Source organism: Camellia sinensis, chromosome 3 (assembly GCF_055761805.1).
Source record: "Camellia sinensis isolate YWXY chromosome 3, ASM5576180v1, whole genome shotgun sequence".
Classification (NCBI taxonomy): domain Eukaryota; kingdom Viridiplantae; phylum Streptophyta; class Magnoliopsida; order Ericales; family Theaceae; genus Camellia; species Camellia sinensis.
The window spans coordinates 24654910-24726263 of record NC_138963.1 but is presented as its reverse complement, the minus strand read 5'-3'; the positions used below and the strand labels follow the sequence as shown (position 1 = coordinate 24726263).

The 71354-nt window shown below is 35.4% G+C and overlaps 5 protein-coding genes and 1 pseudogene across 56 annotated transcripts in view; 3 read left to right on the top strand and 3 right to left on the bottom strand.

The window, feature by feature from the left end:
• Positions 1-12992: 12992 nt before the first annotated feature.
• LOC145820845 (uncharacterized) lies at positions 12993-15005 on the top strand. Its single transcript, XM_082917411.1, has 4 exons — positions 12993-13508; positions 13586-14066; positions 14234-14439; positions 14640-15005. The coding sequence occupies exons 1-4, from the start codon at positions 13210-13212 to the stop codon at positions 14704-14706; spliced, it is 1053 nt and encodes a 350-aa protein (XP_082773537.1). The 5' UTR covers positions 12993-13209; the 3' UTR covers positions 14707-15005.
• On the top strand, positions 14719-28196 carry LOC114309793 (cullin-1-like). 39 transcript variants are annotated; one of them, XM_082917428.1, is made up of 20 exons: positions 14719-14857; positions 19244-19316; positions 20424-20594; positions 21111-21211; positions 21311-21497; positions 21821-21892; positions 22596-22802; positions 24094-24329; positions 24426-24506; positions 24967-25134; positions 25642-25704; positions 26010-26082; positions 26205-26305; positions 26525-26616; positions 26731-26821; positions 26925-27247; positions 27408-27484; positions 27637-27672; positions 27760-27846; positions 27926-28196. In XM_082917428.1, exons 17-20 carry the CDS (start codon positions 27464-27466, stop codon positions 28064-28066), a joined length of 285 nt encoding a protein of 94 aa, XP_082773554.1. In that variant the 5' UTR covers positions 14719-14857; positions 19244-19316; positions 20424-20594; positions 21111-21211; positions 21311-21497; positions 21821-21892; positions 22596-22802; positions 24094-24329; positions 24426-24506; positions 24967-25134; positions 25642-25704; positions 26010-26082; positions 26205-26305; positions 26525-26616; positions 26731-26821; positions 26925-27247; positions 27408-27463; the 3' UTR covers positions 28067-28196. The 39 variants fall into 33 exon arrangements, 24 of the variants coding, with proteins under 24 accessions (XP_082773554.1, XP_082773550.1, XP_082773548.1 ...); XM_082917424.1 differs by having other exon boundaries at positions 24967-25172; XM_082917422.1 differs by having other exon boundaries at positions 24967-25172; positions 25606-25704.
• A 12316-nt stretch (positions 28197-40512) lies between these two features.
• Positions 40513-44251, top strand: LOC114274834 (auxilin-related protein 2-like; annotated as a pseudogene). Its single transcript, XR_014362890.1, has 5 exons — positions 40513-40650; positions 41523-41588; positions 41672-41761; positions 42863-43040; positions 44073-44251. The product of XR_014362890.1 is annotated as an auxilin-related protein 2-like (transcript).
• Positions 44252-50818: 6567 nt separating this feature from the next.
• LOC114274835 (Ribosomal protein L4/L1 family) lies at positions 50819-54132 on the bottom strand. The gene is made up of 2 exons (XM_028216814.2): positions 52845-54132; positions 50819-51699 (listed from the first exon to the last, which is right to left on the bottom strand). Exons 1-2 carry the CDS (start codon positions 53946-53948, stop codon positions 51586-51588), a joined length of 1218 nt encoding a protein of 405 aa, XP_028072615.1. The 5' UTR covers positions 53949-54132; the 3' UTR covers positions 50819-51585.
• A 1708-nt stretch (positions 54133-55840) lies between these two features.
• On the bottom strand, positions 55841-62144 carry LOC114274836 (mediator of RNA polymerase II transcription subunit 4). 2 transcript variants are annotated; one of them, XM_028216815.2, is made up of 2 exons: positions 61872-62144; positions 55841-57524 (listed from the first exon to the last, which is right to left on the bottom strand). In XM_028216815.2, exon 2 carries the CDS (start codon positions 57493-57495, stop codon positions 56263-56265), a length of 1233 nt encoding a protein of 410 aa, XP_028072616.2. In that variant the 5' UTR covers positions 57496-57524; positions 61872-62144; the 3' UTR covers positions 55841-56262. The 2 variants fall into 2 exon arrangements, with proteins under 2 accessions (XP_028072616.2, XP_082773536.1); XM_082917410.1 differs by having other exon boundaries at positions 61915-62071.
• Positions 62145-67410: 5266 nt separating this feature from the next.
• Positions 67411-71354, bottom strand: part of LOC114274837 (protein REVEILLE 8) — a 13203-nt gene continuing 9259 nt past the window's right edge. Inside the window, exons 4-11 of one of the 12 annotated variants that reach the window (XM_082917406.1) lie at positions 70988-71058; positions 70736-70891; positions 70497-70622; positions 69587-69696; positions 68485-68544; positions 68108-68311; positions 67819-67981; positions 67411-67698 (exon numbers count right to left, since the gene is read on the bottom strand). In XM_082917406.1, the coding sequence (XP_082773532.1) occupies positions 68306-68311; positions 68485-68544; positions 69587-69696; positions 70497-70622; positions 70736-70891; positions 70988-71058 (529 nt within the window). In that variant the 3' untranslated portion in view covers positions 67411-67698; positions 67819-67981; positions 68108-68305. The remainder of the gene's footprint in view (positions 67699-67818; positions 67982-68107; positions 68312-68484; positions 68545-69586; positions 69697-70496; positions 70623-70735; positions 70892-70987; positions 71059-71354) is intronic. The other 11 variants (XM_082917407.1, XM_082917408.1, XM_082917409.1 and 8 more) reach the window with 11 other exon arrangements.

Genomic DNA, 71354 nt, shown 5'->3' with positions numbered 1-71354 from the left:
GCTTTGACACAACCTATGGGGAAAGATCGAAACGGACCCACCACGAGGCCGAAAGTAGTGTGCCGAAAAGATTAAAGTCCAGAGATAGCCGAGCTCCAGGTAGGAGTAAAGAAGACTTGAAGGATTACCTCAAAAGAAAGCAACAAAATGTTGAAGCCGAGGTAACTTCCCTAGTTAAACCGAGAACACCATTCTCGGTGGAACTGGACAAATTTGAAGCACCGAAGAGATTTAGTATGCCGAGGTTCCAAATTTATGATGGTAAGTCTGATCCTAACTTTCATGTTGGACTATACCTGAATTCAATGGCATTATATAATGGTAACGAGCCATTGCTCTACAAAGTATTCCCCTCATCCTTTGGGGAAATTGCATCCGATTGGTTCCATAAACTACCGAAGGGAAGCGTAAAGACATGGGAAGGCCTGGCCGAGATGTTTGTGGCCAGGTTTGTGACGAACAAACTACAGCCCTTGAGGGTCGACGCCCTGATGGCTTTAAGAATCACCAAGGAAGAAGGCCTTAGGGCCTACGCGAAGAGATACTATGAGGTGTTCAATCGAATACCCGAATGCAACCAAGAAGTGGCGGTCGTGTCTTTCAAGAACGGCCTGAAAGATGACTGCCCACTACGGAAGTTTTTGGCAAAAACATTGCCAAAAAGTATGGAAGAACTCCTGACGAGAATCGAGAAGTACACTAGAGCCGAGGAAGATACGTTGGGAAACAAAGAGATAAAGCAGGAGAAGGGAAACGGCTCACCGAAGCGCGGCAGAGGTAACAACGGGTCGACCAAACAAGAAACAGAATTGAAGGGACAACAGGCAGTAACGACGGTGTTCCGAATCCCTATCCATAAAATCTTGGATCAAATACGAAACCAACCCTATTTCAGGGCACCGGCAAGAGCACCAGGGGAATTTATGAGAAGAAACGTTGGTAGGCGCTGTGCTTACCACAATGAAGAAGGACATCCAACTCAGGGTTGTAGAGCCTTAAAAGCACACTTAGAGGACCTGGTAAGACAAGGCCACCTGAGGGACCTGGTCGATGAAGCCAGGACAAGGGAAGAACAGGCAAGATTGCCTCAAGCACCAGCAGCACCGCCACCCCCAGCATAACAACCACAGGCAGGAGGACCACGGGTGGTTAATGTAATCCACTCAAAAGTGAACAAAAGTGACATACGAGGAGAAACCCAAAAAGTAAAACACCTGCAGCACGTGAACCAGGTCGGACACAAAAGACCTCAGCTTGAAAAATGCCAAGGACCGATGATAGCCTTCACTGAAGCCGACCTAGAGATGGTCTAGCATCCGCATAATGATGCCTTGGTAGTATCCCTCCAGGTTAGGGAGTGCCAAGTGAAACGCATCCTGATCGATCAAGGCAGCTCTTGCCACATCATGTATGTCAGATGTTATAAAGAGCTGGGCCTTCATCCTGACGACCTAGAACAATCCAGCAACCCGATGGTTGGCTTCAATGGAACATCGACGTGGCCACTGGGCGCAGCAAGCGTGGAAGTACAAGCTGGTACTAAGAAGATCAAGACAGAATTTATGGTGATTGACACACCCTCGCCATATAACATTATCTTGGGAAGGCCATGGTTGCATGCAATGGGGGCAGTTCCCTCAACTTTGCATCAACTACTGTGGTTCCCAACAGAGCATGGGATTGAAGAAATCAGAGGAGATCAACTGCAAGCAAAAAATTGCTCCATGGCAGCAATGAAGTCTATTTGCAGCGTTCGAGAGCCAAAAGAGGCAGAAATTAAAAATGAGGACATGGAAGTACTAGAAGACGTCGGCAAAGAACCAGTCGAGAAGAGCGAAGAGACACTAAAGAAAATCCTCGTCCAGGAGGGCGATGAAGAGCGCTTCTTTCTTCTCGGCTCAGGCTTAGCCGAAGAAGAGGAAAGAGAACTGGAAGATTTTTTTAGAACAAACATAGAGGTGTTCGCCTGGACACCTTACGAAATGCCTGGCATTGACTCCGAGATCACTTGCCACAGACTGAATGTCGACAGGTCGGCAAAATCTGTGATTCAAAGAGCCAGAAGACCGACGTTGATGCACGTCGAAATAGTAGAAGAAAAAGTAGACAGACTTCTGGAGGCCAGGGCCATCCGAGAAGTTCACTACCCGACATGGCTGTCCAACACAATAGTGGTGAAGAAGAAGAACGGCAAATGGAGGGTCTGTGTAGACTTTACCAGCCTCAACAAAGCCTGCCCCAAAGACAGCTTTCCTCTGCCCAAGATTGACCAGCTAGTAGATGCTACTTCAGGGCATGAAAGGATGAGTTTTTTGGATGCATACAAGGGGTACCACCAGATTGCCATGTACCCTCCAGACGAGGAGAAGACTGCGTTCATCACCCCTAAAGGCCTGTACTGTTACAAGGTAATGCCTTTTAGGTTGAAAAACGCAGGAGCAACTTACCAAAGGTTAGTAACAAAGATGTTCAAACACCTGATTGGCAAAACGGTAGAAGTCTACATCGATGACATGGTCGTGAAGACCAAGGAATCTAAGGGTCATCTTGCCGACCTAAAAGAGGTCTTTGATATACTCAAAACATACCGGCTCCGACTCAACGCATCAAAGTGCGCGTTTGGAGTTGGATCTGGTAAGTTTTTAGGGTATCTGGTAACAAGAAAGGGCATTGAGGCCAGCCCAGACCAAATCAAGGCCATCCTAGAGCTAAAGAGCCCAACGTCGGCAAAACAGGTTCAGATGCTTAGTGGAAGGGCCGCAGCTCTAAACAGATTCATCAGCAGAAGCTCAGATAAGTGCAGACCCTTCTTCAACCTGGTGAAAAAAGCCACAGACTTTCTGTGGACAGAAGAATACGAAGCAGCTTTGACTGACCTGAAGAAGTACTTGACCACAACTCCGGTTCTTTCCAATCTAGAACCAGGGGAAGAACTGTTTTTGTACTTGGCAGTTTCAGAACACGCAGTCAGTGCAGTACTAATCCGAGAAGAAAAATAGGAGCAAAAGGCTGTTTACTATGTAAGCAAAACCTTGGCCAACGCGGAAACAAGGTATCTACCACTGGAGAAATTAATGCTAGCCTTAGTAATGGCTTCAAAGAAGTTGAACCATTGCTTTCAGGCACACAAGATTGTGGTCCTAACAGAGCATCCACTGAAGTTCTTGTTGCAACTAGGAGACTTAACAGGAAGGATAGCAAGATGGGCAGTAGCCCTGGGTCAGTATGACCTGAAGTTCAGGCCGATAACAGTAATTAAAGGCCAAGTTTTGGCCGACTTCGTGGCAGAATTCACGCCCGAAACCATCGAACATCGGGCTCCGTTGAGCCAGGATGAGCATTGTCCCAGCAAGCAAGGAGAATCCCAGCCAAAGGCAAAAGAGCAAAGGAAGGGAAAACTCAGACCCTGCAGCATCTACATCGGCGACTTATTCAGATTGTTTGTCGATGGAAGTTCAAACCGACAAGGAGCGGGGGCAGGAGTACTACTGATATCACCAGATGGCGAAATAATAGAACAGTCCATCTGTTTGGGGTTCAAGGCCTCAAACAATGAAGCGGAATACGAAGCATTAATAGCAGGGCTAAAACTGGCAGCAGCGGCAAAAGTAGATGAGGTAATAGTTTTTTGTGATTCACAACTTATTGTTAATCAGTCAACAGGAGAATTTGCAGCTAGAGACGAAAGGATGTCGGCATATGCAATAGAGGTCATCAGATTGGCAGCCCTATTTCAGAACTGCCGACTACTCCAAGTTAGCCGAGATGACAACACCCACGCCGACGCGTTGGCTAACCTGGCAAGTTCAATGCAAACTGTAAAAACAAGAACAATTATGATCGACTATATATCGGGCCCGAGCATAGAACCAGAGAGCACAGAGTAGGAAGCAATGTGTGTGGACATGGGGCCAAGCTGGATGGATGCAATTGTTGCATTCCTGAAAGAAGGAAAGCTGCCAGAAGATCATAAGGAGGCATACAAAGTCAGATTGAAATCAGCAAGATTCTGTCTGACAGCAGATGGACGCCTCTACAAAAGGTCCTTCACTGGACCCCTTTTAAGGTGCGTACACCCTTTGCAGGTTGAAGATTTCCTATATGAAATTCATGAAGGAATTTGTGGAAGCCATGCTGGGGGCAGATCATTAGCCTACAGGGCCATTACCCAGGGGTATTGGTGGCCCTACATGCAAAAGGATGCTGAAGCCTACGTCAAGAAGTGTGAACAATGCCAAAAGTTTGCACCTTTGATACATTAGCCAGCTGCTGACCTAAACCCAGTGTCCAGCCCTTGGCCGTTTGCCTAATGGGGCATGGATCTTGTTGGGCAACTTCCCCAGGCAACTGGACAGAGAAAATACTTGCTAGTGGCAACAGATTACTTTACAAAGTGGATAGAGGTAGAACCTCTTGCCAAAATCCGAGATGTGGACGTCAAGAACTTTATATGGAGAAATATCATCACCAGATTTGGCATTTCAAGAGCAATAGTTACCGACAACGGAACACAGTTTGACAGTAAACTCATCAAGAACTTTTGTGCGAAATTGAAGATCAAGAATTACTTTTCAACACCAAGTTTTCCCCAAAGTAATGGGCAAGCAGAAGCATCCAACAAAGTAATTTTGGATGGAATAAAGAAGAGGCTACAGGCAGCAAAAGGGAAGTGGGTAGACGAATTGCCCAACGTACTTTGGGCATATCGGACTACGCCGAGAAGATCAATAGGGGAAACCCCCTTTGCCATGGCTTATGGCACAGAAGCAGTCATCCCTCTGGAGATCGGCATCCCAGGGATCAGAACCAACGGAGTAGAGAATGGCACAAATAATATATTTCTAGCCCGAGATCTGGATCTCTTAGAAGAAAGAAGAGAAAGCTGCAATTCAGCTCGCACTATACCAGCAACAGCTTGCCAGATACACAGAGACGGGACTTGGAATTTCAAATAAAGGATCATGTGTTCCTTAAGATCTCACCAACAAGAGGAGTTATCCGATTTGGAAAGCGAGAAAAGTTAAACCTACGTTACATCGGGCCATTTGAGATATTGGAAATGATTGGTCTTGTAACATTTCGCCTTACGCTACCACCCGAACTGTCCTATGTCCACAATGCGTTTCACGTTTCAATGCTTCGACGGTATCTTTGAGATCCAGAACATATTGTTGATTATGAGAACCTGGAAGTTCAAGAGGATCTTTCTTATGAAGAGCAACCAATGTAGATTCTCGATCGTCGTAATCCAGTTCTCCGAAACAAGACCATACTATTGGTAAAAGTCTTATGGCGAAATCATCGTATCGAAAAAGCTACATGGGAAACGGAAAGCCAAATGTAAACCAAATACCCACACTTCTTTGAAAATTAAGGTACGTAAAATTTGGGGATAAACTTCTATTTAGGAGGGGAGAAATGTGACACCCTAAATATTTAATTAATACCACAACCAATCACAATAATAATAAGAAGAATAATAAAAATGAAAAGAATAAAATAAATAAACTATATGTGCTATGTAAATTAATTTGCCATTGTGGTTATTAATATATGAAATAATACATCTAATTATAAGGATGTAAATTAATTTAGCATTAGTTTTATCAAAAAAATCGAATGAATGGATTTACTTGAGCAAGATCACAGTAATTAATTAAAACGATTTGAGGGAAAGATAATTGGGCCACCTGTGCTATCTAGTAGCTTAGGAAGGCTGAGTCATCAAACTAAGGCATCATTATTAGATGAGTCATCATCAGAGCCTTGTGTATATAAAGGGGGCGACCTGTACGAATCAAGAAAGGAATGAAAAGAAGAAAATAAGAAAAGCGCAAAAGAATAGCCTAAAAAACAGGCAAAAATATGAGGGAAATAGTAAGAATTAATATAGAGGCGAGTTATATTATATCTTGAGTCACCATAATATATTTTACGCATATTTTGACTTTCCATAATTTATTTTATACAAGTTATATTTTATGAGTTATATTAATACAAGTTATATTTTATAAATTATATTAATATTTCAGTTATGTGGATTAGTTTTTGAACTCCATTTGTTTAAAATGAAACCCATGGATATGTTTGTTTAAATTTTAAAGAATATTTGACTATAACCTTATAAACAATTATGTTTTGTAAGTACCACCGCGGGAGTCCTTGGGGGACTTAAATAACCATTGGCCTCTGTTTGGCCACTTTGTGGTCTTCTGTTTGTCATGGATCCATTGACCTCTATTTGACTGTCACTTCTGTGACCTCTGTTCTGTTCTGTACCGTGGTTATGGTTATTTATTTATATAATTTCTATATTTGAGTTTCTGCCACTTAAATGATTTATTTACCAAATTACATTATGTAAATGTTTTGGTTTAACTAACTATCAATGGTTATTTTGTATTCCTTATACTGTTGGCATAATATTTCTCACTCTACTGTGTGCTTATAGCTGTTACCCTTTCAGATGATGAGATGTAAGGAAGACACATAACCTCGTGTAGTGGAACCTGTGCAATAAATTGATTCAGATCCGTTAAATTATTTTTATTTTCTTTTCTTTCTGTCATTTTTTCTGATGGTCGGTCGCTGCATAATAAAATAATAAAAGCCTATGGATGTATTTATATATATATATATATATATATAAATAGTAGAATGAAGTAATTTCCTATTTAATTAAATAAGTTAGTAAGTTGCGATTCTAACCCTAAGTCCTTGGGGTTGGGTCGTGACAAAGGATGACTTCTGCGGATGTCGAGGATACTGCTAGGTTAACAGCCGGTGAGAAGCAAATTTGAACTGAAGCAAAACCGGGCAAAAAGTCGTTGGCTGGTCGTCTGGCCGGATGACCGGCCAGATGTCCACCCGGATGTCCGGTCAATGTTGTGCTGGACTGTTTGAACTGCTGTGCTGGGCTGATTTGGACTATGTTTTTGGGCTATAATAATCACCTGATTAAGCATATATATTTACTCCAAAAATATATTTAGAATAAGAATTTTGGTAAAAAATAATGGAATAAAATATAAGTTTCAATATATTTTTTTTCCCCAAATAAGTCAAACAAGGAATCAAAATAATCATCAAAATAAATAAGTCCAACAAAACTAATAAGGGGACTTACGTGTAAGTCCTAATACGTGGACTTATTGTCCAATAAGTCCTATAATAATTAATGACATTTGTCACTAAACACTATAAAAAAAAATCACTAATTGTTAATTTTCAGCGACAAAATAAAAATTTTGTTACAAAAAATGTAATTAATTATAAGTTTTAGCGATAGTTTAAAAAAATCGTCACAAAAAAGTGTCACTAATTCACAACTTTTAGCGACAATTTAAAAAATTCGCCATAGAAAAACGTCACTAATTATAAGTTATAGCGACAATTTATAAAAATTATAACAAAAAAAGTCACTAATTGTTAATTTTTAGCGACATGTAAAAAATTGTCACAAAAAAATTATTTTTAGCGATAATTTTACCAAGACTTATTTTCAATAAGACTTGGTGAGAATTAAGTCTAATTATTAGACCTATTGGTAGTTTACCCAACTAATAATATTTCATTAGTTGAGGACTTAAAATAAAAGATTGTTTCGGATAATACATTATTAAATTTTTTACGAAAAAATATATAAAAAAATAAAAAGATAATATAACTAAAAAAAGATTAAAAAAAATAAAAAAATGTGCTAATATCTAACTTTCCAAACAACCTCTAATTCACCTCCGGGTAAGAGAATAATTTCCTTCTTCACATATACACACACCTCCTCCTACCTATAAGTATTTTCAATTTTTCTTCAAATCTTTAATTAAATTGAAATTTAATAAAAAATTTAGTGAAAATGAATTAATCATTTTATCAAACTTATATCAAATCAATAAAGAAACAAAGGTAGCGTTTGGTAGAATTTTCTAAATATGATTTGAGAATAGAGTTGTATTTTGAGTTTGTGAGTTTTGGAATTATAATTTGAGTGTGAAAAATTTGTTTTAAATTGAGTTTGAAATGAATGATGTGACATATGATATTTAATTCAAAAATTTACAACTCATAACCAAACACATTACCCAAAATCCTACTCAAAGCTCATAAAAAAAATTTAAAAATTCTGGAAATATTTTTTATTTAAAATATAAAAATAACAGGTACAAAAAAAAAAAACCCGAACACTGTTCCGATCAATCGGCCAGACGTCTAGGTTAGCCAAATTTTCCCGCCTAGAAAGGAGTTTTCAAAAGTGGGTGTGGAATTATAATTTAAAAACTCAAAACAAATATCACACTGATATCAATGAGTGGAAATGTTTTTAGAGAGCTTCTCCAAACACAGCCTACATATTTTTCAAGTGATTTTATAAAGGGGGTATAACTGAAAGGTTATAGGGTCTAAGTGAAAAATTATATAATAATGAGTGTTGTTATTAATATTTCATCAATTATTTTGGACCACTTTTTTTTTTTTTTGACTCCCACTAATAAATTCTAAAATTTTCTTTTCTCCTCTTAAATAATATCAAAATTATTTTTTAAAAAACATTACACCCATTTAAATACACGCTCCCACACCCAAAAAAAACCTGTCTCCCAAAACCTATGATGGTGGAACCTTTCAAAAATCAGTGAAAAAAATTTGTTTACCACTTGTGAACACTTGTCACAGTGATTAAGAAGTTTTTTTTTGCTTAATCACAACTTTTTGTCATTCTACTTGAATTTTTTTTTTTGTCTATTACCTCTTTTCGTATACACAACACAATCCACTTTCATACTTCTTTGATTAGATTTCTGTCACTCATCCATGACCTCACTGAATTTGTAAGTACTGTTCTTTTCCTTGGAGTACTTTCTAACGTTGTCAATTTAAAGTTATATACTTCTATTAGATGATTACTACTTCATCTCAATATATTTGTTCATGACCTTACAGCGAGAAAATAATGTTCGGTTATCTGTTCCTGAACAAATAAACAATATTTGGCCATATGTTTTTTAATTTTAGTCATATGTTTGGGAGTTCATATTTAAAAAAATGACAAACAATTGTTATTATTTTTGTCATGTTTTTTAAGAAACTTACTTTTACAAGATCAATATCCTCTTAGCTAATAACACCATCAAAGTTATGAACTTCCACTATGAGCTTATATTGTTGCATTCCTCTCGTCTCATAGAGTTGTAATTGTCGAAAAAACTTCTATTCATTGTCATTGTCGAAGAAGTGTATGTAATCGAATGGTTGCTACTGGAGTATTGCCATCAAAGGGTTTCAAGGTTTTAAGGGTAGGTAGGTTTTGAAAGTGAGATTTGAGAAAGATAGATGAGTGGTGATGGAGGTGATCACTTTCATAAACTCTATCTCATGATGTAGTAGGTGTGTGGACTTAATTGTGAGATGGAATGTTCCAAAATTATTGATATCCTTTTGAGTAATTTCATTTGAGGTTATTATTGTAATAAAAAAAACAAAAACAAAAAAATAGAGGATCTAAAATAATTGATAGAGTGTTAATAGCAACACTCATAATAATTCCAGAATATCACATGGCATGCTCCCTCACCAATCACCATTTATTATGTCTCTCATGTTCCTCAATCATCCAACACAAATAATTAATACTCCACTTTCTCCACCGATCATATTACCATGGAGCACCATATTTTAAAACTACCGAATAATCATTCATGCAATCTTTCATGTTTGTGTAAAAAAAAATTTGTTTACACCGTAATGTAATTCTTCCTTTAACAAATGATTCAATATTTTTATTTTTATTATAAATGACTGGTCAAGACGGGCTGAGTTAAAACTCCTTACTCCAAGTCTAGTTTCAATATTAGGCTTTATTTGTCATAATTTTAAAAAGTTAAAAAGTTAAAAAGTCACTTTCCTATTTAAAGCCTTGTTTGGGGTGTACTAATAAGTACACATTTTTTATCTTTTTATCTTTTTTTCATCACATCATCTCTCTACTTTTCTGCACATCTTTTTGTAAAAAGTTAAAAAGTACACTTATTTAGATCATCCCAAATCACCCCTAAGTCACATCATCTTATTTAAGTCACATCACTTCAAACACAATCCATATTTTATAAAAGTGCACTTATTTAGATCATCACAAACCATTCCTAAATAGACAAAAAAATTCAATTTAGTCCGATTTTATAGATTAAATATTTTTTTTAAAATCCTAACAATATTGGACTGTATTGGAAAGATTGAATGGGCCATCAGGCCCATGTTCACCCTATTTAACCCGAGCCCAAGCCCAAGTCAAATACTGTACATTAAGCCCGCGTAAAATTGGGTCCTATCTCGAGTTCGAAACCAACCCCAACTTGGCCTGTTGACTGGTCTTTAGTAGCTCAAGTCAGGGCGTTTCGACAACGCGGCAAAAAGTCAATTTTTTGACTTTTTTTTGTCATATTAGTTCTCTACTTTTTTACACAAAAAAAATCAAAAAAATTATTAAAAAACTAGAAAGTTAACTTTTTATCGTCTTTCCAAAACACCCCTCATTAGTTCAACAAAAAAACAAAAGAAGATATGAATCTAGATCTGATGGGCTAAGCTCGCAAACTAATCCGTAAGCCTGTCTAAGCTAAGTCGTAGGACTTAAGCATAAGATTTTAGTGAGCAAAATGGCCCAATTCGAGTGATCCTTAAATACAATAAATTTTATGTCTTTTAATTGATAATATGTGAAATAAAATTTTAAAAATAAAGTATTTTCATGATCTTATTTATCACTCAAATTAAATTTTACATAATATAATTTTGCTTATTACTCAAATTTAGCTTGCTTATCACACATAATAAGATAAAAATATAATCTAGTTACCAGTAAAATTAGAGTCTACTTGTAATATGTAATTCCTTTTATTAAATTAATCTCTTTTTTCACATGATACATAAAAAATGTTGTTGGTGCACCATAACTAGACCCATAATAATATATGATTAAGATAAATTTTATGTAACAAGTATTTTTTAAAGTTCTTTTTTAATTGGATATTCTCCAAGTTAAGCATATAATGAAAGTTTTATTTGACAAGATATTTAAAAAAACAAATATTAATATAATTATATTACAATCGTAAAACTTGTTGCATTTTTGTCAAAATAAAAAAAATTATAAAAAAAGACAACAATGTGTATCCATAGTTCAACCCCACGTTCATTTACCTCTTTAACCATGCAAACGCATAACAAATAGATATTGTACCCGATTGGTAATTTACATTTTTTTTGTGATTTTTTTTTTAAAAACAAAATAATAAAATATTTTAAATGTTTTTTTTAATGAAATAAATAATTAAGAGAAAAAATACTTAATTAACAACCCTATTTGAAAATAGGCTATTTTAATTGACTATTTCAGTCTAGTTAAAAAAAATAAGTTGTGTTTGTAATTGATTTGATAGTTGTAAGATATAATTTTTTTTTTTGTTAATTGATTTGATGATTGTAAGAGAAAAAAATAAATAATTATAAATTAACTGTAACATTTTATTTATTTTTTATTTATTAATTATTTTAGTTAAATAATCTCAAGCCAAACAAAGTCAATATAATATTTTAATTTTTTTTAAAAATCTTAACTTAATCACCAAAGGAGCCTATAACCAAATTGACACCGATATTATTAGTACCAAATAAAAGAGAGTACTAAAGATAAATGTATGCGGTCACCTTGCAGACTTTTTATTTTACAACAATGCTAAAAACTCCCAGTGACTGAGCACCCCCAGTGCCACATAGCACACTGCCAGTGGCTGAAGTTCAAAAAAAAAAAAAAAAAAAAATTCAGCCAATCAGGGGCGATCCCAGTGACCCCCATTGGGGGTCTTAGGCATTTTTTTTTTATTTTATTATTATTTTTTATTTGATTGAGACACAATGGAGAGTCATGATGAATGTGCATGGACATGGAGAAGGTATTAGTTGGTCTTAGGTATCTTTAGGTGTTATTTTAATAATATTGTGATTGATAAGAGAAGTGAGATTTATAAATTGGGTATTTTTAGGTGATGCTTTAATGATATTGTAATCGATAAAAGAAGTGAGATTTATAAATTCGATATCCTTATGTGGTGCTTTAATGATATTGTGATTGATAAAAGAAGTGAGATTTATAAATTTGTATTGGGTGATTGAAGAATATGAAAAAATATGATAAATTGTGATTGATTTAAGATATAGTCACATTGCCTCTCAGGACCAATCAATAATTTTAATACACTTTATTAAATTATTTAGAGTTATAATTTACTTTTAATACACCTTATTTTTCTCTCAAATTATCTTTCAAGGTACACTCAAATAATAAACAAATCCAAGATTCAAAATTACACCATTTTGAAAAATCCTTTCAAAAATCATTAAACAGATTTCTCCTTATAGCTATTCCTTTTGTTCACATATAGATTTCTCAGTATCAATTAAACCCATCACTATTAATTGTACATAATTTAATATTTATTGCTCTTTGTTTGTTTCAATTGTGATTTTTCTAAGAAAAAATAAAAATTACTGTATATTCAGTATATATAAAATCCTATAAAGTGTTCATTGATATTTTGAGGGTAGTCTCAAGGTTAAGCAATTGATAAAGAGTATATCCAAATTAGCCATATTTCGTGATATTAATTATCTTAGTTGTGTAAATCTATTCGATGATCGTCTAGACGAAAATAAAATGATAAAAAAGAATAGACTTAAAATGATTTCTTGATGATTAAATCCACAGTTTTGTGTATTTTCTTGATGATTAATTAGGGTAGTTTATAATTGAAAAATACAAGAATTAATCATTATATTTTAATATTTATGTAAATACATATCTCCTATGATAAAATAATGGAAAAATACATCAAAGTTCCACCAACCATACAAGAAAAGAAAGCAACCCAGCCACTTTGGACAGATTCCAAAACAGAAGGAAAAAGGAGAAGAATGCAAAAGCAACATGAAACAAGGAAAACAATCAAATTGGAGCCAATAATTTCGAGCAACAAATTAGGATACTCCAATAATTTCGAGCAACAAATTAGGATACTCCGCTGATCACTCTCCCTCCATATTGCACCACTTCATTCATTCATATATAGGTTCGTTGCCTTTTGGTGACACCACTACTACCTTTTACCTAATTCTCTTTCAGAACACACGATTACACAGTCTCTCTCTCTCTCAAAGATGAATAAGGTTTTTGCCGCCTTCTGGTACTCCGGCATTCTCCCCCTCCTCTCCTGCACCACCACCATCCCAACCACCACCACCACCTTCGAAAACCATGAGAGCCTCTCACGGCCTCAATCCGCCAAGAAAGCAGGGACGAAAGCGAAACAGAACAGTAAACAGAACAGAGAGAAAGACCTAGAAAAGAAAGACGGGAAGAAGAAATGTTTCCCTCAGTGGAGGAAGAGCAAGAAAGAAAAGGAGCCAATGTCCCCGTATTTGGCGTTGAGGCTGTTGGAGGAAGGGCAGTTGAAAAAGTAAATTCGATTTTCTCTATATTTCTCTCTCCCTCCTTCTTCTTCTCTCTCTAATTTGTCTCATTGAATTTCTACAGGAAAAAAGAGGATCTATTGGAACCGAAGACATCTATGGAGACATGTATAGAGGCCAGGCTCAGGGCAGAGCGCACTGCAGTAGACAGAGCAACTAAACTCAGTAGGCTGAACACGGCAGTGGATGAGACTACAAAAGTTGTTCAAGAATTAAAAACTGAATTTTCTGGAAGAAAATCATCACGGAATCTGCAAGTTTCAAGTTCTAAAACTGAAATTAGTACAAGTCCATACAAAACTAGAGGCAAACATACTGAACCAATACCTCAGTCAAGCACTGAGAACAGAGACAATGTTCAAGATTCTGGTGTCTTTGTAACTGAAAAAGGTGAATGTGCAAGTAGTCTTCTTACAGAAGAGCCACAGCAAGAGGTGCTGGAGATGGACCGTCTGGAAGCAGAGCTCGAGTCTGAACTGCAAAAGCTTCTTGGGTGCTCCACAGAAGCTTCTGGATTTGAAGGAAAAATATCAGACATTTGTGAGGTGTGCTTTGTCCTTATTTTTGTTTTTACTAGCATTGACTCATTTATATCTTTATACTCATCCTTGAGGTACAAGATTCTTTTGTTTCTATGGCTCTTTGATTATTTACCGCACTAGGAAAGTACTTCTAGCAAATGAATTTGCTTCTAAACAACTGTGCTTCTCAGTTTAATACAGAGATACATGTTCAAGATTCTGGTGTCTTTGTAACTGAAGAAGGTGAATGTGCAAGTAGTGTTCTTACAGAAGAGCCACAGCAAGAGGTGCTGGAGATGGACCGTCTGGAAGCAGAGCTCGAGTCTGAACTGCAAAAGCTTCCTCGGTGCTCCACAGAGCTTCTGGATAAGATGGAAAAATATCAGACATTTGTGAGGTGTGCTTTGTCCTTATTTTTGTTTTTACTAGCATTGACTCATCATTTATATCTTTATACTCATCCTTGAGATACAAGATTCTTTTGTTTCTATGGCTCTTTGATTATTTACCGCACTAGGAAAGTACTTCTAGCAAATGAATTTGCTTCTAAACAACTGTGCTTCTCAGTTTAATACAGACATAATTTGTGTTGTGCAGAATGAAGATGCTTCTTTCGAAGGATTTTACAAACCAGATGGCCAGACTTCTGATTCTTGTCAATTGAGTGAGGTGTTGCCATCTGAACTGGGTCAGAAACTGTCCATTTGCTCATCGAACAGCAAGAGAGCCAGATTGTAGGGCTAGAGTCTGAACTGCATTGGGCCCAATCTAAACTCCATGAGAAAGAAGCTGAACTCCAAGCATTGAAGGACTGCGTTAAGCGCCTTACTGAATTTTCACTAGCAACTTTAATTTATTTATTTTTTTAAATTTCTTCGTGCTTAAATTTTTTCTCTGTACAGCTGCATGACTAGTTTGGATTAATTTTTGTTAAATCGAGTTAAAGATTCTTTCATTTTTTCATGATGATCCCTGTTTGGCCTCAATTTTTTTGGATTTTTACTTTTCTTTTGTTTTTTTGGGACTTGACATTTTTTAAAAATACTAAAGCAAACAAAACAAAACAAAAAAGGAATCAAAAACAAAAACAAAACGACGACAACAAAAACAACAACAAAAAACAATCAGAAAAAAAGTTCGTATGAATTGGGCACAATTTTAGATTTTGTTGTTTAACATTGCTGCCACTCTTTGCACTTAAAAGAGTATAGGTAAGTGGACAGATAATTTTTCACTGGGATACAAAGATGTGAGATAAATGGCAGGTCCTACATATATAGTGAATTTCACAAGTCGGACTCACTTTTTGTCTCTATTCTGTAATCCATTTTTGTAAAAACCATCTTTATTTTACAAATGAAGAAAGTGAAGCCCAGAAGGAAGAAGAGAAGATTATTGATCATGGAGATTATGATAACAAGATGGGACCTGAGTCAAAGAGATCAGTGGTTGGGATGAAAAGATCAATGGACTTTGAACCATACATTTGTGACATGAAATGAAATGATAATCATTTTATATCTACCAAAAGCAAAGTGGGGAAAGGATAGTAAACTGGCAATTCTTGGATGCCCTGAGATTTCATTCTGGGTATACTTTTCATATGTGTAGGCCATCCATAACCATTAAATATTGTATCTATGTAATGCACATTGCCTGTTTCTCACTACAATACACTTGTCCCCCTCCCTCACTTCAGTTGTATGAACACATTTAGGAGCTGTTTCTTTCAGTTTAGTTGTAACTTTTAACTTCTAGTTTTAGTTTAATTAGAAATAATATGTTGCTTGTAATTTATGATGAAATAACTTGAGTTTATTTCAGTTTATTTGATGTCACATAAGTTCATATTAAAAAGTTGTTTAGGGCATGCTTCTCAACTTTTAGCTCTCGTAGGAAGTTGTTTTTATTTGAAAAAATTCTTTTATTTTTCTTGAATATTATTGAAAGTTATGATCTATACAATCTGTTAAGTTATTATAGTGTTTAGTGTTGCTTATAGCTTGTTTCATTGGTTTATTTTTATTTTTATGTTGTGAATCCATGTCAAGATTGTTTGATAATAATTCTGCTTATAGCTTATGAGTAACTTAAATAATTTTTTAAAATTCTGGCTCATGAGAACACCATGGGTCGCATTCGAAAAGGTTACGGTAGTGTTTGATAGAGTTTTCTAAATATGATTTGAGAATAGAGTTGTATTTTGAGTTTGTGAGTTTTGGAATTATGATTTAAATGTGAAAAATTTGTTTGGTGAATGAGTTTTGAATTGAGTGGGGAATTTTTGATGTGACATATGATATTTAATATAAAAACTTATAACTCATAACTAAACACACAACTCAAAATTCTATTCAAAATTCATAAAATTTTTTAAAAATTTCAATTTTTTTTATTTAAAATATAAAAAATAACAGGTGGCAATTGTAAAAAAAAATAAAAAAAAAATTGCACTGTTTCGGTCAATTGGCCGGATGTCCAGTCGGACAACCGGTCGAACGTCTGATTAGTCCAAATTTTCCCGCCTTGGCCAGAGTTTTCAAAAGTGAGCGTGGAATTCATTTTTGAAAACTGTAAACAAATACCATGTGCAAACCAAAGGGTGGAAATATATTTTGAGAACACAACTAAACACAACCTACAATTTTCCTTTGTTTAACCTCCCTATTCCTTTGAGGCCTTTGCTTGATTTTTTGTCTTGGGAAAGAATTTTGATCAAGGCCATGTATGCATAGCTAGTTCTTTATTTTAGAAGTTAACTCCCTTGGCATCTTAATTTTCCTTGTTGTCTACATATATATTTCAAATTTTGTTTATTTATTTATTGTTTTTGGGGTGGGGCTTAGACTGAAGACTTTTGTAAGGTTTAGGAAGTTAGTTTGTGAATGTGGAAGACTATAACACTGGTGTTTGGAGATTGCTTGGTCATGTTGCGATTAAGATATTTGACTGAACTGTTTAAGAACAATAGCTAATATATTTTGAAGTTGGGGGTATTCATTAAAATATGCACAATACTTTGTCACATGAAACAAAATTGACGATTTAATTAAAAACAAGAAATAGAGTTCTGTGAGGGTGATCCAAAAATAGTGTCTTTTGCAGATGCGGTTCTAATCTTGCATCACATTGTTAACAAGTGCTTTAATCCTTTCAGAAATCCAAAAGTAGTGTTAGCATTCTTGGCTCCTTGTATCAGTAGATAATGATAAGCTGATGCAAAATTGTCATCCTGATTAACAATGAATTGTGGGATTTAAGGGTTGGAAATCTGCCATGTAGTTTAATTAACACCCTTACTGCAGATTTTAGGGATAAATGGTATCTGACTAATATGCCTCATAATTTAGTTGGTGGCAGTACTGATCTTCAGTATAATGTGTTAGCATTCTTCTGTTGAAATAATTCCAGTCTTTTCTTTTTTTTTGTTTGAAACATCTCTACCCAAAGGATTCTAATTTCTAAGCATATTGAGATGTTTATGACTCTCTGTCCTGGGGTTCAAGATATAAATTGCTGCGTGACTGGAGGTGGTCTTGTTAGCCTTCCTTTTTTATGGCATCTTTGTACCCGAGACTTTATGTAAGGAAGCATGTTTCATGGTGATAGCTGCTTGGGATAAAGTACTGATGGCCTGTCACCGGATCAGCAGGAAGTGAACTTTTCCATAGAAATGTAGATGTGCTAAGGGAAACTGTGAACAGTGAATCAACATATACTGTCTTCCTTATCATTTCTCCTTCCGCCATGGTATTCTGTGTAGCCTAATCCAGCACTGACACTCTGTTATGTCATTCATGGGTTATGACAATATTGTGAGCACACAGTCGATGAATGTATGGCTGAGGAAAGAATGCACATTCGCGGAGGTGATGCCCCATTTATTATTCTGATGGAGTTTATAGAAAGGAAGCAAAATTTATGTGAAAACAAAATTAAAAGATACGTGTTTTGAGTTAAGAATCAAGTGCTCAGAACTTGATCTCTTTTTTTTTTTTGATCAACGCTCAGAACTTGATCTCTGGCTCTTTGTTCCTTATGTGGTTTTAATCTTAGTGGTAGTCTGGGGCAGCCAGATTTGGTTTGTTCAGCTGTCAATTCTTGTGGCTATTGTGGTAAATTTTTGTGCCCTCTGGTACCTGTTAAAGTCAGTATGACCATTCCTCTTGTTATGATAAACACACTTTTTTAGTACCTATGATTGATTGTGCATTTTGTTTCCATGTGAACATCTAAAATCTTTTCACAGCATACTAAAGGAAATACAAGCCTAGACTGACACAATATCGTTTAGTAAACTGCTAAAACATTTTTAACTGAAGTATTCTTTATAAAATCATGAACATTAAACATTATCTGGTCTGTTCTAAATGGACATGGTATATTGTATGCTTTCTGTTGTTAAAATAACAACTCAAATCTTGCGATTAAATTAAGTACTATTTTTGATTGGAGCATAATTTATCAATTTGCACCAAAATAAGACTGGCTGTGTTTTACTTCTTGGTGTTCTTAATAGGGTGTGGTCTTTTTCCTTCCAAATTAACGATGTATGCTCTTATGATGAATACATGTTGTACAGATCATTGGTCTCTTGGCCATACCCCAGTTTCAGGAGGAGAAGGGATTTGCATTGGTGGTCAGAGATTGAGAGTCATTTGTGCCCCAGTAATATTTATTTACATGATTGCTTCTTTTGAAAAGCATAGTTTTAAACTTTCTTCTATAGCTGCACCTGATATGTGTACCAGATTCCATGTATCTGGCTATCATGTTAAGCTAAGCAAGCCTGATATTAACACAAATTAGATGTTGGAATTGAGTTTTGAGCAAACACAGATTAGCCTAAACTCCAATTAAGCTCATAGCCTGATACTTGGGTATTTTGTGTGGGCATTTGTCTAGCTTGGGCCAATTAACAATCCTTGACCAGAAAGATGCTCTGATAATGTTAGTTAGTCCAAATTTCATGTCAACTTTCCATAATATGTGGATTAATAAGTCGCAAGTTCTTAACAAAATGCGTAAGGGATTTTGGTCATTTTCAGTTTGATCATAGTTGTATGTTCGATAACTTTTTGTCATCTTATTCCCTTATGTTTCTTGGGATATCTGTAATTTAACTTTCGGATGTACTATTGTTCTTCATTTTGAGACAACATGCTGCATCATGTTAACTTTAGAAAATTTTCCTTATTCAGGGGCATACAGATGGCCACATGGCGTTACTTCATGTCAGTACTTACTCGTTGATTGTAAGTGATCATTGTGTGGGTAAGATTTTCATTTTATACAAATAAAAAGTTTGTGCAAGAAATCAATTGGTACTTCTTACCTACAGCTTTACTAAGATGAGCTATTTAATTGTTAATTTTTTGGTTTATCAGTTCTCTTGATTGATACATGAAAATTTGATGAATGGGATACAAGAAACTCTCACTCTTGCTTAAGGCAAAATTTGATGAATGGGCTTCGCGCCTCGATGATTTTACTTCTATTATATTAGTATTATTGTTAATCTTATGAATTTATTTTAACAACGTCATCTAAGCACTGTACAGTGTTGGATTTACGTTGTATTGTATTATCATTTAACTTTTTAATTTTTCTTTTGGATATATATATATATATATATTTTTTGAATCTAAATATTGACTGGTCTTGTGATTTGTCACCTAGAAGGTACTTTTTAACACATCTATGGATTTTTTTTTTCTCCCAGTCAAGTAAGTGCAGTTTTGAATATTACTTCTGGTGCATACATGCATGTTAGTGTAATTGACATCTGATTCTTCTGCCCTATGGAATGGCAGTAAAAGCCAATTATTGTTTACATAGGGCCTGTAAATTTATTTCATTGAGCTTTGTAAACTATGTTATCCAAGTAAGAGAGTGTGTTTTCAAACAATAAGCACTAGTTTCAAATTGAATTATTATAGTGGTAAATATGTAAAATATCCATTTTCGTTAATGACATTAGTTTCAAATTGAATTATTATAGTTCAAGGTGGTAGAGTGTAGCAATTTTTCCATGGCTTTTAGGTTGATTATAACTCTGCGGACACACCACAAACTACAGTGATACCATATAAATTATATTAAGATGATTATTCTAGTGCTATGCTGTACAGATTTAAATTTGTGCTATGAAGAGTCTTGTCTTGGTTATAATTGGATGCCACTCTACTTGCACAAGTGAACAAGTTAATCTTCTGGAAAGTAAACATCCCATCACGGGCTGGAATCATTAGAAGCTCTTAGTTTCAACCATCACAACCTTCATTACTCGTGCCATGAAAATGTACACAATGACTTACTGCAACATCAAGAGGTTTTTGAGAATGGTTGCATAGCGATAATGCATTTTACTTGCTTTTTCAGTGACTCTGCATTCATTTGGAAGTGTTTGGAATTGATTTATAGTTGGTCATTGGCATTCTCCTGGACATGAAGATTGTTACCATCAAGATGTTTGGTAAAAAAAAGTTGATGTTGGTGATTCCTAATATATTCACAGAGAGCGAGAGATTATTTGTTTCTCCTGATTGCAAGGTATGTACATTTTATTGAGGATTATTTTGATAGCATGAAAAACAAATATTTATGTTTCGTGTAAATATCTGCTAAGTAAAACCACTACTAGTTGACATTGGTAGGAAAGAAGGAAAAAGGTGAAGGAAAAGATTTGAAGAGTTCCCTCTTGGCCCACCATTTCCTTTCCACCCAAGCCAAGATGGAAGCCAAGCAATCCCACTTTGGCTCTGTCTGGGGTACTCACTACAAGAAAAATGGGATTTAACGGCGTTTTTTTAAACGTCACTTTTTCTAATATTTAGCGACGTTTTATAAACGTCGCGTTTTGATTTAATTAAAACGGTACCGTTTACCAATACAAGTCGTTTTTAAACGCCTTCAAATGTCTCACCATGTTATCCCACTCCCACTCTTTCTCTCACAGCTCTGTGAGAATTAGAACCTCTCTCTTTCTTCAAACCTTCATTATCGATCCCTCAAATCTCTCATTCACTCGCTCACTCTCTCTTTCTCCCTAAAACCCTTCGGTCTCAGATATTACGATTCAACCTTCTTCAGCTGGTGATTTCGATTTCGAAGTTCTCTGTCACGATTTCAAAGCTCCACTGCCACCACCATCTGCATCGTCTACAAAGGTGAGCGCCACCGTCTACAATCTTAGTTTCGTATCCTCTCTCTCTCTTTCTCTCTCTCTCTCTCTCTCAAGCTCTTCCTTTCGTTGATTCTTCTCCTAGGGTTTGGATCAACTCTTTTCTTGCTTGACTATGTTGTGAGATCTGAGTTCGAACAGTGAAGGAAGCCCTAGATTGTTGTGTTTTGGGGGTTCTTCTTGTTCCTTGATGGCAATATCGTCTATACCGCTACATCTAAACCCAGCTACAGTTATTGAGACTAGATCATCTCTTTTTCCCCCGCAAGAAGGTAAGATTTGAAGTTTGAAGCACCAATGTATGTTATCGAAATTTCTTATTCAATAACATATGTTTCAGATCTGAGATTTCTCATTCAAAAATATGTTTGAGATTTGAAATTTCTTTTTCAAAAACATATGTTTCAGATCTGAGATTTCTCATTCAAAAATATATGTTTAAGATTCGAAATTTCTCATTCAAAAATATTTGTTTGAGATTTGATATTGCTTCCTTTAGGAACTTGTCGTGGTCAGTTTTGGTTTCATTTTCTTCTTGGTATGGCAAATTTTGTAACTTTTCCACTGAAATATTTGGTATCTGTGTGCATTGCAGGTTTGCACAAGCTCTCTCTATTGAACATGGAAGGTTGCCCTGTTACTACAGCATGCTTGGACTCTCTTGCAGGTTCACTTTTGCCTTTTCTTCTCCTCTTGCCTTTTCTTCTCCTCTGAGTCATCGCTATTGTAGTTATGTTACCGGATATTGCCATAAATATTGCATTTGTTTGCTTGTTCAAAGGTCCAAGAAAATAATTCTAAACTTACAATCAATTTAACAAATCCTTGTTCCCAATATTTGTATATTAAGTTAAACCATATGCTGAAATGTCTTTCCATGCTATCTTAACCACATTGATTCTGGTCCCTTGGCATTGCTTTCACTGTGGACAAATGAAATTCTTAATCTTACTATGGTTTTTGTATGATAGTTGAGAAACTTAATACAACAAAGCCAATTAATTGTGATAGGCCAAGTTGAGTTGAAGGTTTTAGTTACTAGTTTCCTAATTACAAATGAGATATCTGATATTTGTAATTCGAGTTTTCTTCTTTTAATTTTTATTTCTTTTTGGTTCAACCTACAGTTTCTTAAAAATCAGAAGAGCCTTCTCTCTCTATTTTTTTTTCCTTCTAAAAGTTAAAAAAAATTATTAGAAGGAGCCGAAGGGGGTGCAACCCTGCATAAATTGGATACTTTAAAAGAAAACATGCTTTCATTTGCATTTGCAACCTTTAGGCTTTGTTCCACCAACTGTGGGATTCTGTTGGTTTATTGCAATGACTCATGGTCACTTTTTAATATCTTCATTTGATTTTTTGAAATGCAGGTTGAGAAACTGATAAAGGAGCTGCCTAGTATGCTCGCTGATTTGTCCAATGGAGATCTAAATTCGGCAGAAAAGGATCATTTAAGCAATGGAATCTCTTTTCAACACACTGAAAATGGAACAAATCCCAGGGAGGCCCAAAGCATGCTTTTGGAGAGAATCGCCAGTGAAATGAACCGGCTAAAGTTCTACATCACTCATGCACAGGTCTATCTTGCTGTCATCCTCATGTTAACTCTATTAGCTTTCTTTGTGGTTTTTACATTTGTCTTATAATTTTTTTGCAACAATTTCTCAGTTACTTTTGTATCATTCATGTGCCAATAATGTTATTAAACTGTCTTTACTGAATGCTGTTGATGATATGCTTTCTGAGTTTTTTAAAATTTATTCATTAATTTTTGACTTTATGTTTCTGTTATTCACGACACAAGTTGTGAAAGTCTTAGTGATTGATTCATCATTTCATCTTCGAACTGTTACTTTACCAAAGAGCAAGACTATTTCAATGTTTTTCTGGAGCCTCTCTAGGTTGCTCTACAATTGAAACTTACAGTGTCTCTCTTGCATTTGGAAAACATATGCAAATCACGTTTCTTTCAAATAAACACAATTTTCTGTATGGTTTGTTATCTATACATTCCGTCATGAACACAATTTTCTGGTATGTGGTTATTACCTTGCTATTTGCTACTTCCGGCTATATGCTTTACATTTTACACCTATTGCACATTTAGCGTTGCTCTCTTCATATATTTGTTGAACAAGTCAGTGGAAAAGACCACATGCTCAACCATTTGAGCATTCCAGCAGCTTGTTTCACTCACCCAGAAATTAAGTATGGTTGGACTCACAGAGGTGAATATCAAATTTTCCAATTCCCATACCAAACCCACAAATTTTCCAATTAGTGTTAGCATCACTTTTCTTAATTTTTAACGGTGTTTTTATAACCGCCGCATATTATTTAACCAAAACGGCACCGTTTTATAATTGAAGAACCAGTACACTTTTTGGGCTTTTATGAATAATTACAAAAAGCTTCATTGAAACACCAAAAACCATTTTATCGGTTCATAATCTCAATTGCTTGGTTTTTTAAGAATGAAATTGGTTAATGTGTTAACGTTTTCTGTCCTAATGGCGTATGTATCCATTATAGAGGTTTATTAGTGTGGAATCTTTCTGCACTCACCTGATTATAGCAATCAATCATATAGATATCCTGGATGCTCTCTGGTTGATGCTCTAGTTATGGAATTGTTCATGACCAGAAAAGAAAGTTTTCCCTACAAAAATGCTGACAGCATAAGCAATATGTGTCAAGCATTGACAATTACTTTTTTTTTAATTTTTATTTTCTCTCTCTTTTTCTTTTCTTTTGTTTGTTTGTTTGTTTGTTTTTTTTTTTTTTTAATTTTTAAAATTTTTACCTCTGCGGATATACTTTTGTGTGGAGAAGTCTAATTTCCTTTCCTGCTGCATCTCATTTCTACAGGAAGAATTACGTCCTTATTTCTCACTGCCAGTGGTTATAGATGGTTTTTTCAACCTCTCAAAGATGCTCTTTGATATTGCCAGTGGTTATTTCTCACTGTCAGATTTTACTGTGTCAAAAATTGCTTAGGCATTCCAATAGCTTACTTCTATTTTGATCCATATTCTCGTCCACTGGAAAAACATGGGGGGCATGGATGGACATCGTTGCTGGTTGGAGCCGTATTTTGTGTGAGGGTACTTTGTTCGATTCTTCTTCTTCATCGTTTTTATTCTTCATTTCTTCTTTGATTCTTCTTGGTTTTTTACATTTTTTTTTCTTCTTTTTTGCAGTGCAGCAAGAAGACCCACTCGAAGTCGATTTCCTCCCTTTTGTCGAAGTTGATTTCATCTGTTTTTCGCAGCAACAAGAAGGTGACTTCAGCCCAGCCCTTGTTTTTTTTTAGGCCTCTTTAATTCATTCAATAGTAAACAGTAGCAAAGAGAGTCCTGGAATCCTAGGTCCCTATCATGCATTGATCTACCTAGTAATAGTCTAACAGAGAGCTTTCATTTGAATATATATTACTTAGTAGTTAGTTGTTGTCCCATTCAGAATCATAGAATCCAAAATTCTCACACAATGATTTCAGGTCCCTATCATGCAAAATGTTGAGAATTTATTTTATTAGTTTGCTAAATACATTATTAAGCTTTTCTAATTATATAGTTGCATTGTTAATGCCTCTAAGAAGGCTGTAGTTGATCTTCACAAGTAATAATGAATAGTTTGTCGGTGGTAAAACAACTACTTCATTTTATTATTTATTGTTTCTACATAATTAATGTGTTCTTGCATTAATAACATTTTTTTTTTACCTTTTAACAAGTGCAGGTGGTGCTGTCCATACTTGAACTGTCTGTAATCTCTCTTATGCGCTATTCGACCAAGAAATGGTCTTCTTGATTCAGTTCTCGGTAACCAAAATTATCAAAGCGTTCTTTCTCTCGTGGGCAATGCTGTATCCACCAAGAGCACATTTCATGTTTTCTACTGCCCAAGGTATCGCCAACCATAATTTCTTCATCAAAAGGATATCGGTGCGTACTGTTACTCTTCTGCTTATTACCATATGTGACTACTAGAACTAAAACTTAGAAAGCTTATGATATAGCTTGTCTTTGATACATATTAGTGGTAAACTTGCATCCAACCCAAATGGCTGGCATAGAGCTTTATCAGTGACTGGTTGCAGCACACTTTGTGAAAATTTGTGGGAAGCATGGTATAAGAGGGTTGTTGCATGTGCGATTATAATAGTTGTCAAAAAAGGTTTTTTAAAAAAAAAAGAAAGGAAAGGAAAGTAAGAAAGAAAGATTATGTGTTGTCAATAGGCATTTCATCTGGATGTAATGCGCAAAATAGTGTGGATAACTGGTCAAATAAACTTTCAAGCTTTAAAGAAATAAAATTGAAATAAGAAAATGAAGATTGCATTTGCGTTTCACTTCGGTTAATTTGTTAAAGACACAGGTTATGGCTGCACTAGTGCTAAAATGCTGCTATCAGGTTTATAACGTATAATTTGGAACAAATGGGCCTTGATGACAGAGTACTCCCAATTTATTTTAGGTATGGCTTTAATTAATGTATAATTTTGGACATAATTCTTGGTTATGTTTTCCTCCTGTTTGAAGGTTTTATAAGGTCTGAAAGTGAAACGAAGTAATAGTATCAATGGAAATAAATTTTTTAGTTTTCAGCTTACATAAGACTCGAGCCATGTTATCTAATTGACCCAATTGGTTTCCGTTAGCATGGCATACTTAAGTATGTCTAAACATAATCACTTAAGTTGGAAATTGATATTGTTTTTATCTATTTATTCCTGGCTAATGTCCCTCTTTTTTCCATGGTCTTGCTGGCCGATATTGCAGATAATTGAGTCACAGCTTCCTTCATTTTTCAACAACTTTGATCCTCGTGCTGCTGCTGCTAATTTCCCTTCAGGTAATGGACTTTCTAATTTTACCATCAGATTCTCAAGTATTCATCACTGTTGTTTAGCTGGCTCTCGGATGTGCTTATAGCTTGAAAGTGCAAATAACATTTTTAAAAATTGGACATGTCAGGTGCGCAAGCATATTTGGCTGGGCTTACATTCGCATTAGCCGTTTCACCTTGCAGCACTCCTGTGCTGGCAACCCTGCTTGGATATGTAGCTGCATCCAAGGTACTTTTAAATGTTTATTGATTTCAATTTCCATCTGAATTATTACCTTTGCAGACTGCTTTATACTGATCTTCCTACCATCGGTAGGTGGAGGCCAAATCCATGCCATCATTGATAAACTGTTTGCCACTCTGTTTCGTTCTTACTCCTACACTTTTTGTTTGTCTAATTTTTATTGTTCGTTTGTATCTTGGGCAATTTCTAACACATTGTCTGCAGAGCCTGCTTTCATTCCGCAAATTCTCAGCATGGATCAACCCAATGAGATATTTTCTCCCCATTTTTTGGCATTAGGATAAGTTGTGCTTGAGGTTCCTTTTTTGCATCTACTCTTCAATGTTCATCTTCATTAGTGGTCAGATGTTGACAATTATGTTCCTTCGAGTGTGGTGGTCGCTCATATACATGTATTTGATGTTTTGTAGTGGTGCTTTCCTCTTAGGCGGTGGTATTTATACTCTGTTGGACCGGCTTTTCCCAGTGACAATGGCTTGACGGCGCAAGAATGGAAAACATGCAAGTGTCCCTAATTATTACTCTGTATCTGCTTCTCATTGCTTCAGTAACTTGAAATTCATAGACTCTTTGCTATAAATACTAAAGAGACAAACCATGCCAGTAATAAAATACTAAAGAGACAAACCATGCGGAGGAGAAACTGTAACAAACTTGGGTCAGATTGGCCTGAAGAGACAAACCATGACTCACAATGGATTAAGATCTTTGAACAAATTGGACATGCTACAAATGAAAAAGAACGCGAAAGCAATCGCCAAGCATGCCAGTAATAAAAATGGTCCCAAAACTGAGAATGATAGACCATCAAGCGCCATTATGTATGGAAGTGGGATGAACATTGTTTTTGTGGGAGCTGAGGTGGGTCCATGGAGCAAAACTGGAGGGCTTGGTGATGTTCTTGGGGGACTGCCACCAGCCATGGCGGTAAGCATCTGTGTCCAGCTCTATTTTTTTTATTTACTATACTTGTTTATTTGCTACTATAGTTGAATCATCTTCTTGCTTAGTTTTGTGGTAAATTGGTAAAACATTTAGGATGATGAATTTTTAACTGATCTGATTTCTATGCCAAATCATCATCTAGGGCAATGGGCATTGTGTTATGGCAGTTTCCCCACGTTACGACCAGTACAAAGATGCATGGGATACTCATTGACCAAGGTTGTTCACTTAAAATTTTTCTTTCTTTTCCTTTTTTTATTTTATTTCCTCTTTTCTGGGTGGAAAGAACATATCTACTCTTGTATATGTCTTAGTGATAATCTTTTCTAATTTTATTTCTGGTTCTAATGCTAAGAAGTGTCCTGGTACAGGCAGATAAGAAAGATGTGGTTGGTCTGCAGGAACAGGTAATGTCAAATTCTTATAGTACTTCACTTCTAGGATTTGTCAATGGATTCTTGGTATGGGAACTGACTAACCTGTGGGGCCTTCAGGTTTTTGTTAGAAAAGTTATCAAGCTTCATGACAAGTACATGGCGTACGTAAATAACTGTTTTATGAACCATACTCTTTTCCACAAGGTTTGTATTAAACAATTGCTGCATAGTCGTGGTTTCCTTCCTATTATTCATGTATTAAAATCTCCTTTGTTTGCCTTAGGCACTCAAAGAGGCTTTTGAAGTCTTCTGTAACAAAGTTGTTGGTGGAAGCTCAAGTGCAGAACTACTAGCCACATTTTGTGATAAGATTCTTAACAAAGAACCAAACAACAAAACAATCTCTCCACCGAATCCACATTAGTGTGCTTTCTATTCCTTTTTAATTTTTTTGGAAAAATTACACTTCTTGACCATTTTGATTTTAATTGATGTATTTAAAAACTGAATTGTTTCTATTCTTAGGTATGCAATGCATTGTTTTTTATTTTTAATTTTGTTTTCAAGTTTAGTTTATTTATTATTTTAATAAACGTCAATTATTAGTTCTTGATAATTGTTTGACATGTATTTTTTTTGTTCAACCATATTAAATTAGCACAATTTAAAAATTAAAAAAAAAGGCTGTGGCGGCGTTTAAAAAACGTCACTATATCCCACTCTAACGGTTAGATTTTAAAATGTATAAATGTCTATGATGGCGTTTTCAAAAACGTCGCTAAATGTCCATAGTAACGTCATAATACAGCTAGGTGGGACATTTGGCGGCGTTTTTAAAAATGTTGCCTATACTAATATAACGACGTTTTTCAAATGCCAAAACGCCATAAAGTTATAGCGACGGCCGCGTCGTCGGCGTTTGGTATTAAACGTTACAAAAAGAATTAGCGACGTTTTTAAGTAGATTTTCCAGCAGTGACTTGAAAGAGAAGAGGGTGATGTTGAGGAAGTTGATGAATTTTCAAGGTTACAGACAGAGCTCGTTCGGATTAAAGGATTTGATGAGAAAAGAAAGAAAATGGAGAGAAAGATGTGCAATTTTTTAGGGCTTATATTGGTAATAATAGTTTTTTTTTGAATTTTTTATGTTCATGTAGTATTTTAATATCTTTTTACACCTACTTCATGCACTGTAAATCTTGCATTATCAGAAAAAAGTGTAGTGAAAAATTTAATGGAGGTATTTAGAAGCTTCTAGAACTATTTATGTAATTATGTACAAATATTCAACACTCTCTCAATTATTTTGGAATGTTTTGGATTGTTCCACTATTCTTCAATTTTTTGCCTCTTCTCCTTGGTAGACAGTTCTGTCTAAACAAGTGAGTGTTGGAAAAATGGTTTAATATAGGTATATTTTTTAGCCCAATTTTAAGTGGGCCCCAAACGTCTTTTGGGGTGGGTCCAAAGAGGTGAAGTGTTTGGGGGTGGGTCTGAAGAAGTGAAGTGTTCCTTGCCGCGTGGCAAGTCACACGGTGAAAACGGAACGTCAAAACCATTTTTGAGTGAATGTGAAGTTGACGTCGTTTTCGGGTCTAACATTATTTTTTAGATAAAATTCATTTGAATTTTTTCAATAAAAATTATTATGAGATTTTAATTTATATCTAAATTCAATTTTTGAGTTCCTAAGTGGTTTCCTAAAGTTTGTACTTCTTCATTTATTAATTAAACTATTCAAATAGTTTAATATATAATTTCCAAACAATTTTTTGATACTTTTCCACCTTTAGCATTTTTGATTAAACTATTCAAATAGTTTAATAATAATTTATACCCCAACAGTTCCTTATGACTGTTCCACCAACGGTACAATTTTCAAACAATTTGAAAAAATGTCCCAAGATGCAACGGTCAGATTCGGTTTTATAATTGCAATGAATCTGCTTGAAATTTCAGAAAGTATCTGTTGACACTTGTTGCACCTGTTCAGTCTAACAGCACCTGTTCGGGGCTGTGTAATTTTGCCTATAAATACAGCCATGATTCCAGCAATCTAAAGATCGAAAAATCAATCTGCAAAATCCCATCTTTGCTGTCCAGTTTTTATTTTGTACATTATTCTTCATTTTAGTTTTAGCATAAATATTCAGAGAGTTAGAACACAGGTTTGGTTTGCCGAACAATTTGTTTTGGAGTGCTACTACAAATTGGTTAAGATTATTGTATCCTGGGAGATAGACGTCACTCAACCGTAAGTACCGTAGCGAGGCGAATCTGTCTTAAGGACAGAGTGTCACACACTCGACTTGGTCTTTGAATTATTTATTCGGTTCTACAAAATAAATACTGTAAGTTTTATTTTATTTTGTTTGAATTGTTTCATTTATTTTATTTACACAGAAGATTGTTCTAACAATCTTAAGAGAGATTCGAATTTATTCTGTTTACAGAATTTTTTCGTTTGTTTCCTTTTCTCTTTCTTCTTTTAAGAAAATTATTTTCTGTGGATTTACAAAATAATATTCTGGTTGGAAAAACAAATAGTGATTATATGCTATTTGACAGATAGTAGTAATATACTGTCTATTTTCTTTGACAACTAGTAGTACGATACTGGTGTCATTAACAATTCGGAATATATTTTTGTGGAATTTTTTCAGAAATTAATTTTGGGTTTTATAAATTATTTTCTGAGTTTTCATTACTTAAAATTCTGTTTTAGTATTTTAATTATTAAAGTGTTACAAAAATTAATTTTCTGTGTAGAATTAATTTGGTTAAATAAAATTTTATTTTATTTTCAAATTAATTGAAAAATAAAAGTTATTTTCTTATTTCTTTTATTTTGCAAAATTTAATTTCCTGTGTGGAATTAATTTGGTTGAATAAAATTTTATTTTATTTCCAAATTAATTGGAAAATAAAAGTTACATTCTTGTTTCTTTTTACAGAATTTAAATTTGTGAATTTGGTTTAATTTTCTGTGTAATGTAAATTCTAATTCTAATTATACTTTTGTTTATAAATTAGAATTGATGGCTATTGAAGCTAATGCACAAACAAGTACTACTGTATTGGCTGCAATTGCACCAAACCCCTCTCTTGTGGTGACAGTACCAATAAATCATGGAGAGAAACCAGAGAAGTTCTCAGGAACTGACTTTAAAATATGGCAACAGAAAATGTTGTTCTATCTTACAACTCTGAACCTGTCGCGTTTCCTCCGTAAAGATGCTCCTATCCTAAAAGAGGATGAAACTGACCGGCAAGTGGTTGCTACGGTTGATGCCTGGAAACATGCCGATTTCCTTTGCCGGAATTACATCTTAAATGGACTTGACAACACATTATACAACATCTACAGTCCAATCAAGACAGCAAAAAAACTTTGGGAATCGTTGGAAAAAAAGTACAAAACGGAAGATGCCGGCTCAAAGAAATTTGTGATTGACAGATTTTTGGATTTTGTAATGGTTGATTCAAAAACTGTGATCAGCCAACCTCAAGATTTCCAACTCATTCTGCATGACATTCACGCAGAAGGCATGTTTCTCAGTGAATCCTTTCAAGTTGCAGCCTTAATTGAAAAATTACCAAATGGCTGGAAGGAATTCGAGAACTACCTTAAACACAAGCGCAAAGAAATTTCTATGGAAGAATTAATTGTGCGTTTAAGGATTGAGAAGGACAACCGCAATTCTGAAAAGCGGGCTGGTAAGCTTCCTATGGAGTCTAAGGCAAATGTAGTGGAACATGCTTCAAAAACCAAGAAACGAAAGTCTTTTGGAGAAAGTTCATCACAAGGCTCTAAAGGGGGGGAAAATAAAAAGTACAAGTTTAATGGCAAATGTTACATCTGTGACAAAGAGGGACATCGGGCCAAAGATTGCCGTAGCAAAGGCAAAAACAAAAGAAGAACAAGCAAAAAGCCTGCTCAAGCTCATATGACCGAAGTGGACAATATTTCCAATGGTGTCGATGACGTCAATCTTTCTGCAGTTGTTTCCGAGGCAAATCTTGTTGGAAATCCTAAAGAATGGTGGGTGGACACTGGTGCTACTCGCCATATTTGTGCCAACAAAAAGATGTTCACATCTTATTCTACAGTGGACAATGGTGAACAACTCTTTATGGGCAACTCCTCAACTTCCAAAGTTAAAGGACAATGAAAGATTGTACTTAAGATGACATTTGGAACGGAACTCACTCTCAACAATGTGCTACATGTACCGGACATTCGCAAGAATTTTGTTTCTGAATCTCTGTTGAGTAAGAATGGGTTTAGGCTAGTATTTGAGAGTGATAAATTTGTACTTACGAAGAATGGGATATACGTAGGAAAAGGTTACATGTTTGATGATTTTTTCAAATTAAATGTAATGACCGTTGTACCCTCAATTATTAATAATAATATATCTTCTTCTTACTTGCTTGAGTCTTCAAATTTATGGCATGGTAGACTAGGACATGTTAATTATGGATCTTTTCGTAGATTAATTAATATGGAATGTTTGCCTAAATTTGACATTGATTCAAATCATAAATGTGAAATTTGCGTTGAGGCAAAATTATCTAAAACTCCTTTTCATTCAATTGAAATAAGTACGGAACCATTTGAATTAATTCATAGTGACATTTGTGATTTTAAATCAATTCAAACTAGAGGTGAGAAAAAATATTTTATCACTTTTATAGATGACTGTACTAGATATAGTTATGTTTATTTAATTCGAATCAATGATGAAGCTTTAGAAACTTTCATTCAATGTAAGAATGGAGTTGAAAATCAACTTGGTAAGAAAATCAAGAAACTTAGAAGTGATAGAGGTGGTGAATATGAATCACCTTTTGGTAAATTTTGTAAAGAATATGGAATAATTCATCAAACCACCGCTCCTTACTCACCTCAGCAAAATGGAATTGTTGAAAGTAAAAATAGGACTTTAAAAGAAATGATGAATGCCATGTTAATAAGTTCTGGATTACCTCAGAACTTGTGGGGGGAAGCAATACTTTCTGCTAATTATATTTTAAATAAAGTACCCCGAAAGAAAGTGAATCAAACACATTATGAAATGTGGCATGGAAGAGTACCATCCTACAAATACTTAAAAGTGTGTGGGTGTTTGGCTAAAGTGACTATTCCTAATCCTAAAAAGACTAAGATAGGTCCTAAGACCATTAATTGCATTTTCATTGGTTATGCCAAGAATAGTAGTGCATATCGGTTTTTGATTCATAAATCAGAACATTCCAAAATGCATGTAAATACTATTATTGAATCTCAAAATGCATCTTTCTTTGAACATATATTTCCAAATAAGACTGGACAAAAGATTAGTAACAATAAAAGATCTCATGATCGAGAACATGATCAAGAACAAGAGTTAGATCAAAATGAGGAAGAGGAACCTAGGCGTAGTAAACGTGCTAGAACCTCAAAATCTTTTGGTCCAGATTTTCTAACATATTTGTTAGAAAATGAGCCTTTAACTTATAAAGAGGCTATGTCCAGTCCTGAAACTCCTTTATGGAAAGAAGCTGTCAACAATGAAGTTGAATCCGTCTTGCAAAATCACACTTGGGAATTAGTGGACTTGCCACCAGGTTGTAAACCTCTTGGGTACAAGTGAATTTTCAAAAGGAAAATGAAAGCGGATAGATCAATTGACAAGTACAAGGCAAGACTTGTGGTCAAAGGATTTAGACAAAAAGAAGGTCTTGATTACTTTGACACATACTCACCGGTTACTAGAATAATATCCACTAGAATGCTAATTGCCATTGCATCTTTATACAATCTAAAAATTCATTAAATGGATATGAAAATTGCTTTCTTAAATGGTGAGTTAAATGAAGAAATTTATATGGAACAACCAGAAGGTTTTTCTATTCCCGGAAAAGAAAAGAAAGTGTGTAAATTGGTTAAATCATTATATGGTTTAAAACAAGCGCCAAAGTAGTGGCATGAGAAATTTAACAAGGCAATGATGTCAAATGGATTTAAAATTAATGAGTGTGACAAATGTGTTTATATTAAAAATATAGACAAAGGTTATGTCATTATATGCTTTTATGTAGATGATATACTCATCATAGGTAGTAATAATGACATGATTAAAACTACCAAGAAAATGTTGAATAAACATTTTGACATGAAGGAAATGGGCATTGTTGATGTAATTCTTGGTATGAAAATTACCAAAACATCAGAAGGTTATGCTTTGTCACAATCTCATTACATTGAGAAAATACTTGACAAATTTAGCAAAGATGATGATCATCTTGCTAGAACACCTGTAGATGTTAATTTGTATCTTTCTAAGAATGTACAGGATAATATTTCTCAATTAGAGTATGCCTAAATTATTGAAAGCTTAATATACTTGATGAACTGCACTCGTCCAGATATAGCTTATGCAGTAAGTAAATTAAGTAGATATACGAGTAATCCGGGAGTAGAACGCTGGAAAGCAATTATAAGGGTTTTAAGGTATCTCCGATTTACACGTAATATTAGGCTGAATTATACTAGATATCCAGCGGTACTTGAAGGTTACTATGATGCAAACTGGATATCGGATACTAGAGACTCGAAGTCCACCAGTGGGTATGTCTTTACTCTTAGTGGGGCGACTATATCTTGAAAATCTTCAAAACAGACTCGTGTTGCTAGGTCTACTATGGAATCAGAATTCATAGCTTTAGACAAAGCTGGGGAAGAGGCAGAATGACTTCGCCACTTCCTTGAAGATATTCCAATGTGGCCAAAACCGGTACCTGCTATATGCATACATTGTGATAATCAATCAGCTATAGGTAGAGCACAGAGTCATATGTATAACGGTAAGTCACGACATATTCGTTGTCGACATAATACCGTAAGACAACTACTCTCTAATGGAATTATTTCCATAGAATACGTTAAGTCTAAAGATAATATAGCGGATCAACTAATCAAAGGGTTAGCAAGAGAGTTAGTTGAGAATTCATCGAGGGGAATGGGACTTAAGCCTCCTAAATAAGAGTTACCATAACGGCAACCCAACCTAGTTGACTGGAGATCCCAAGATCTAGGTTCAAAGGGACAACAGAGTTGTGAATGACTTAGAAGGATCACTAGGGAGTCTAACTCCTATCTATTTCTTTGATGAAATAGTGATAACTGCAGCATTTGAGGTTAAGTAAAATTTTAATGATTCTTTTATCTAAGTAAACCTAGTGGAGTATGGCAGGATACTCTTCATAAGCATCACCTATGTGAGTGTAAACTGGTCCAGTTCTGTGAGATCTGTAAAGGGCTACAATTCTCTAGAGCACTCATGAAAGACCAGGTTGTTCAGGGCCAAAATGAACACAATAGTAAGAACTAAATTGTGTCGGGAGATTTACTGTGTGAGTTCTATTGTCTTACACAAACGGCTGAACAGTTCAAGACATCATATTCACTGGTTAGCTAGTAGATCCGATAGTGTCTCACAAGGCAAGGTTCAAAGCCAAAGCCTACTTATCCTTTGCAGAATATTTCCAATTTCTGTACTCTCTGTAATTAGATCATATTGTTGCATTTTCTCTCCGTCAAATTCCATTCATGTGGGGGATTGTTGGAAAAATGGTTTAATATAGACATATTTTTTAGCCCAATTTTGAGTGGGCCTCAAACATTTTTTGGGGTGGGTCCAAAGAGGTGAAGTGTTTGGGGGGTGGGTCCGAAGAAGTGAAGTGTTCTTTGCCGCATGGCAAGTCACACGGTGAAAACGGAACGTCAAAACCATTTTTGAGTAAATGTGAAGTTGACGTCGTTTTCGGGTCTAACATTATTTTTTAGATAAAATTCATTTGAATTTTTTCAATAAAAATTATTATGGGATTTTAATTTATATCTAAATTCAATTTTTGGGTTTCTAAGTGGTTTCCTAAAGTTTGTACTTCTTCATTTATTAATTAAACTATTCAAATAGTTTAATATATAATTTCCAAACAGTTTTTTGATACTTTTCCACCTTTAGCATTTTAGATTAAACTATTCAAATAGTTTAATAATAATTTATACCCCAACAGTTCCTTATGACTGTTCCACCAACGGTACAATTTTCAAACAATTTGAAAAAATGTTCCAAGATGCAACGGACAGATTCGGTTTTATAACTGCAATGAATCTGCTTGAAATTTCAGAAAGTATCTGTTGACACTTGTTGCACCTGTTCAGTCTAACAGCACCTGTTCGGGGCTGTGTAATTTTGCCTACAAATACAGCCATGATTCCAGCAGTCTAAAGATCGAAAAATCAGTCTGCAAAATCCCATCTTTGTTGTTCAGATTTTATTTTGTGCATTATTCTTCATTTTAGTTTTAGAATAAATATTCAGAGAGTTAGAACACAGGTTTGGTTTGCCAAACAATTTGTTTTGGAGTGCTACTACAAATTGGTTAAGATCATTGTATCCTGGGAGATAGACGTTACTCAACCGTCAGTACCGTAGCGGGGGCTGTAACAACCCTTATACTGTTTACCGATTAATGACTGATTGATTACCGATAAACATTGATTACCGTTAAACTGAGCTGATTAAAGTACTGAACTGACTGACTGAAAACTGGAACTGAATTGACTAAGTATGAGTGTTAATCTGTATTCTATCTGTTTGATTGTTTATTTGATCTGTTCACATTTTATGTTTAAACTGCTAATCGAAGGCCTTGTCGGCGGGCGGACCTGGAATTGATTAATGTTCTGTGTTCATTAGAATTTATAGGATTTTATGGTATAATTATCTGAAAACTGATTAGGTATGATTAAATTAGATTAAAATGAGTTAGAGTGCATGAGTTGATTTATTCACCATATTGCCATTGTTAGTGGGCCTCTTATTATAACATATTAGAGCCTTTGCATACTTGAATCAAAACACTTCTTCAGCCACATTTTGAGCCTACAACCGACCTTAGAGAGAGAGAGACTTGAGAAGTTGATTTCATCTCAAATTGCTTGTGAATTGCTTGGTAATTGGAGTGTAGATTGCTACTTTGAGCTCCCAAACCTTGAATACAAGACTAAGGTAGGACATTTATCTTCTTGTTGTTGTCATAGAATTGATTCTTGCATGATTCATGCTTCATTGTAGAGTTAAGTCTTGTTTTAGTTCATACATGTTGATATAGAGCTCATTTCATGCTTGCATGTTTGAATTGTTGAGTTTTGAGTTGAATTCATGGTAAAATGGTACATGCATGTTCATAATTTTGTAATGGTCCATGTTTTCAACTTGTTTTTGGATCAATTGGCTCCTTAGAGCATCAAATTGGAACTTCAAAATGATTTGAATTCTTGCATGTTTGCATGTGCATATTGCTCATGAAAATGGTTTAAAATTGAGTTTCAATTAAACACCTTGGGCTTTGATTTCTCAAAATTGAGCTTTGAACCATGATATTCTATATGTTTACAAGTGTTTTCTGGAAATTCAGCCCAAGAGGATCGGTTTTGATGCTTTTAAACTTGAGTTTGAGCTTAGAGGTGCAATCTGGGATTTCCAGATTTTGCACTCCCGCTCGAGCGGGGGAAGTGGCGCTCGAGCAGGGAATTCGAGCATCCAACGTCTCTGCACTGTTATACTATCCGCTCGAGCGGAGGACTGGGCGCTCGAGCGGAGTCTTGTGTCTCAAGCTCGAGCGGGCGTCGAGCGTTCGTCGAGCGGAGATTTTACCCATCCAGTACTTTTACAGTACGCTCGAGCGGGAAAGTTGACGCTCGAGCGTGTACCTTTGTTGCATGTCCGCTCGAGCGGGGAAACCTGCGCTCGAGCGGGACTCTGTTTTTCTGAAATTGCTTTTTGAGTACATCTTTACATCCTCATCCCATCCTAGGTATTCTTAGGCCTAGTTTAAGGCATCTTATTGAGGATATAGATGTAGAACACACCAAGGCAAATTAGGGATTAAGTTATGATATTTCCCAACTGTGTAGCTTAGTGTGTGTTCAATCTGTTAACTGTGTAGGGTTGGCGACTGGGAAGACACGCTCTAGCATACTGTAGCCCAAAATCTGTGAGTAACAATTGTGTAAAGATATGTTCAAATGATTATCTTCTGAATACTGAACTGAACTGTTTACTGAACTGATATTGTTTACTAAATGAATGTATGTCCTATATTCTAAACTGTACTGTGGCATCCTTGGCATCTACTGTTACTGTTACTGTTACAGAGATCTCTGTCGGTTCCCTCGCGGAACCACTACTGTTTACTGATTGATGGCCATCATTATTGTTCGGTCTTTAAGACCTACTATTTACTGCTATGCTAATGGATGTACCACATATGACTGAATAACTGCTCTAACCGAAAGACTGAAGTATTGATTAATGAACTGTTTTCATTATTGTAAGGACATTTCATTCTTAACCTCTTTACGCATTATGTTATTCACTGGGCTTTAGTTCACTGTTTATATATGTATGTAGGTGCTCAGCCACCAGATCGAAGCTAGGAGCGGGGGTTAGACTCCAGTTTTGTCAAGCCAGCCTATGTGCCTCACTGCGAGGTTCCAAGCCTATTTTGCCAAGGCTTAGGGGTGTTTTAGATTCCCCCTTCTGTACCGTCTTACTGTTTTGTGTAGACTGAATGTTTACCGTAGTGTTATGTAGGGATTAAGTCCCTAGTCTGAATGATTGTAAATATTATGCATACTGTTCTGTACTGTTTATGTATGAATGTATGAAAAATCTTTTTGGCATACAGACTGACACAGCTCAATGGACATTATTTAATTACTGTATTGGCTTCCGCCAGGCCCTGTACTCTGTTTTACTGTACTACTGTTAAGCAGGCCTTCGGTAATCTCAGATTACTGGCCGGTTACGGTGCTAAACCCATAGGGTCGGGTTTGGGTCGTGACAGGGGCGAATCTGTCTTAAGGACAGAGTGTCACACATTCGACTTGGTATTTGAATTATTTATTCGGTTCTACAAAATAAATACTGTAAGTTTTATTTTATTTTGTTTGAATTGTTTTATTTACACAGAAGATTGTTCCAACAGTGAGCTGGACTAAAAGTATACGGGTATATTATTTTCATTTTGCCATTACTATTAAAGTAAACATATTTTATTGTAAAAATATAATGCATTACTATGGGCTTACTTTTGGGGTTTTTTTTCCAAATTTTTCATGGTGATTATTTTAATTGATTTTTTTATGAAAAGATATGTAAAAAAATAAAAAAAAGTGATGTGAAATTTATAATAATTTTTTGACTTTATAACTATATCAATCTAATGTCAAATAAAACATTTTCTACCACGCTCTCATTAACCAACGAGTTGAGTTTTACATTGGGAGTGTTTGGTGGGGCTTTTTTGAGCTAACTTATAGCTTCTATCTTTTAAAAAGTTATTTTGGACTGTTTGGTTAAAATTATTTTAAATGATTCTAACAACTTATTTTAAGTCAAAAAAATTGATTTTGAGAAGCTGCTCACCCCTTATTTCTGATTATCAGCTTTTGCTGTGGGCATGTTAATTCACGGTTATACTCCTAGATTTTTTTATTTTTTATTTTTTTAAAAATAAAAAAAGACCCAAATGGATTATAGAATATTATTATTATTTTTTATGAGAAATGTAGACAAATAGTGAATAATAAAAAATAAAAGTTAATCGAAAAAGTTACTTCACAGCTTATTTAACAAACACTACTCAGCAACTTAAATCTATAATCCAACAGTTACACCAAACAGATTAACAGCTTTTGATTGAAGTTATAATCTATAATCTGTTAAGCTATAATTTATAATCTGTTCTAACAACTACAGCAAAATGGACCTTGATCTTCACTTTAGTTGTGCTATCTCGCCTTGGAGGACATTATGGGCTTGGGTCGAGTAAAAATTTGATGGGCAGGTTATAGGCTTTTAAGCCCAATTATGATCATGTGTAATATATAATTATTATTATTTTTCTAATGTTTTACACGGGATAATACCATCGACTCAAAAATAGGAAAAAATGTGGACAGTGTATTGTTTGGAACACTTAAAATTTATCCTGAATCTCATTTTAATAATTTAAATTATTTATTTTATTAGACATTCTGTAAATATCATTTATTAGATAATTCAGTTAAATTATTTATTTTATTAGACACTTTGTAAATATCATTTATTAGATAATTCAGTAATTATAATTTATTTAATTTTTTTTTTAACAAAATAAATTATTTAAATCATAAAAACAAGACTTAAATAAAGCACAAAGTAGAAGAGGATTGAAAAATTGCTGAAAGCGGGAAGCACGTGAAGGAAGCAAAACACAAACAGACTCCACATTATAGAGAGATGTTAATCTCACTCACTCGCCTTCGCAACACGTGTATCCTCATATAGTCCCTCCCAACTCTCACACCTACCTACCTACCTCCCATCCCAGTGTCACTTTTTCAAACTCTCTCTCTCTCTCTCTCTCTCTCTCTCTAAAAACCAAATGCTCCAGCAATTGTTGTTTGCAAATCAACCACAATGTGGCAAGTAATGTTAGCTGCAGCAGTAGCTGGATCTGGGTTCTTCGCAAAACGTTTCCTCAGCACAACCACCACCAATTCCGATGATCCCAACATTGAAGCTGACACAAAATGTGATCAATCCAAAGAGCTTCAACAACAACACTTGACTACTCCTCCTTCCAAACCCCAACTTGCAATCCCTCTCGTATTTCAATCATGCAATGACTGCAAATCCGAGTCCGAGACGCAGAGCTCAACAGCAGTTGGTGATGGATCGATATTTATGTTTTCGAGTCCTGTGTCGAAGGAAGGAACTGGGTCTCGATTTGGGTCGAAGAAATCGGGGGGAAATAGAGAGGGGTTTAAGACTTCTGGGTTTGAAAAAGTAGAGAGAAAATGTGGGGGTTTTGATCAGAGTAAGAGTGGAAAGAAATTCGCTGTTTGCTTGAAGAAGAGGCGAACTAGCAAGAATTCCCACGGAAAATGCGAATCATGTTCTTCCAAAGGTTGGATTCCCGTTACATATATACTTAAATACACACACACACACACATGAAGTATATGCATTTGATACTAATCGGGTGTGGATGTGAATTGATCAACTCCATATTTGTTTTTGTCTAGGGTAAATTACATCAGTAGTCTCTGCATTTTGCTATTTGTGTCATTTTGGTTCCTATAATTTCAGTTAGCTCGATTTTGACTATAAATTTTAGATTTTGTGTCAAATTGGTAGGAAAATGATAGCTAGGTTGGCTGAGATTAATTCATTGAGTTGAATAAGTTTACAATTTTGTGTATAAAAGCATAACACATGCTACTTATGTGCTCCGTTTTCATATTGTATAAAAGGAAAAAAAAAAAAACTAACAATTGTAATTAATTGGACTAAATTGAGACAAAATGATAAATTGAGGGTCAAAATCGAGTCAATTGAAATTGCAAGGATCAAAATGACACAATGGTTAAAATATAGGGACTACCAATGTAATTTTCCCTTTTGTCTATGTATTATTGGGAGAACTGACTGTTTTTCTAAGTTTTATGGCTAAAATATTAGGGACTACCGATATAATTTTCCCTTTTGTCTGTGTATTATTGGGGGAACTGACTGTTTTTCTAAGTTTTATGATTGTGCCCATCAAAGTTGTTTTCAGCAAATAGCTCCTATTTTTGGTCATTTCTTGTTAATATTGCCTGTCAATTATGAGGGATAGTCAAATGAAACTATTATGTATGAAAGTTGATGACACCCTGCTGTCAAGTGAAATTCACATTTTGTAATTTTTCTATTTTGTTTTTCATCCTTTCATAGAATTGGTAAAGTTATATCTGCATCTAACATTATGAACTAAAACTATACCTGTCACCTTTTCAGGCAAAGGCTCTAGCAGAGAAGAACATGCGTGATCTTCTTGCTCAAAGAGAGCAAGCAGAGAGAAATGTAAACATCTTTTCATAAGTGTAATTTTCAGAATCATGAGTTACCTTTGCATTTCCATGGCTCATATCAATATATGCTTGCAGAGATTGGCCGAAGCTCTTGATGCTGAAGTGAAGAGATGGTCGAGTGGGAAAGAAGCGAACCTGCGTGCATTACTTTCGACACTGCAATATGTATTAACCTTAATCCTTCTTTCACATAAACATGCATTGTGTGTTTCATTTGCATTTATACCGCATTCAGTGCATTAGGAGCTATTAAAGTGTCTTTAGCTATGACATGTACTTAAATAGAAAGTGAAAATATAATTTTGGGTAGAAGTCTTTGTAAAGTTAGTGTCAATTTTTTTAGCTACAAGCCATGCCAGTGGGAATCCTATCAATTTAGTTGCTATATATTCCCAAGTGCTTAATTCTTCTGGTTGCCCAGCAAAAATCCTATCAATTTAATTCTTCTGATCTAAACATATTCAAGAAAGTGATCGATTTTTGCTGGGCAACCAGAAGAATTAATACATGGAGATTTGATAAATGCCAATGCTTTGATAAATGGTGGAGTTTAACTACATAGATGAATCAATCACTGCACCAGAAAAAATAGTTTTGAGATTTGGATCAGATTAAGTAGGAAAGAACAAATCATATGGGAGGGCAATGGAAGCCTACTTGAATAAATTTCCACATTAGTAGCGAAGTAGGTCACATTTACCGACCAAAACAGTTTAGTAGCTAATGCGTCTTTATTTGGCGACCAAATAATGTTTGGTAGCTAATGTGTGTACCATTGGTGACCAAAAAATTTTTAGTAGCTAATGTATACACCTTTGGCGACTAAATTGAGTTTAGTCGGCAAAATTAGTCGCCAAAGCTGTAATTTCTTGTAGTGTATGTTAGTATGAAGAAGGCATAGAACGAAATGAAATTACTCTTTCTCATGCTACTTCATCTGCATTGAACTATTGGCCAGAGTGAGGATTTTGCTGCTGGCACAGAATATTTTTTGAATATCCTGCCCCTGAAAACTAATACATGGAGATGTGGCCTGACCAAGGTCCATATTCTGCATCAATATATCAATTATTGTCTACTAATAGATGCAGTCAGAGTCTTTCATTTCTCTTCCTCGTTCATATGTGTAGTTCAATAGATGATCGAGATCGACATAGTTCAGTATTACAATATTGATCCTCATCCTTGCTTGGTTACACTGACTGATTCCTTTTTCTGTAATTTTCCATTTACTTGTGCTCTAAATTACATTTTCATCATCCACAGATCCTTGGGCCTGATAGTGGTTGGCAGCGAATTCCCTTGGCTGAAGTTATAACTTCTGCGGCTGTTAAGAAAGCTTACAGGAAAGCCACCCTATGTGTTCACCCTGACAAATTACAACAACGTGGTGCAAGTGTTTCAGCAAAAGTATATATGTGAAAAGGTTTTTGATCTTCTGAAGGTATTTTACTGGCTTCGCTTTCTTTTACCAATTTGATCAATGACTATGTTCAAAAAAACTATGAAATAAAGCCTTTCTCCATGCTACATATAGGTGAAAGTGAGCATATAATAATCTCTCTCTCTCTCTCTCTCTCTCTAAAGCTTGATAAATGGATGCTTGTTCCCAAGTTACTACTGCAAAAATGTTACTGTTGAGCTTGATATAGTTTTCTTGTATTGGCATTTTGGTACACCTCAATAGTATGTCTTAAACTTTGTACTATACATCTATGATTAAAATTATAGTTTATTTAACCACATGAATACCTTGGTAATTGAGATTATACCATAATTGTACTTACTACTTCTCCATACATGCTAGTTTTGTAAAAATGGAGGTCGTATTCAAGGAATGCGTTGATACGATAATTTACCTGATGAAATGTCTTATGCACATGAAGCCCAGTTTTGGCATCAAAATTTGAATAGTAAAAATGATTCTTTGGTTAATTAATCATTATTCACTTATTAACATCCGATTACCCCCCAAAAAAAATAAAAATAAATAAAATGGAACGAAAAGAGTACTAGCCAAGTTCAAGCTTCAGTTATGACAGTATGAGATGGACCTTTATGGCATGTTTGATTGGAAGGATTAGAGTATGGGATTGTGATTATTAATCCGCGGGCCCAATTATCCTATGTTTGTTTTGACATTTTGTTTTAGGATTATCAATCCAATGGATAATTAATCCAACAAATTTGTAGGATTATTAGTAATGGGGCAGGGGTGGGATTGTCAATACCACACTAATTTGATTGGATTATTAATACCTCACTATTAGTCTTGTGGAATCAAACATGGCCTTAATGTTACAGTAACTTTGTCCCTCTTTAACCCCAAATGTAATGGACTGATCTTTGCCATGAGCGTTATTTAACTCAAATTACTTCCAAACAAATTACTCAAGTTTGGTCTGAAGTAACTAACAGTTCTTGATAATCGTTGCAGTACTTTTCTATTTATTGTTTTTGTTTTGTGTGTGTTCAGGAAGCTTGGAACGGATTCAACTCAGAGGAGCAGTAGATGGCCATTGCAGCACATCATGTAATTTATACTTGTAGCTAGTAAATATCTCTACGTCTGCCAAATATTTTTAGTTCTTTCGTTAGGTTCCAAAGGTAAGCTCAAGCTTCGAGATTGCCAGGGAAGAAATGTTGGTGAAAGAAGAAGGTTTATCTCTTTCGCTTCATCGCTGCAGACCCTTTAACAGATTGAAATAGAGGTCTGTTCTCTTTCATGCTATGATGATTTGCCGGGAAGACAGTGCGGTCGGCAGTAATGAAGGGTTGGAATTGAAATCCCATTTCTGTTTATCATTGTTATTGCATTCCTGTTTCCAGTGTCCTTGAATTCAAGTACATGCACAATACAACACATTTGGTTTGATGATTAATGGATAGAATTAAAATAGATAGAGCTATTGATTTATTTTACTTGAAGACATGTTGCCTATGACCTAAACGTTAATGTTCACTTTAGTTTGAAATGTTCATTACAGTACATGTGCTCCGTTACTAATGTGTTGACAACTGCTCTATTGATTAACCCATTGGAGGGTTGAAAGAGAAGAGAAATTGGAAAGTTAAATTTGAAATTAAGCTTAAATTATTCCAAATTCAAATGAAATGTATTGCAAATGCAAATAAAATTATAATTCATGCGATCTCTGTACATATCTCAAATGAACGAGTAAGTGAAATTCATCATCCATTCGGCATTCTAATTAGATTTTGTATTACAACCCAATCTCTCTCTCGCAAAAAGGAAAGTACAGGCAATTACATAAACTAAAAAATAACCTCTGTTCTTTAACGTCATTTTTATCCAAACATTATTATTATTATTTTTGAAGTTATAAAACAGTTATATTAAAAATTATCTGAACAATCTATATAACAATGGAAGGCTTGGTTTGAATTCAAGGGTTCAAAATGTATATGTGTCAACATATGGACTGTTAGATGGATTAAATCTAATGGTTGAAAATATCTTACTCTCATTTGTCCTATTTGAACATCTCAATGGTTGAGATCAATTAACATCAAGATCTGATGGTTCAAAATGTAAGTTCCAAAATCTCTCACACCTACTCTCATCTCAAAATCTGTCTCTCTTCCAAATTTCAAAATTTGAGCACAAGCCCTCTTTCTCTCTCTCTCCATTGGAGCTTATTCCTGTGCTCTTCTTCAATTCCTATCGGAGCCCAGCTCTTGCCGGAGACCCAACCCCGAACCCCCTATTACTCTCTTCGTCTTCTCTCTTTCTCCCTCTCTCTCTCCGTCATCCCAATCTTCATCAACAGTGGCAACGACGACTGAATGGAGCCACTGCAAATGACGAATCTAAAAGAAGAATCTGGTATATTTCCAGCAAGAGAGTAAACCAAAAGAATCTGGTATACTGTTCAGGTGAAGAATCTTCTTCTATATTTCTAGCAAGTATATTTTTTTTTTGGGTATTTCTTTCTTTAAACCAAGTATATTTTTCTGAGTTTCTTCTGAATTTGGTAGTATTTTTTTGAGGTGTCTAATTCTCTTTCTTGTGTATTAATTTTTTTGGGTGAAACAAGTATATTTCCAGCAGGTTTGTTACTCTAATTCTTTTTCCAGCAGGTTTGTTTCCATTAGGCATTGTGTTTGATTAATTATATAATCAATTTTATTGATGAAGGCACAATCTCGAATTTTTTTTTGTTGATTTTTGTCTTAAAGAGATTTCTGGAAATTCAACAGCAATGTAATAACGAATATTCAACAGTTTGATTTAGAATTCAAGTTTGGAACTTTTGAAGTGAGATTGGTCGCAATGGCAATATGGTATGTTTGAGAATATTCTAGGTAAAATGAGGAAATAGGGTCATGGACTTGTGGTGGTGCACTTAATTTGATTAGCTTTTATGTGAAATTTTCATGGGTGATTGATTGGGCTGGGAGCACTGATCAAATAAAGGCTTTGAAGCTAGAGTGTTGCTGTTAGATCAGTAGGAGAATCTGAATCGTTTTTAAACAACAATGATGCAAATCTTTTTTCATTGAGAAGAAGAAAGTTTTCCATTAACAAATTAATACATTGACATGAATATGTATAGATTACACGAAAATTTATTGACCCCTTGATTAAAAAACTACCCACATAATTGAAGGTATATTTGAAGTTTGTGATTATATTTGTGTACAAGCGTAATGACCATTGAACACCCATTTGAATGGTTCATGGTGACATGCATTACTGATGCATGATCCTCATCTTTCTTTTTTGGGACTTCAGTAACATTATTTAAACTTCGTGGTTGTTGAGAGTTACACTATGTAATATGTTCTTTTGATCAGTTATTTTTTTTATATTTTATTTTAAGGAAAGATTAGTTTTTGTTTGGGTGATTAGCAATGCATATAAGGTGTTTGAAAAAATGCATGTGAGAGATAGAAATTGGTAGTGGTGGCTATTGGGGTGGTGGGTTTTAACTGGTTCTGGAAGGTACAATTTGGTCAATTATTTTTTTATTTATTGTTTAAAAGTGCTAAAATAAACTTTGAAGGATAAAATTTTTATTTTTATTTATACTTTGATGACATTATTAATTTTTTTACATTTATCTAATATTGATTAACATAAGATTGTAAGAGCATCTTTATCAAAGTAGCTAAATGTTTAGTTAAATTGTAGCTAAAAACCTACTTTTCTATTTTAGCTAACCTTATTTTTCTTGTCATGCTCCAACAAACTCTCCATTTCTTTCTCCATTCAATTTAAATATTCCTTATTTTTTATTTACTTATTTTTTCAGTAGCTAAATATTTATTTATTAATTAATTCATCATAATGGCAACAGTATTTTGAATGAGAAACCAAAATCTTTACTCTTTCGTTTATTCAAATATCCCTGCATAATTTGAACCAGCTAAATCTTTACTCTTTCGTTTATTCAACCGCTCTTTTTCAGCCTTCCTACCTAGTGGCCTCTCCAAGTCTACATAAGCATCATGTGAGACATCATCCTCTGCTAGATTTATCGCCTCTGGAGCAAAAGGAGAAGATGTTGCTGATGTTTTTTTTTTTCGGTTTTTTCTTCTCACATTCCTCTAACCATTTTGGTTGGTACCTCAACACATTCCAACAATGTTCAAAAGGAAATGATGTTTTCTGGAATTCCTGATACATAAGTTTGGCCTTGCCAATCTGAAAAATTAAATGAATAAAGACTAATTAGCATCTTCAAACAAAATGACAATTACATCTAATTTAACGGTGTGTACACAATGTATACCTTGTCTTGCTCATTTACTCCACTTTGATGCATTGATTCAATTTGAGCAAAGAACCCACAAAACTTATTGGTTCCAAGTTGAATAGTTGACCACCGATTCATTAAAGAATTCTGATAATGTTCAGAAGTAAAAGTCTTGTACTTGTGGAAATACTCCCAAACGCTATTCCAATATGTCTTGTGTTTCTGCTCATTTCTGTGTATTGCATCCAAACTTGTATTGAGCCATGCCGATATAAGGAGATTGTCTTCTTCTGTACTAAAGTTGCTACCACGTTGTGATTTCTTTGTGGTGGATTCTATTTGGGGTGACAATGGAGACTCTTGCCCAGCCACTTCACCATGTTGGCTTGAACATTGACCCATTTGATTTGGAGATTTCATCATAAATTCACCTAAAAGGTTGGATCCCGCTTGTAATAGATTGGTGAAGTACGCATCCGTTGGTGTCTGAGAATCCATCCTATGAAATGATCATTCCATTGTAATGGTGAATGATGATTCAATTTACAATGTACATTGGAAGAAGTGAAAAAAGTTAATCTGCGATCCTAAGTCTCACGATGGAAGGAAAAAAAAGTTCAACATCATCATCAAGCAAATTAACACTTTGAATTGAAAGATTATTTAATCATTCAAAGTTGATAGTTGTGTCAGAGACTATTGAATTCTGTACGAGTCTGTGTGTGTGAGAGAGAGCTTGAAATGTATTTCGTGATTAATGATAATTATTTGAAGAAAAGTGCCTAAATTGGAAGAATTCTAATTTGTAAACTCAGTAATGTTGTCTTGAAACTGTCTTTGTTTCCTACTTTGAATTTGTCTATTTTCTACAAATTATAGTTTCACCATTGAGCTCATGCAATTCAAATAGCTGTGAAAAAAATCAATTTGTCAGTCATGAAGATCAAGATTAATGAAATTAAAAAAAGAAAAAACATATCAAATAATAGAACCTAAACTATGTATTGCTTGTGATCATTAACATAGATCACCCACTCATAAACATCTATTGCTTGTGATCATTAATCCATATGTCAACACATTGATTAAACTTCACATATATCCATATGAATAGATATATGTTGAGTATTTGTTCTTTCTGTTATACATATATATATATATATATATATATCATAATTATTGTTGTTTTCTCATAGGTCTTAAGGAGGTGAGATGGGTTCTCTGCAACGACCGGTTATTTGCCCTTCTGTCCGAGCAAAACAAACTGGGGTTCACTCTCTGCCTGTTAATGGTCCCTTAAAGAAGGCAAAAATACTTACAAGTGGATTATGGGGAATCAGAGGAGTCAATGGTACTAGGATTAATGTGTGTCAACAACTATGTATGCAAATGTACAAGAAGGTGCAATGTAGTTTCAGTTCATCATCCAATGGTAATGGAAGCATGGCTGAGAATTTCAACGAAAACGACAAAGATTATGTTAACTCTAGTATAGTTGAAGCAGGTGTCCTAAATGTGAGTATTCCAATTTTTTATTTCTTAAATTCCGTGGTATTTAATGCATTTGTTATGTTTGGTTCTGCTTTTGGAAAATGCATTTGCTTATCTGTGATCCTAAGTACATTGGAAGAAGTGAAAAAAGCTAATCTGTGATCCTAAGTCTCACGAGGGAAGGAAAGAAATTTCAACATCATCATCAAGCAAATTAACACTCTTTGCAATGCATTAAGCATTGTCAACATAGATAAACACTTTCACAAAGTAAACTACTAATAAAATGTTGATGCTAATCCATTCTTGTTCCCTTTCATTAAGTACCTCCATATACAAGCAAAATAAAAAGAAAAATTACCAATTCTTGTATGGTTAAGTCACCATTTGGACAATTCTCAAAAAAAAAAAAAAAGGAAATTTCCCCACAAGTTTCAATCGAATTCGATGAAAATGCAAGTACTCGACAACAATAAGATTTTAACAAGAATGAAATTCGGATTACAATTCAAGACCATAAGGTGCCCAAATGCAAAAATTACACTTAAACCCTAATAGGCTATCCTCAACAGATAAAGTTATACATGAACTAAATGCATCCAGTAAAGAAAATTTGTGTAGCTATGCAGAACCTTACTTGGTTCAGCATAATTATTCTAGCAGTAAGCATCAACTGAGCGCCTTTGAAACATATTTCACAAGGACAATATCCGAGCATCAAGGGACAGTAACCTCTGGATTTACCCAACAATTTAAATACAAGCAGTGAATTCCAAGAATAACCCCTGATAATATTAGATTTTTGATTCCATTATAATAACAAAATAATATAGCTATTTCAAAACCCTATTCTTTTACTTTCTTAAACCACAAAGATCAGAACTTTCAAATATCAACAACTCAATTTGCAGAATTGAAACATTACCCAATCAAATTCAAACCATCATATTTTGAAGCAAGTAGTTAAAACAGAAACTAATCAATTATCACATTTACATATGCATATACATATACATATACATATATATATATATATATATCAATCAATGCAAAAATTAATTGAGATTTTTGTATGAGAATTACCCAGAATTGGAAAGCCTGTTGAGAGGTTGAAACAGGGAGTTTCAGTGATTAGTGAGCTTTGGGAGATTCGAGAGACAAGTAAACGAAGAAGAAAAGCAACCTTTTACATAGAGAAGATTGACAACAGTGCTGTGTAAAATCTACCCAAAGTCTCGATTATTTCAAATTTTGGAGGACGAGAGAGATTGTACCGTTGCTCAAAAGTTTCCGATTCCAGTCCAATAGCCGAGCCTTTGTCGCTGGTTATTTGTAGCGAGGGATTTGGATTTGATAAAAATTGCCAATTGCCTTGCCGAGTTTGATGGAGCAACGATTTGATGCCTTTACTAATTTTTGGATATAAAATAACTAACATAAATAAATAACGAGTTTGATACTGATGCTCTAATATAGTATAGATTTATTTCATGTCTATTCTAATACTTTATCATTTTTTGGGGGGCCGGTAGATAGTTAAGATTTTATTGTTAAATTTTTAGATAATGATTTTTATTTTCTTTACAAGAATTTTGTACGAGAAGTGCTTTATTCAATTTTATTATTAAAAACTTTGGATAATAAAGATTTTTATTTTAGTGGGTTGTGGGACTCAAAAATAAAAACTAATAAATGTTTAAATAAGGTGAACTATTATTATTTTGTTCACTTTTTAAGTGTTATTAACTTACTAGAGAAACGACCAAAATTCCTTTAATTAAATAAAAAGAAAACTAGTAGGTAAAAAAAATATGAAATCAATAAAAATAAATTAATTAAAAAAATTTGTTAAAAAGTTCGCCATTAGGTAAATATAAGAATAAAGTTTCAAGTGTCCTAAACATTTTACATGAAAACTTAATTGAAAACCATGAACCTTAATTTTCAATAGCACAATGCCAATGCAAATACGTCACAAACAAAATAAAAAAGAAAAAAAAAAAAAGACAAATTAGAAACGTAACTTCCATACATAGACAACCTATTCATTCTTTATACTGGCCTTGCAACCATATTTTATCATTTCTCCACAAAATGGCCTAATCAAAGAGGTGAAAAAGAAAGGGCAACCAGATTAACTAAATCCTTAAAAATCCTCAGAAGAAGACTGAATTCCAAATAGAGCTGTCAAAAGAAACATATACCACCGGCAAAGAGTAATTTCATGCATGGGATCCTCCTCCACACCGATTCTCCATTGAAATATTGTCCCATCACCATTCTCAAAATTAATTCTCATCCCATTACTCTTTTGAGTGAGAACGAAGTGGCAAGAGAATGGAACAGAAGATCCGAAATCCTATTTTGTAAATAATCGCACCAAGAGCCAAACTCATTCTTACAGAGCCACAAACATGCAACTTAAGCCCAAATGCAAAACTAAAAGCCGCACAACAACCACAATAAAGATATACTAAAAAACCATTTTTTGAATGACAAACTTCAACTGTAAATATCTAACTCGAGGTTCTGTTTAACATGAAACTTTCATCCAACTAGCCATCATGAAGTTATGACACCAAAACATGGAAGGGAGGAAACTCAATTTGATGAAGATAACTATTATTCCAGTAATTCCCCCTTTCCTTTAAAGTCTTAAAACCGGCACAAAAAAAAAACAAAAAAACAAATTGACAACACTTAAAAAAAAAACAAAAACAAAAACAAACAGATAAGATAGTATCTCTAAGACAAAACCAAAGGCAGAAGAAAAGTAAATCACTGGGAGACGCCCAACCACTTTGAGAAGTTTTCAAACTCGGTGTAATCACTATCCGATATCATTGTCTTGTACCATGCCTTTCCACCAGCCTTGATTTTGGCAGCCTCCTCCTGCCAAGGGTGAAAATGTGAAGTGTGCATTAAAAAGAGAATAAAATAAGCCAACAGCCTACATTCAGTCTTAAGCACAATATGAGAGATTACTTATAATGACAACTTTTAATTTTCTCAAATAAAATTAAAGAAAAAAGGGGGAGCTCACTCCCCATGCCTGCCCAACTACTCAGGACAATTATGCAAAAGAATGGGAAGCAATCCCCTAAACCTAAGGTTGGAGTTCAATGATAAATAGAAAGCACATAATTGCTAACAATTCATCTTCAGAAGATATCAACAGGATTATTGCACAATAAGTCGCTAACAAAACACACACTAACACAGAACTAGAGTAAATTTCATCAATATTCAGTGGCCAAACCCAAATATTTAAACATGGAACAAGTTGGAACCAGTAAACAAGCATATCGCCGTACGAAACCCAAACCCAAACCCAAACCCAAACCAAAACCAATTTCTTGGCAATCCGCATAGCAAATGGATAATGAATTTTTAGGAATATGTCAAAAAATAATAACTTTCATGTAAACAAATCTAGAACAAGTACCAAACCACAAGACTTAAACATACAAGGAGCATGAATGTTCTAGAATTATTGTAGTCATCAAAATGTTTTTTCAGCTGTTCATAACAGACCAACATAAACCAATCGAACAAATTTGAAAGTTTAGATATACACCCAAATGCAGCACATAATTTTAAGACAATGTTTTTAGCGGTGAGAGAACTATATTGTGCTCATGTAACAGCATTGGTTGGTCTTACCATGTCCCACTTGACACTACTGGTTTTCATACAACTTAAAAAGAGCAACCCCAAACCCATGTGTTACCACATTGTAATTAATCCCATAACAAAAGGAAAAAATCTCAAATTAGAACTCAATTTCAATCAATTAAGGGAGCCATTTTCACTAATATTAAACTTGAAAGCTCTGTATACCCTCTCCAGTGCCACAAGTATATGGATACATATCCCCATAAATTCAAAAACTCTTTCAGCTTCTTATAGAGTTAGCTTTAATATTAACATTTTCATTGACCATCTATGACAGCTTGCTAAAGCAAAATCACTAACATTTCTCAAGCAAACAAGAATTCGAGCATACAATTGCATACATGAAAACACAGTAAATATACCTTAGTGATTGGCTTCCTCTTCTGATCAAGCTTTTCCTTCTTAGACTTGACTCGCTGAGCCTCAGCAAGAAGCGCCATCCTCTTCGCAGTCTTGGCATACGGGTTCAGCTTCAACATAGTATTCAAATTCTTCAGCGGGTTCTTCTTCATTGGTGCCCTCTTCACCTCCTTCTTAATTGGCCTCACCACTGACTGCACTTCATCAGAGTTAATAATCCTAGTCAAGTCCGCGTTCCCCATCTTCGACCTCGGCAACACGTACCCCTTTTTCTTCTCCGACGGCTTCTCAAACGATCCGTAAATCGAATCCAACTTCTCGAAAGCCGATTTAGTCCAGACAATGAATCGGCCGAGATGACCACCGGGGGCGAGCTTCAGAAGATTGAGGCGCTCAACATTGGCAATCTCAACACCCGGAATGTTGCGAAATGCTTTCACGAGCTTCGAACCCTCGGTTCCATAAACAATGAGTGGACCTTTTCGGGAAATGTATCGACGATTACGCATTTTACCTTTACCAGGACGAATCGCCTGGCTATCTTTCGCTTTCTCAGCATCAGAATAAGCTCCAATCTGCTTCAAAGCCTTGATCGCCGCCGAAGTCTTCTCGATTCCTTCAGTAGAATCGCTGACGACGAGAGGGATCTCAGGGACCGAATCGATGCGGTGGCCGCGAGCCATGACGAGGGAGGGAACGGCAGAGGCTGCGATGGCGGAGGCGACGGCGTAGCGCTTCTGGTTGACGTTGATGCGGCGGTGCCAGCGGCGCCAGATCTTGGTCGGAGCGAACATGCGGCCGCCGCGGCACATGTTTCCGAAAGCACCTTGGCCGGCGCGGTGAGTGCCGCCGCCGGGAACACGGGGGATACGGGAGACGGCGCGACCGGTGCCCCAGGACTCGGCGGAGGTCTGGTGGCCGGCCTTTTTGGAGACGGCGTAGGGCTGGCGGGAGTTCTTGGAGATGTTGGTGTGAACGTAGTTGACGATGTCGGGGCGGATGGAGGATTTCATGACGTCCGGTAAGGGGAGGGTGGTGGTGGCGCCGTCGGTGGCCATGTCGGAGTCCAGGTTGTGGACGGAGACGAGAGGGCGAGCAGCGGCCATTTCTGCTGGTGGTGGAGAGAACTGAAGAGAGGCAAGGGTTAGGGTTTTGGGGGGTAGAGAAAGAGGAATTAGGGTTAGTGTGGTTTATATAGAGGTGGAAATGGGGTTTTATTACGAATGTGCCATGCCATGGATGGGTGTTTTGGGTAGTGTTTGGATGCTGGGTTTTAGTTAGACTAGTGATAAATAAGACTACTTGGGTAGCCTTGACTATCTCCAAATTTTCGTTACTTTTATATATATATATATATATATATATATATATGTATATAATTTAATGTGAATTACTGTAATATTTTCATGAAAATTGAAATTTTATTTTTATCCCAAATTTTTCTTTGGGATTTGGGATTTTTCATCAAAATTGGGATAATATGAATATCTTGATGAATTGAAGATGATTTTTTAATAATTTTGTTTATTAAATTTAAATTTAATATAAGAAAAAAAAATCTGAGAAGATTGTAGCTGCACTTATGCCTAAGATCACTATTTTCCCATTACAATGGGCGATTTGAAAATATGTGAACAATTTTGTGAATTGATGGACTCACTCTCAATGATAAACTGGAGGGAAAATGTACGCTTGTAGAAAAAAAAAAATCAAATTAATTCATTAATCATGACCACATGACTTAACCACAGAGTGATTGGCCTAGTAGGCGACGACTGGAGCTTGAAGGTTCGCTCCCTCTCAAGTCTCAGGTTCAAATCCCCTAGTCAGCAAGCGCACACCTTAGGTTCACGAACCGCAGGGCATAAATCTGTTTCGAAAGGCTTGTTCGGAGCGCACACCTTAGGGTCACGAACTGTTAGGTTCACGAACCGCAGGGCATAAATCTGTTTCGAAAGGCTTGTTCGGAGCGCACACCTTAGGGTCACGAACTGTTAGGTTCACGAACCGCAGGGCATAAACCTGTTTCGAAAGGCTTGTTCGGGGCGCACACCTTAGGGTCACGAATTGTAGGGCATAAACCTGTTTCGAAAGGCTTGTTCGAGTTGTAGGAACTTAGTTTAATGTGCATAAACTGGCCTAGGATACCCTACGTAACCAAAAAAAAAAAAAAAAAAAAAATTGACCACATGGCTCTATCAAAACTATACTTCTAAAAATAAATACAATGAAATTATGTTAAAATAGTTATTGATTGAATTTAATTTTTTGAATGGGTACATTAAAAAAGTAATAATTATGCTATTCAAAATAGATCGGTCAATTTTTTTTATTTTTTTAGAAAAATATTATATACCAAGAATTTTCATCACAAAATTTACCTTAAAAATGAAGTGTGCAGTAGAAATCTAAAATTCATAGAATGTGGACAACACCCAGAATAATTGTTGTCTATAAATATATTTTTCTAAGCATATAGTATTATTTTTTTAAAATAAATATAATAAAATTATGTTAATACAATTATGAGACTTGACGGTTTTTTCACCTGGAGAAATTGGTTACAATTGATGGAATGCATTCAAAGAATTCAATTCTGCAAATTTAGCACACTGAATGATGGAAGTGAGGATCAAACATTAATGGAGTTCCCAATCCCTGAGTCCCCAGAAATTAACTAGATTGCTTCCAACCATTTCAAAACAAAATAAAGCCTATAGATCAGCATTGTAGGAGAGACCACTAGTAAACAAAGAAAAATAACACATGCTCTATTTCCACAGAAGCCAAGTATGAAAACAAATTTGTTAAACTTCAATCCTTTCACAAAACACTCCTTTGAGCTTCCATATAACAAAGCGATGCAACCAAAGATTTGTACTAGGTCCCTCTTCATATAATTATACATGAGTTATCCATGATATCGAGGTTTATTAGCACTGCTATTTAAAATTTCAAAGTACTGAAAACAAAACCACACAGACGAGAGAGCACATCCTAAAATCAATAAACCAAACAATTCATTGTCCAGCTAGAACTGAAGAAGCAAATATTAGCAATTGGGCTCGAATATTACACTATCTTGATCAAACAGAGGATGTCACGAACACCGAGTAAATCTTCACATCATATTTTTCTTGAAACAGAAACCTAAGAAGACTTCTCGAGTGAGGATGAGAACTTCAACACATAACTCATAATTTAGGCGTTCAAGTTATGTAGCTCAAAATCAAAACGAAAACTCTAATTCTAGAATCCCAGTAAGATACAAAACATTTTATACAGCAAATTGATCTAAAAAATGCAAACATTGCACATTTAGTTACACCTTGTAAGGGTAGAACAAGTCCAACTTCCAAGTGTGCCTACCTCAAGTACTTCAAAGAGATCGGAAAACTCAAAAGTGGACCTGGTCAACTGTCAATCTTCATCATCAGAGCTTCCCATGTCACTACTATAATCACTACTATCATCATCAATATCAAGCTGAACATGCCGAACTTGTATTGGTTCAGGTACTTTGGGTATTCCTTGAGCAGGAATGGGTCGTGGTTGTTGCTCCTCAATTCTACCAGCAATTGGGAGACTATCCAATGGTGGCAACGGAATTGGGTCACCAGGCTTCCAGCCAAGTGGGGGCATCATAGGTAAATCACTAGGCAATTCCACAGGCATCCCAGGCTTCCATCCAGATGGAATCACAAAATTTAAAGGAATCAGACCCTGAATACCAGTGAGATTAGCAAGTGGATTCGAGTCTGGCTGTTGTGCAGGAGGAGCCTCAATGAATGGCTCAATTGTTTTCTCCTTGCTTTCTGCTGATTTAGGTAAACCAACATCGAGATCAGCGAATGCATACAACTGAGAAGCGCGCAGTTGCTCCTCCTGTGGAGCAGGTGGGAGTGCCCCACGCAAAGGAGCCTGCCCAGCACCAAATTCTGGCGGTGCAAATGTTGTGTAGCTTATCCTGTGGGCATATGATAGAATGTCAGATAAATTCAGCTGAGTAGAAATAGTTGTGGTACAAGAATCATCCTTATCATCTTCTGATTTTGATCTTTTGGGGCGGCGATAATCAGAATAATCATCGACGAGAATGTCAAGAACCCGTTCGGCTTCTTTAAGTTTGTTAGCGAAGGAAAGCATTGCGGAATCTTTTGACCTGATTTCACGAGCAACTTTCTGCTTAGCATCTTGAAGATCAAGAATTTCTTGAAGTTCTGCAACAGCTTCAAAGAGCTGAGTTTGAAGGGTTGTAAAAAGGGAGAGGATTTCTTTGGTGGTGGAAGGCAAGGAGTCTGGTTGAACTGGTGTTGTGGATTGGGTTTGGGATGATAGAAAGGTAGGAAGGGAGCCACGGAAGGCACTAAGCCAATGAGACCTATTGGGTGAGACCTCAAATAGCCGAGATGCAAGGGAAGCCATTTGAAGGAGAAGACATTGGGCTCTAGAGAGAGGCGGAAGTAGAGGAAGAAGAGTTGAGGAGGTGGTCGTGGCTTTTGACAAATTTGATTGTTGATTGGGGAGCTGAGGTTGTGGGAGTTGAGAGGAGGATTTAGGAGGGGTAGGGTTTTGTAAAGAGGGTGAATTTGGGTTTGGCAGGCCTAGTCTGGCTGGTGATTGTACAATTTGATGTGGGACATTTTGCAGCATTTTGAACTTTCACTCCCTTTCAGAGAAACCTAAAACAACAATTAAGAAGAAGAAAGGATGGTCAATGCAACCTGAAAATATTAATGAAAAACAACAAAACGTTCCACAAAAACAATGATAATTGTAGAAAAGATAAATGAGCTTTTTCTATCAGACATCCCCCGGCAACATAACAGACAGATACAATTCCTATACGCATGGAACATTAAAAAAAAAAATCATCATTACATACAAGGCTTCATTTGTAAGAATTATACTAATGACCCAGTAAGATGAAATTATCCACACACACAACAAAAAGAGATGAAAATAGAGCTACAAACCCGTAGTATACTCAGTTACTTCAGAGTGAATAGAATTATCTTCAAATTCATCCAACTAATATGTTCTTAAACTGTTACTACATTTGAATAATTGGCACAATAAAACTATCTATATAGGTTGAAAAGATTGATCAGGAGGTCACGACAAAATGGCTCAACAAGAATGCAGGCAACATAATTGATTTTAAATGCAAACATAAAGAGGTAAAAAAAGGAAGAAAATACAACAACACTGTTTATTTTCTTCAAAAATGTGATAAAAACATTTATATTCATGACCATGAAGCAGAAATAGAAACAAGGTTGGCTACTACTAGCCTACTAATAAGTACAAAGGTTGACATAACTCTTTTTCATGATACATAAAATAAAACCCTAGAGAGGAACTTCCATAAGTTAATCTATTATTTCAACCAAAAAAATATTTAGTGCAATAATGGCGTGAAAATATCTTGAAAGTTGTACAGATTGGTTAACCCCTTGAAAGCAAACACTCCATTTCAAACCAAAAAAGGGAAACAAATAATTTTGTTTGCTTATTTTTCGCAATATGTTTTCCGTTATTTATTTATTTATTATTATTTAAATAGAAACTGGTTTGATGAAAATAAATAGCAAAAAGATATTTTCATCCAAAAACAGAGAACCATATGAAAATAATGATATAGATGTGCAATTACTCTTCAAATTCTAGGGTTTCCTCAAGTGGGGTCTTTGAATTTTGAGTGCAAACTCTTCCCTACAATTCTAACCTTCTGTGTTGTTCCTTAACTTTATAAGGTTTCTCAAATGGGTCATTGAATTTTATTTATAATCCTTTTGTACAGATCTATGCAATACAAGAATTCCTAAAAATTTAGGGTTTTTGCTGGCAATTTTAGAGCATCCACAATGGGCTGCCAAAAGAGCTGCCATTGCCAGCAAAAACTTCCCCAAACAAAAAATAATATTTTTTAACGAAATTCACCCCAAAAAAAAAAAGACTAAAAACAACAATTACCAAGCAATTTCAAACAAATTTCAAGCAATATCAAACAAATCTCAAGCAATTTGAAGCAAATTTTAAGCGATTCTCCATCATTAGAAAGACGATTTCAGAGAAATAAAAACCTGAATTTGAAGATGCGTGATGGATTTTCAGACGATTTGAGCAATTTGAAGCTTCGTCTTATTCGTCTACTTGTTTCATATTAGGGTTCGTGTGTGGGGTTTAGGGGGTTTCGACTTCATCTTATTCATCTTAGGGTTTGTTTGTGCTTCGTCTTCATGTTTCCCATCATAAAGACGATTTGAAGGAGTCGATTTCAAGGGCTTTGGGTTTCTTGCTTTCTCTTGAACAACTTGTGTTCTCTCTTGAGCTCAGGCAGAGTCTCGAATTATGGTCCAAGTACATGTAAATTACATACGTATATAATGATAATATACATATGTACATGCAAATTACATACGTATATACATGTAAATTATATATACGTATGTACATGTAAATTACATACGTATATAATTTAGGGCCCAAGTCTCGAATTTACGTATAATTTACATATAATTTAGGGCCCCAATTTGAGGGTACATGTAAATTATATGTAAATAATTTACATAATTTGAGGGTATATAATTTACATAATTTATGTAAATATGTACATATTTACATATATGTACATATGCCCTCAAATTGTACATGTACATATATACTTTGAGGGTAAATTTTTGCTAATTATATATGTAAAAAAATATACTTTACAAAAATTTACATATATACATGTACATATTTACCCTCAAAGTATATATGTACATGTACTTGGGCCCTAATTCGAGACTCTACCTGAGCTCAAGAGAGAACACAAGTTGTTCAAGAGAAAGTGAGAAACCCGAAGCCCTTGAAATCGACTCCTTCAAATCGTCTTTATGATGGAGAACATGAAGACGAAGCATAAACAAACCCTAAGACAAATCAGATGAAGTCGAAACCCCCTAAACCCCACACACGAACCCTAATACAAAGCAAGCAAACGAACAAGACGAAACTTCAGATTGCTCAAATCGTCTGAAAATCCATCACGCATCTTCAAATTCAGGTTTTTATTTCTCTGAAATTGTCTTTTTGATGATGGAGAATCGCTTAAAATTTGCTTCAAATTGCTTGAGATTAGTTGAGATTGCTTGAAATTGCTTGGTAATTGTTGTTTTTAGTCTTCTTTTTTTTTTTTTTGGTGAATTTTGTTAAAAAAACATTGGGTGTGTTTGTTTTGTATTTGTAGAGTAGTTTTTGAGATAAAAAAGTACGAAAACTTGTTTGGTTTGTCTTTTTTCAAAAATTGTTTTGGAAAATTGTTTTGGGGAGAGAGTTTTAAAAAAGTGATTAATTTGATGTGTATGAGAAAGGGAGTAATTTTGGAAAGTAGGCAACCAAACAAAATTTTGAGATTTTTTTTGAAAAAATTTGTTTGGTTTGATTACTCTTGAAAAATTATTTGTAGAGAATTTTTCTCAAAACTTTTTCTGAAAAACAAACCAAACAAAGCCATTATTTTTTGTTTGGGGAAGTTTTTGCTGGCAATGGCAGCTCCTTTGGCAGCCCATTGTGGATGCTCTAAAAACCCTAAATTTTTAGGAATTCTTGTATTGCATAGATCTGTACAGAAGGATTATAAACAAAATTCAATGACCCATTTGAGAAACCTTATAAAGTTGAGGAACAACACAGAAGGCTAGAACTGTAGGGAAGAGTTTGCACTCAAAATTTAGAGACCCCACTTGAGGAAACCCTAGAATTTGAAGAGTAATTACACATCTATAATTGTATTTTAGTAAAAAAATATGGTGAGATGAATGTTGGATTTGTGCAGGCATTAGTGGGATGTGATGGTTCTTTTTAAAGATTGTAATTTTTTATCCCCCATTTGCAATTGACTGGCTTGCTTTGCTTTGATAGGACTGAATAATGTAATTTGATGGCTTAGTGTCTATTTTGTTTGCTAGAGTGCGTTGTTTTCTATAACTTCATATATGGTTTTTCTTGCCCCATTGTCATCTTGAGAATTTTTAAAATTTTGACTCTATATTAAATTTAGTTGTCACTATCGATCGCAACATTTGTTGTTATTGCCGCTATTTCAGAATGAAATATAGGTCAGTTTCAATTCGGATTGCTTAGATTTTCAGCTTGGCTGAATAAGTCAAGATCACATTTTATTACAAGATCATGTATAATGTCATAAAAAAGGTACTTCTTATCTTTGTTTGGTTTTGTTTTCAATATATGTTTTTTGAGAAGAAAAAGAAGAAAAAAAAACTAGTTTGCTGAAAAAAATGAGAAAAATCAAAAAATCATTATTTTCATATGTTTCTCTGTTTTTGGGTGAAAATATCTTTTTGCTATTTATTTTCGTCAAACCAGTTTCTATTTAAATAATAATAAATAAATAAACAACAGAAAACATATTGTGAAAAATAAGCAAACAGAATTATTTGTTTCCCTTTTTTGGCTTGAAATGGAGTGTTTGCTTTCAAGGGGTTAACCAATCTGTACAACTTTCAAGATATTTTCACGCCATTATTGCACTAAATATTTTTCACCTCAAATTTTTTCTAAACCCTAACTATTCTTATTTTCCCCAATTTGAACAAATTTGAAATAGACATGCATGCTGAACAAATTTAAAATAAAAAAATTCGTCAAACCAGTTTCTATTTAAATAATAATAAATAAATAAACAACGGAAAACATATTGTGAAAAATAAGCAAACAAAATTATTTGTTTCCCTTTTTTGGTTTGAAATGGAGTGTTTGCTTTCAAGGGGTTAACCAATCTGTACAACTTTCAAGATATTTTCACGCCATTATTGCACTAAATATTTTTCACCCCAAATTTTTTCTAAACCCTAACTATTCTTATTTTCCCCAATTTGAACAAATTTGAAATAGATATGCATGCTGAACAAATTTAAAATAAAAAAATAACCAAAACAATACACACACACACACACATATATATATATATATATATGCATGCCGAGCAAGAAAAGGAAACATCAAAGATGAAGGAAACGAACCAGAATTGGAAAGAGAGAAACAGATCCAGAGTCGGAAACGAACCAGAGCCGCACGTCGCCGGAAGCGAACCAACGCCGGAAACAAACCAGAGCTTCACGTCTCCGGAAGTGAACCGGTGCCGGAAGCGAACCAGAGTCGCAATACTTGCTGCTGCTTGCTGCTGAGCTCTTGCCAAAGAGAGATCAGGGCAAAAAAAAAAGAATATATATAGGTGGTATAAGAGTAAATATTTCAAAACACAGAGGACATTTAAGTATATTTGCCTTCCCCATATTACCCGTGAGAATCTGAAGCAAGGAGCTTCTATTTACACACACCAAACACACTCTATACACACACTTAATAAAGAAGATGTGTAAAAAGTGTAGTGAGGAGGATGTGCAAAAAATGTATATTGTGTGTGCAAATAGAAGCTCCCCCTAAAGCAGCTTGAACCAGCTTTTGAATTTCAGCTTTTTTACCTTGCCTATAATCTGTAGATGTTGAAGCTGAAGCAGATTCAACTCTACCAAACAGTTTGAATTAGCTTATTTTAAGCTAAAAGCTAGAAGTTGGGTAAAAAAAGTTTGAACAAACACCACCTGTGTTTGGTTTGCTTTTTGAGAGAGTGATTTTCAAAAGAAAAATTGAGAAGAGGGTTTATAAATTTTTTTAGTTTGTTTAGTTGTATATTTTGAAAGTGATTTTGGAGTTTGTGAGTTTAAGATGGTTTGATATTCTGTTGTAATTTAGTAGATGTATGTGAGGAAAAAAATGATTGAAAAGGAGAGAGAAGAGAGAAAAAAATGATTGATTGATATGTAAAAGAGATAAATGGTGTGTTTGTATTGGTTTTGGGAGATAAATTTTCAAAAAATATTTTGAGAAGAGTGTAAAATAAACTGATGTATTATTGATTTATTGATAGATTGATGTGTTGTATTACAAATCAGAGTGGCATTATATAGGAGAGGGTTTGGGTAGTAGGTGAGGAGTAGGTGAGGGTAAATTGGTGGTAGGTGGAGTGTAGTAGGTGAGTGTGAATGGTAAATTCTAACAGCCCCCCGCAAACTCAAGGAGGATAGGAACTAACCAACTTGAGTTTGGAGAGAGTTACAAAACAAGAAAATACATAAAAATAAAAAATAAAAAAAAAGATAGGAGACACTGTATGGTCGTGTCAGACCGTTGGTGAAGACTCTGAAAGGTGGTGCCATAACGTGGTAGAGGACACTGGATGGTGGTGTCATAACATTGTAGAGGACACTGATGGTGGTGCCATAACGGTGTAGAGGACACTGAAGGGGGTGTCATAACGGTGTAGAGGACACTGTATGGGGGTGTCATAACGGTGTAGAGGACACTGGATGCTAACCGGAATCAATGTCGGGACAGTTTATAGGGTCATGTTGGACCGTTGGAGATGCTAACCGGAATCAAATGTCGGGACAGTTTATGGGGTCATGTCGGACCGTTGGAGATGCTAACCGGAACCAAATGTCGGGACAGTTTATAGGGTCATGTCGGACCGTTGGAAAAGTTGCACCCTCAAAAGGTGTGCCCAATTTTGTCAAAAGGCGTGCCCAATTCATCAAAAGGTGTGCCGGACATGATGGCGAGGCACGTGGGCGCCTTGGCTTGCGTGCCCGTTTGTCGGCTGGTGGCAAGAGGCGCGCGATGCGCGTGGCTGCCTCGGCTATAAGACGGAGGCTGAGGCTGAGGCAGAGAAAAGCTGCGAAAAACCTCTGAAAAAAAACTTCGTTGTGCTGAGAGAGAGAGTCTGAAAAACTCAGTTGCCCAGACAATGGCCTCTTCTTCCTCTTCTTCCCGTGGTCTGCTGACGCTCTTTCCCGAACTGAACGAGTCAACAAGAGAGAGAACTGGTGCGGAGACCAGTGAACCGCAACCAAACACCTCTGTGTTTGCTCCGTTGAACTTTCCGATGCGGTCGGTGGAGCAAAAAATGGCGGTGCAGTCGGATGTGGAGGCCAATCAGTATACTTTGAAGGCATGTGTGGAAAGCATGACGGCGGTCACAAATTTGTCGAACCGGCTGCAGAGTAGGACAAATGAGGTGCAGCATTTAAACTCCCAGCTGGCTCTGCTCCAACGCATGTATAAGGATGCGCGAGCAGAGATAAGCGTGCTAAGGGCAGAAAACAAGGAGCTGAAGCGGAAGGCCACCGTGATGTTTCGATTTGGAGGGCCGCCATATGCGGCAGTGGAGGAGTATGGGGGAGTGAACGTGCTCGGCGGCGTGGAAAACACGGAGGCAGCACCGTCAAGGGCTGCTCAAGACGGAGGCAAGAAGAAGAGACCGGCGGCAGAGTAGAGAAGAAAAATCCCGCCTGTTGATGTGGTTTTTGTGGGTTTTTTTTTTTTTTTTGTTTTTTTTGTTTTTTTGTTTTGTTTGTGTTTTGGTGTAAAATGGTGATCGCCCCTGACATGAATAAAATGACATGAATAAAAGGAGTTTGGTCCAGTGCTTCGTCTGCCTGCGTGTTGTTTTTTTTTTTTTTTTTTGGGAAAAGTTGGAACAAGCGATGATGGAAAGGAAAAACAGAAAAGAAAATAAAAAATTAAAGGGGGCAAAAATAAAGATGCGAAAAGGGGACGGTGGGTGTGGGGTCGTGTTGGTTTTGTATAAGAATAATAATAATAATAATAAGAGAAAGTGGGCAAAATGGTGGGTGGGAGTACATAAATAAAAAAAAAAGAAAGTAGGAGTGTAGACTAACTAAGCGTTAGAATAATGAAAATAAAGGTGAAGATTGGGTTAAAAAATAAAAAAGAGGATGGGTGTGTGTGCAAGATTGGTTTAAAAAAAAAATAAAAAGTTTGGTTTTAAAGTAAGGGGAATAAAAAAAGAAAGTGGAGTGGGTTGGTGGGTGATAAAAAAAAAGAAAAGCTGTGTGCACTCCCAACACAGAAACCGTGCATATGGAGCTCTTGAGCTTTGCTCCCTGTAAAGTCTCCCTAAATGCAAAGAGTGCATCCTTGAGTAGATCTGCCCGTGTAGAGCTGATGAAGCTTGCAAACCACTTGGGCAATGGTAGTAGAGGTGAGCCCCAGATTCATCCAAGCCAGCAACCAGCAAACCAACCCCATACGGCCGTGTCCATGAGCGCCGGGTACAAACCTGGGCTTTGTCAGCGAGCTGAACGACGAGGCGGCCAACGGGGAGAGGAGACTCGTAAGGGTAGCTGTAATTGATGCACTCGGATCGCATATACCGGGACAGAATACGGCCGTCGGCGCCGTTTGAGTGGCAAGTAGTGGGTTCGGCCAAGTAGAGATCGTATGGGAGGCCGTGTTTGGGGGTCTTGGTTTGAAGGATGAGGCTCGGAGAGGAAGCTCGGGAGAGGTGCATTTTTGTGAACATGGGTTCGGTGGTTATGGTGCGCCAGAGCTAGCAGACGCAGCGGACTAGGTTGAGGTCCGGCGGGCGGCTAAGGTGAGGTTGCCACCCGCCGGTGAAGCGCGAATACTAGGTTCTAAACCCGCTCTGATACCATGTAAAATAAACTGATGTATTATTGATTTATTGATAGATTGATGTGTTGTATTACAAATCAGAGTGGCATTATATAGGAGAGGGTTTGGGTAGTAGGTGAGGAGTAGGTGAGGGTAAATTGGTGGTAGGTGGAGTGTAGTAGGTGAGTGTGAATGGTAAATTCTAACAAAGAGAGTTTAAAAAAAAATTTGGTTTGTTTGGTTAGCCTCCGTTTGGGAAGTGGGTTGGCTTTTTGGCTATTTTAGCCTGGGCTATTTTAGCCTGGTTTGGGAATGACTTTTTGGCTTTTTGACTTTTTTGGTTTTTTTTGTGAGAGAGGATTGTAATGATTATGGGTTGGATTTGATGTTTTGTTTTTTGTGGCTAAAATAGCCTATTTTGTTTTTTGTGGCTATTTTAGCCAAAAAAGCCTGGCTTTTTGCTTGCCAAACGGAGGCTTATATATTTTGGAAATAGTTTTGGAGTATAGGAGTTTGTGATGATTTGATATTTTGTTGTAATTGAGTATATGTAGATAAGAGAAAAAATAATTGAAAGTGATTTTGAAGTTTTTTTTTCCAAAATCACTAAACCAAACAAAATTTTGAAATTTTTTATCCAAAATTTGTTTTTCAAAAGCAAGCCAAACAAGGCCAAATTGATTTTAGAATTTTTTCGAAAAAATCACAAACCAAACAAAATTTTGAAATTTTTTTTCAAAAACAACTCTCTAAAAAACAAACCAAACAAGCCCTGAACTTTTTAGTTTTATTTTTATTTTTTATGAAAAATATGTAGAAAAATAAAGAGAATAAATTGACTTTAATTATCGTCTATTTAACTTTTGGGTTTTGCTAACAAGTGCCTTACGAAAAAAACCTATCACAGGTCTGCCACATATGCCAATTTAGCATGGTCAGAGATAGAGAATAATCACAGTATGGTAGGAAGCTCTTCAGCGAGGAGAAAAGCCTACAACTAAGCAATTAAGCCACGCCCTCAAAAGAGTGTACCAGTCGCTAAGAAAGAAAGCTTGTTCTTAAAGCGAAGGGATGTACCGGTATAGATCAAAGAAGAATCCCTGTTGGGAAAGCCACTTCACTATTATATTATATAAGCAAATCCGATTTCAGAACACGCAAATCAAAGTCAAGCAGGAATTGCCGGCTATAAGCCACTCTTGCTCTGCAAAATCCCTTTTCTTCAAAGAGGTATAGTTTTACAATTCTATTGGTTATCTATTACTCTTTTTTATTTTTTCTCCTATGTATATATGTATATATTAAATAAAACAACTAATAGAATTAAAAGGTATCCAATCTAATTGAAATTTGGAAAAGGCAGGATAATTCCCTGCTGTAGGAATACAAGAAAAAGACAACAAATGCAAAAATTCAATACACTTTTCATGAATTTTATAACATTTTTTTTATTTTCTTTGAACCATTTTAATTTTTTTTTTTTTTATTATTTTCAAAATATTTTTTACCATCACATCACAATACACAGTCAACAATATTTGCCTCAACTTATTTAACTTATCCTCAAATACCTTAAAACCAACTATGTTAGAAGTCCATACTAAAATTATCTCAAAAATTTATGAGAAAAATAACGTGCAGTGAATCACTCTTGTACACTTTTAATTAAGTGGCTGAATGGTTATTCTTTGTCAAAAATAAATTTGATTTTTTTTATTATGAAATTTGTTTTCATCCGTTAGGAGTGTCCTGTTAGATTGTCTAGTTTAGTGCAACTATCTTTGATATTTGTAAAAATGTAACATCCTCCTATCAACTGATAGAGAAAGCAGTTTTTATTATTTTTCTAGCCCAACCAAAAAATAAAATACAAAACTACTTTGGTGTGATTGTGTTTGATATTTGTAAAATTATTATAATATTTTCTTACCGATTGATTTAAAAAAAATATATATATATTATTATTATTATTATTTTTCTAGCCCAACCAAAAAAGAAAAAACAAAATAATCACTTTATGGAGAACTGAAGAAATGTTCTTCACATTTCTTCTTGTCAACAAAATACAAATCACCATAATTCAGCTGGTAGAAAGACTCATATCATACAAGAAATACATACAATCTGCAACATTGTCTTAACAAGTTATGCTGCACAAAATTGAGAATGACATTTATTTATTTATTTAAGAAGGATAATATTGCCACAAACTGATCCTACAAGAAATACATACACCCAGATCACTAGAATGGAGAATGTTTTCTTTTCATCTGGTAATTCTCTCCAGTTGTACCAGCTGTAGCAGCATTTTTATATATCCTTGAACTCGGTATATTTCAGAGCATGCCGCTTGAGAATTGTCAGTCTTCTCACCTATAAATGTTGACATAAAAACACAGACATTGATGTTAGATGTTAGCCCAGTGACCATAAAATGGAAAATTTTCCCAATTTTTTGATTGGTTGTAGTGCAGAGTAAAGGGGAATACTTACTACATGGCAACTTAGAAGCCCTACTCGACATTTCAACATGATAGCACATTGTTCTTGTTCTTCGCTACATTTCCTGCGGCCATTCCTACAGTTGTGGTATTGACATCATATGATGACAAGACCTTTCTCTGCACTGGCCAATGAAATCATCTACATGTCAAAACTGCAGAATTTATTTAAGAGGTTTCATAAATTTTTAAGAATGTGATTGTGGACAAAATAAAGTAAAATGGCATATATTGAAATCCTCTAGTTGGTTCCTGTTTAATTGTATGGTATCTTCACTCACTTGCAAGCCAATCTTCTTCTTTTCTTTTCTTTCTTTTTTCTCACACCAATTCTTTACATATTTGGTGTCCTGTATAATTACATTTGCACAAAATTGTCTTAAATGCCAACATCATGAGAAGAAACTAGTAGGCCTGCAAATGACCCGGGCATAAATTTGTTCCGACTTGACTCATCCAAAATGCAAGTTCACAGCAAGCTACAACTTTACAGAAGAGCAATGAACAAAATATTAACATAAAATGTATTGTAACTCTGCCAAGTCCAAAAAAATATGGGCATTATAGACAGAACATGACAATATGTATTCATCACCATAAATAAAGAGCTGTGTCAAATGAAGTATCCATCATAGTATTGAAGAAAAAGAAAACTTACAATGGGCTCGAAACCAGGACTAGACAAGTTGATGGTGAGGTTCCTCATCAGCAACAAAACCTACACGTCCAGGGAACCAAGAAATCAAGACTTTCACTAGCCAATAAATTATCCATCTAATAGAATGTAGAACATTACATTGACCCAGCCAGCAACATGATATTTGAACATTACATTGACAAGAAGACTAGGATTTCATGTTGAAGATCGACAGAGTTTGTCAGGCAATTTTGTGCAAATGCACGCAACAAGAGTGAGTGCATGCCACCAAAACTTACTAAATAGCTCCACAACATTCAATCTCATGTAAATTTAGATGTCATTGCTAATTACCAACACTCTTCTTCTTCCACATTGAATTTTGGTTTTCCAGTGCAAAGGCAAAAGTATTTTTACAGAATCTCATTGAGCTGTTCTCAATACTAATGTCTTGCCTGACAGTGGGAGGGGGGAAAGGCATCAAATCATGACCATGCCAAGGTATTAAAAATTGGCACAAGTCACTATGTTAAAGCTCTTATAGCTTAGGTTAATCTTTATAAGAACCAAGGGCTAGCAGCATAGAACCAGGATATGTTTCAACCCGCTATAAGATATCCATCAGGGGCCACTGGAACTGCCCACAAGGGAGGGGGGGTGGGTGCGATAAAGAGGAGCGAGAACAAGGCCAAGCGGAATCGAGGGATCATGTAATGCTACCATTCAATCATTTTAGCAACACTATTTTCAACAAGCTGTCCCTTTACAGCCCAAAATCCTATGTCACAATATTGCTAGTAGTTTAAAATATATTTCGCCACATTCGACAAGGGGGGAAACAACACAATAATCCAAACTGCATATCTCCATTTCATGAAACACCAAGAGCTAGGTCCTCTTCAGCACCCCCTCTCCTCATAGATACATCAGTTATGCTCTTATCAACTGCATATAAGATATTTGTGAGCCAATAGTCACTTATGTAGAGGTTCCATCACCAATTACTCGTAATTTAATATATATAAAAATAAAAATAAAGTTTTAAACACACATCATATCACTAAGAGGCATCTTGTGCTTGAAAAGTAGTCAATAGAAACTGGTAAATTTTCAACTAACTCACAGTTTCAAAGTTAATAGGATCCATCTCCTTGAGCTTCTGCATGTGACCTTTAGTGTCTGGATCAAAGACACTTCCAATAAAGGTATAGACTTCAGCAAAATCTGGTACACCTGCAAAATGATTTTTAAAATTGAAAAACAAAAGTCTATGAGAGGAACAACAAATGAGATTTCTATTCATGAATTTCAAGTATTTGTTGAATAAGTAAATGCATCTGACCCTTTGCTTCAACCAAATATGGAACAGGTATGTGCATGCCTGTTAGCCACTTCAAAATAATGAAATATTGTGAAAAAGTAACTTCTGAATATGCAACCAAACCAAGTCCATGTAACATAATATGGTGAGGAAGGAGAAATTCATAATTGTTTTAGAAATGAAAAATATAATTGCTTCACAACCTTTTTAGGTTTTTATCAGCCCTCACGATTGAAATTTAGGTAGGTTGTTAAGGGGAATAGTGATTAATCACGTGCGACCCCAAGTAGCTGAATGGTGATTAATGACATGCACTGTATCACAAGTAAATCGTGTGAATTCACATCCAAATAAGCTCCCAATGAGTATGATATGTTTTAGATGACCTCTTGGGGATTGAATGGTTTCCCACTATAATCCAGGATGATTGGTCATTGAGAACTGAAAATCTCACGGCAAATCCTAAAACCGTGCCTTGCTGAATCAAAAGTGCTTTATGACCCATGCTGCATTACAAAAATACAAATAGGCCAAGTACAATAGAAGTGTAATAACATGCAAATCAGATGTCAAGTATCTAAGCTGCAAGGCATAGGACAGAATATGAAGAGAGTAAGCTGTGCCACCTACAGCTGTAAGCCTAAAACTTGACCATGATTGCTATTTTAAACCATCATCAAATTAGAAAGAAAGATACAATCAAGGAGATTACCATGAAGCAAAGAATCTTGTTTCCCTCGCTTCAGTAACTCAGAACTTGGTGGTGTTCTACTTGAGCTTCCAATTGCACCAATACTGCTGTTACTAATCCTTGGGACCCCCTTCGATCTAATATCAACTGAATCAGTAATGTTGTATGCCATAATAAGTGCGAGAAAGTTCCCTTAAATAAGGAATACTATAAATATCTATGAACAAGTAAAAAATATAAAAATAAAAACTTAAGCATGCCTTCAACTCTGTGAAGATTGTATTCATCTTGGGATCGCATGATTCCACCCAAAGGAGTGTGTATAAGCATCGAAGTGTCATCCCTTGGAGAATATCCAGGTGCAAGTAAATTCAATGAAGAAGGATTAGCCATGGAAGCTTGCAATGGCACTAAAACTACCAAAAATTTAAAAGTAACAGCATGTCAGGATAACGAAAAAAGGTTTAAATGAAGTCTTCCAAATGTATTTTCATTGTCATCATGGGACAAACCATTTTTCGGTGCCTTTTGTGGGTAAGGATGAGACGCTTTGCGCTTTGGGCGAGGTGGAGGCACATGTGCTGTTAAAATGTACCAAAACCTACCACTATCACCTACTTCACCCACTTAAACCTACTCCACTAAACCTAACCCACTACACCACTACCACCTCACCTACTCCACTAAACCTAACCCACTACACCACTACCACCTCCACTTCACCTACTCCTTACCTACTACACACTCACCCTCTTCTATATATAGGGATCATGAAACATTGTAATAAATAGAACATACATCAATCAATAATACAATTCTCTATTTCTCTTTATACATTAAATTTTCTACATGGTATCAGAGCAGGTTTAAGAATCTAGT

Coding starts and splice junctions, on each gene's coding strand:
- LOC145820845 (XM_082917411.1), top strand. CDS start 13,210: ATGAATAAGGTTTTTGCCGCCTTCTGGTACTCCGGCATTCTCCCCCTC. Junction 13,509..13,585: donor GAGGAAGGGCAGTTGAAAAA/GTAAATTCGATT, acceptor GAATTTCTACAG/GAAAAAAGAGGATCTATTGG. Junction 14,067..14,233: donor AAATATCAGACATTTGTGAG/GTGTGCTTTGTC, acceptor TGTGCTTCTCAG/TTTAATACAGAGATACATGT.
- LOC114274835 (XM_028216814.2), bottom strand. CDS start 53,948: ATGGCCGCTGCTCGCCCTCTCGTCTCCGTCCACAACCTGGACTCCGAC. Junction 51,700..52,844: donor AGAGGAAGCCAATCACTAAG/GTATATTTACTG, acceptor CACCCTTGGCAG/GAGGAGGCTGCCAAAATCAA.
- LOC114309793 (XM_082917423.1), top strand. CDS start 27,464: ATGGGATACTCATTGACCAAG. Junction 27,673..27,759: donor TGGTTGGTCTGCAGGAACAG/GTAATGTCAAAT, acceptor TGGGGCCTTCAG/GTTTTTGTTAGAAAAGTTAT. Junction 27,847..27,925: donor ACCATACTCTTTTCCACAAG/GTTTGTATTAAA, acceptor TGTTTGCCTTAG/GCACTCAAAGAGGCTTTTGA.
- LOC114274836 (XM_028216815.2), bottom strand. CDS start 57,495: ATGCTGCAAAATGTCCCACATCAAATTGTACAATCACCAGCCAGACTA.